The following is a 72,089-nucleotide window of genomic DNA, read 5'->3' on the forward strand; positions in this document are numbered from 1 at the left end:
AGATGGTTTGGGGTCAGCTGGACCGCAGAGTGAAGGCAAAAGGGCCAACAAGTGCTAAGCATCTCTGGGAACTCCTTCAAGACTGTTGGAAGACCATTTCAGGGGACTACCTCTTGAAGCTCATCAAGAGAACGCCAATAGTGTGCAAAGCAGTAATCAAAGCAAAAGGTGGCTACTTTGAAGAACCTAGAATATGACATATTTTCAGTTGTTTCACACTTGTTTGTTATGTATATAATTTCACATGTGTTAATTCATAGTTTTGATGCCTTCATAGTCATGAAAATAAAGAAAACTCTTTGAATGAGAAGGTGTGTCCAAACTTTTGGTCTGTACTGTAAATATGATAATTTTGGGCAGGGTAATGAGCCCAGTCCTCCACACCATAGAGCAAAGTGTGCAGATACTGCATATGTTTGGAAAATGCAGGTTGGGATGTCTGGGAGCAGGATATGCCGAAGTTATATAGAGTCCTGCGACTCCGTATAACTTCAGTGGATCCACCACCAGCTATAGGGGTTATTAAGACCAGATTCTAAAAAAACAGTCTTAATAAATTATCCCAATATTTCTGAATGGACAGCACTAGACCAAACAGTGACCCATTCAATTGAATAGGTATACAGTTGCAAGAAAAAGTATGTGAACCCTTTGGAATTATATGGATTTCTGCAAAATTGGTCATAAAATGTGATCTGATCTTCATCTAAGTCACAACAATAGACAATCACATATTAGACATATTACATAAATACAGCACCAGAACCAAGCTCATTACTTGAATGCAGCACTAGGACCAAGCTCATCACATAAATACAACATTAGAATCAAGCAAGAAATGCAGAAGAATCCTAGAGTGTCAGCTAAAGACTTACAAAAGTCTCTGGCATATGCTAACATCCCTGTTAGCGAATCTACGATACGTAAAACACTAAACAAGAATGGATTTCATGGGAGAATACCACAGAGGAAGCCACTGCTGCCAAAAAAAACATTTGGACATACTTTTTCTTGCAACTGTATGCACATGAGCGATTTCCTGCATAGACATTGGTCCATTGTGATAAAACCTGAGTATGCACCATCCGTCTCTAATTTTTTCATATGGCTCATTCACTCAAATGAATGGGCCTGTGAGAAAACAGGTTCGCACACAAACATCATCTGTGTGTAGGCCGCTTAAAACTTGTGTTTGTTCACTGTCCAGAACCCATATGGGTTTACTATTGTCTGTCTGAAAGGGGCCATATAGTAATTGTTAGTTAGAGATTAGAGTTGAGCGGACACCTAGATGTTCGGGTTCGGCAGGTTCGGCCGAACTTGAAAAAAAAGTTTGGGTTCGGGACCTGAACTTGACCCCAAACCCGAACCCCATTGAAGTCAATGGGGACCCAAACTTTTGGCCACTAAAATGGCTCTAAAATAGTCCTGGAAAGGGCTAGAGGGCTGCAAAAGGCATCAAAATGTGCTTAAGAGCATGACAACTGTTCTGCAAACAAATGTGGATAGGGAAATGACTTAAAATAACATAAAATACTGAAAAATTATAAATAATAATCTGGATCTAGGAGTAGGAGGTTGAGGAGGCGGTGGATGGGTGGATGTGGCAGTGTAGGTTGACGTGGCGGTGTAGGTGGAAGCGGCGGTGAAGGAGGAATAAGTAGCCAACATTGATTTGTGTTATTTTTTATTTTTAAATTGGGGTATCCCCCAAAATATTGGGACATATAACAAAATAAAACAAAGAATAAGTGCACTTGAGTACAAGAATGGATGGTTGAGACTGGTATAAATGTCTATTCTGCACAAGGTACGGACAAGTCCTGTGGGATCCATGCCTGGTTCATTTTAATAAACGTAAGCTTGTCCACATTGGCTGTGGCCTGTGATAATGCTCTCTGCCGTGCTAAACACACGTTCACACTATACACTGGCTGCAGGGCAGGTCAGCACCTCCAAGGTTGACAAAGCTTTTCTACATTTTGGCCATGCTAACCCTGCCTTCTCAGGTGCTAGTGGTGCCCCAGCTGCATTGGCGACCTCTTCCTCCTCCTCTGCCTTCGCCTTGTGCTTCCACTGTGCCCCCGCTGACAGGTGGGAATGCTATCATCAGCGTTGTAGTCGCGCATCTTCCGATCAGTAACAGATGTTTTCACTAAATTTAGTTCCCTCTTGGCAATGCAGAGCAGGGGTTCATTCACAGCAAAAGGGGGTTCATGTCACCCAGCAATAGAACAGACGATTTTGAGAGATTTAGGCCCCTGTCACGCAGGCACAGCGGGGGTTCATTCACGGCAAAAGGGGGATCATGTCACCCAGCAATACAACAGAGCATTTTGAGAGATTTAGGCCCCTGTCACCCAGGCACAGCAGGGGTTCATTCACGGCAAAAGGGGGTTCATGTCACCCAGCAATACAACAGAAGATTTTGAGAGATTTAGGCCCCTGTCACCCAGGCACAGCAGGGGTTCATTCACGGCAAAAGGGGGTTCATGTTATCCAGCAATACAACAGAGGATTTTGAGAGATTTAGGCACCTGTCACACAGGCACAGCAGGGGTTCATTCACGGCAAAAGGGGGTTCATGTCACATAGCAATACAACAGAGGATTTGGAGAGATTTAGGCCCCTGTCACCCAGGCACAGCAGGGGTTCATTCACGGCAAAAGGGGGTTCATGTCACCCAGCAATACAACAGAGGATTTTAAGAGATTTAGGCCCCTGTCACCCGGGCACAGCAGAGGTTCATTCACGGCAAAAGGGGGTTCATGTCACCCAGCAATACAACAGAGCATTTTGAGAGATTTAGGCCCCTGTCACCCAGGCACAGCAGGGGTTTATTCACGGCAAAAGGGGGTTCTTGACTTCCGGTTCCGGCGCGCACATGTAAGGAGGCAATGAAGGAGAGCTCAGTTTCCCCGGATAATAGCAGTGGGTGTAGCCGAGACCTGGGGCTTAATAACCCCGATCATTTACCTCCTCGAGACATCGGGAGGTCTATGAAGAAGTTTGTGGTGCGCAGTGGCACCCCGCTGACAAGTTCTCCCCTCCCGCCTGCGCAGCTGAAAGACAAGATGGAGGATGCTAAGAGGAGAGCGACGCGATCCTCATCCCAACCGCCTCCACCGCCTGAAGCGGGTGAGTCCCAGACTTGTCAGATGGACACTACACAGCGAAACGCTGGGATTGAATCATCCTGTAAGGAAATGGCTATAGAAGTAGCTAAACTACTAGCCCCTGACATAAAAGCTACCCTGGAAGCCACAATTGCAACAACATTGCAGCAATTGCAAGTGGCGGTGGCCCAGAATACAGCACAAATACAGGAGCTAGAGCAGCGAGTGGGGATCATGGAGGATGAGCTAGAAAAGGCGCATACTCAAATCAGAGAGGTGATATGCTCTAACAAGGCGCTGAGAGACAAAGTCGAGGACCTAGAAAATCGGTCCCGCAGAAGCAATCTGCAAATCCTAGGGCTACCGGAAAATATCCCGGCCCATCAACTAGCTCAAATCTGCGCAGACAAGCTACCACAAGCGGTGGAGAGAGCACATAGAATAGGCCCACCATGAGAGCACTCTGACGATGGTTCTAGAAGGAGGCCTAGGACGACGATTGTTAAATACCTCAATTACGCAGACAAGGAGGCGATACTGCTCAAATATAGACGGTTAAATCAGCCACTCAAAGTGCGTGGACATACAATCCTGCTTTTTGGGGACTATTCCATGGAAGTATCTAAAAAGAGGAGAGCCTTCTCTCAAATATGTACCCAGCTAGTTCGTAAGAAAATAAAATTCGCTTTAATATACCCAGCAACCCTGAGAGTGTTCAGGCGAGATGGCAGAGTGGATACATTCCTCACACCGACAGATGCAGTAGAAGCGCTGGACGACTGTGACTCTTCGAAAGGCTCCAGCATGGGGACACCAAACAGAGGAGGATCATCACCAAAAGGAGGCCATATTGGAAACAGTAGTGGCGCACGATCCACTGCGACTTCACCAGCCTCACCGGGACGTTTCCGAGACCCTGCGTCAAGTCCGGAATGGAGATAATCCACGTGAGAGATATGTCTGACCGAGAATGCAGAGAGACTTATTGGCGCTGATTATGTAAGATGATGTGGGAGTCATTGTGTATTAAGCTTAGAATTTAAGGGGTGAGGGGGACAGGAATGTGAAACCTATTATGTTCTTTATTATCCGGGGAGAGGCGGGCGTTGATAAATGACAAAGTTTAAGTGGATGGACTCTGGGCAGAGGATTAGCAGCGGTCCAGCCCAGGTCAGTGCGAAAAAAGAGAAGTCCATACGAAGATTTTGCTGGCTGCTCGCTCCCATGTTTTCTTATGGGGCACAAAGTTATGTGTTTACAGTTCACTGGCTGGGCGGGGGGGGGGAAAGTTCTATATGTTTTATCATGTCATGATCCAAAGACACACCGACGAGCAGAATACACCACCGCCCGACAGGGGTCGGCCTCCCACAGGGGAACATCTCCCAGTATCATGTAACCGGCCTGATTTATAAAACTTATTACATGGAATGTAAAAGGATTAAGGTCCCCTCAAAAGAGGATAATGGTACTAAGGCATCTCAAGCGGTTACACGCTGATATAGCCCTGATCCAGGAGAAGCACCTGGGGAGGCTGATTTCTGGTGCATGCAGCGAATGTGGGTGGGCCAAGTTTATGGTTTGCCTTCCGACGGTAGAAAGGCGGGAGTGCTGATTCTTATACATAAAAAGCTCAGATGTGAGGTCTTATCTGCAGAAAATGATGATTGTGGGAGACTGTTGAAACTTAACTTAGATACGGATACTGGTAAATTAACGCTGTTTAATATTTATGGTCCCAACTCCACACAGGCCAGCTTCTTTTCCGACCTGGAATTGAAGGTCTTGCAGGAGGGACAGGGTGGAATAGTGGTAATGGGAGATTTAAACGCAGTCCACAATATCCAGGAAGATTGCAATAGAACGGTTGACACAGGCTTGCAGATGCGAAACACTCCCGTACACAGATTGACTCTAAAACCCTTCTTGCAGTCCACAGATCTGATAGATGTGTGGAGACACTTAAATCCGACTGAGCGGGAATTTACATATTTCTTCTACGCCAACCAGTCTTGGTCTAGACTAGACTATGCACTGGTCTCACCACAGCTACTGGGGAAGGTTCAGGGGTCAGAGATAATGGACATGCTATTTTCTGACCATGCTCCAGTATCCCTGATTTTGTCGGAAACTATACCGAGAGGGACGGATTACATATGGCGTATGCCTAGCTACCTAGCCGTGGACAAGGACTTTATCCTCCAACTAAAAGGATGGTGGTGGGAATATGCGGACACAAATGCGGAGCATCGAGATAATCATTTCCTATTCTGGGACATGGCCAAGGCGGTTATTAGGGGATGTATCATCTCGTACATTACGGCAAAAAAGAAAAAACTGACCCAAAGTCTAAATGCAGCTACAGACGAAGTACGTAACAGGTACACCACTTTCTTGGAAAACCCGACTGAGCTACATAAGACTCAATGGGTTACTGCTAAACATAACTATGATTATTATCTTGAGCAGAAAACAAAACTGTTTATGGACCATAAGACGGCACACTTGTTTAAATTTGGCAATAAGGCAGGGAGGATGGTGGCAAACCTGGCCAAACCATATACACCCAGCTCAAATATCAGGCGAATCGTGAATGCTTCGGGAGATAGGATTATAGATCTGAAGGAAATAGTAGACTGCTTTGGGCAGTTTTATGCTACTCTATACAGCCAGACTGATTATGATCATGAAAAGGCCAAGGAACTCCTATCAAAGACCTTACTTCCGCGTCTCACGGAAGAAATGCGCTCGCATCTTAATAAGCGTATCACAGAGTAGGAAGTCAAAACCACTATAAAGTCATTAAAAAACGGGAAAGCGCCAGGCCCAGATGGATATGGAGCGGATTTTTATAAAAGCGTGTTGGAAGAGGTTGCTCCCTCATTAACGGCACTGTTTAATAGCTGCCTGGGAGGCCAGGACATTATGCCATCGGCAAATGAAATAAAATAACTAAAAATTACAAATTATTAACCTGCAACTCAGATAAGGAGGTGGATATGGAGTCGGAGGTTGAGGAGGCGGTGAATGTGGTGTTGTAGGTGGAGGCAGCAATGGAGGAGGAGGAGGTAGCCAACAATGTTTTTTTTTTTTTTATTGTGGTAGGTAGCCCCCAAAATATTGGGACAAATAAAAACAAAAAAAACAAAGAATCATTGCACTTGATTTGAGTACAAGAATGTATGTTTTATGGTGGTATAAATGTCTATTCTGCACAAGGTACAGACAAGTCTTGTGGGATCCAAGCCTGGTTTATTTTAATGAACGTGAGCTTGTCCACGTTGGCTGTGGACAGGCGGCTGCGTCTGTCTGTAATGACGCCTCCTGCCGTGCTAAGTACACGTTCAGAAAGTACACTGGCTGCAGGGCAGGCCAGCACCTCCAAGGCATACAGGGCAAGCTCTGGCCATGTGGACAATTTGGAGACCCAGAAGTTGAATGGGGCAGAACCATCAGTCAGTACGTGTAGTCGTGTGCACAGGCACTGTTCCACCATGTTGTTCAAATGCTGCCTCCTGCTAACACGCTCCATATCAGCAGTTGGGGCCGGTTGTTGCGGCGAGGTGACAAAGCTTTTCCACATGTCGGCCATGCTAACCCTGCCTTCTGAGGTGCTGGCACTGACACAGCTGCGTTGGCGACCTCTTCCTCCTCCCCTGCCTTCGCCTTGTGCTTCCACTTGTCCCCCGGCGTCAGTCGGGAATGCTCTCAGGAGCGCGTCTTCCAGTGTGCATCTTCCGATCACGCTCCAGTGAGGGAATTAAGGACGGCACATTGTCTTTGTAACGGGGATCCAGCAGGGTGGCCACCCAGTTGTCAGCACACGTTAAAATGTGGGCAACTCTGCAATCGTTGCGCAGGCACTGCAGCATGTAGTCGCTCATGTGTGCCAGGCTGCCCAGAGGTAAGGACAAGCTCTATGGGAGGCGTATCGTCTGCGTCCTCAGTATCCCCCCAGCCACGCACCAGTGATGGGCCCGAGCTCCGTTGGATGCCACCCCGCTGTGAACATGCTTCGTCCCCATCCTCCTCCTCCTCATCCTCCTCGTCCTCCAGTAGTGGGCCCTGGCTGGCCAAATTTGTACCTGGCCTCTGCTGTTGCAAAAATCCTCTTTATGAGCCACTTCTAAAATGCTGGCCTGAAAGTGTTAGAGATGACCCCTCTTCCTCCTCCTCGTCCTGGGCCACATCCTCGTCCATCATCGCCCTTGCCATGTCAAGGAGATATAGAAGTGGTATTGTAACGCTGATAACGGCGTCATCGCCACTGGCCATGTTGGTGGAGTACTCGAAACAGCGAAACAGGGCACACAGGTCTCGCATGGAGGCCCAATCATTGGTGGTGAAGTGGTGCTGTTCCGCAGTGCGACCCACCCGTGCGTGCTGCAGCTGAAACTCCACTATGGCCTGCTGCTGCACGCACAATCTGGACAGCATGTGCAAGGTGGAGTTCCACCTGGTGGGCACGTCGCATATGAGGCAGTGAGCGGGAAGGCCGAAGTTACGCTGTAAAGCAGACAGCCGAGCAGTGGCAGGATGAGAACGCCGGAAGCGCGCACAGACAGCCCGCACTTTATGCAGCAGCTCTGACATGTCGGGGTAGTTGTGAATGAATTTCTGCACCACCAAATTCAGCACATGCGCCAGGCAAGGGATGTGCATCAAACCAGCTAGTCCCAGAGCTGCAACGAGATTTCGCCCATTATCGCACACCACCAGGCCGGGCTTCAGGCTCACTGGCAGCAACCACTCGTCGGTCTGTTGTTCTATACCCCGCCACAACTCCTGCGCGGTGTGGGGCCTGTCCCCCAAACACATCAGTTTCAGAACGGCTTGCTGACGTTTACCCCTGCCTGTGCTGAAGTTGGTGGTGAAGGTCTGTCGCTGTCCGGTTGAGGAGGTGGTAGAAGAGGAGGAGGAAGCCGAGTAGGAAGAGGAGGCAACAGGAGGCAAAGAATGATGCCCTGCGATCCTTGGCGGCGGAAGGACATGCGCCAAACTGCTCTCCGCCTGGGGCCCAGCCGCCACTACATTTACCCAGTGTGCAGTTAGGGAGATATAGCGTCCGTGGCCGTGCTTACTGGTCCACGTATCTGTGGTTAGGTGGACCTTGCCACAGATGGCTTTGCACAGTGCACACTTGATTTTATCCGATACTTGGTTTGCAGGAAGGGCACGGCTCTCCTGGAGAAGTAGTGGCGGCTGGGGACGACGTACTGTGGGACAGCAAGCGACATGAGCTGTTTGAAGCTGTCCGTCTCCATCAGCCTGAATGACAGCATTTCAAAGGCCAGCAGTTTAGAGGGATGCCCTCGCTTAATTGAGCACATCAACATGGTGGCCATCCGCGTTGCCTTTCCTTTGCGGGAGTGGAACAGGCTTGACCCATCCCGAGGGGAGGGGATCGTCACTGGCTGCTCCTGCAGAGGGAGGCAACGTGGATCATATGCACTGGAGCCACTGGAGCATCGGGCCTGAACGATAGGAATGACATGTCCGTGTTCCTAAGATGTGAATTATGAAATGATGAAACCTATTTGTGTTGAGCTCTGTTATGGTGAGGTATTGGACCCCTTAAGAGGAGGATCTCCTCCTGGATACTTATGTCTCCCTGCGCTGTGTGAATCAACAATATTACTGTATAGTTAGCCGCATGATATAAGTATGTCAGCATAATCATTATTGCACAATTATGTATATGGTACCAATTTGTATGTAACAATCTTTATTCATCCACGTGATTTTAACGTCACTAATTTATGCGCTCAGCTGTTACTCTTAGTCACGCCTACGGGGCGTTGTTTCTATAAAGCGCTAGATTGCGTGATGACGTTCTCAGCAGCCAGAAGAAGCATGATATTGCGCACGAAACGGCCATAGCCGCCGATCATCAGTAACTAGCTGTCCGCCCCTGCACCCTGCTCACAAGTGTCCTGTAAAGAGGAAAAATAAAACTCTACACTGTTTCAACTTCGGTGAGTGCCGGAAGATACTTTGTTTCTTCTCTCCATGCTGCATTCTAAATGTGACAGTCACTTATGCTTGTCTAATCCCAGATATGCAGTATATTAGAGGGTTTTTTCACCCCAGTATGCCAAAGCTGTATTTCTGGACTTGCACATAGCCAATGCTGGTGCACTATCGTTGCATAAAATGGCTGCCGATCATGTATTGATATTGACTAACTGAAGAAAAAAAAGTTCGTTTTCAGCAGTAGTTGGCTCAGGGCAGGCTTAAAAAAATTGTGCACTGCACCCACAAAACACTTTTTCTGTAGATCGCTGAGTACATAAACCAGTTCTCCCTCACAGCATCTGCAGCCTCTCCCTACACTAATCCGAGCAGAGTGACGGGTGGCGCTACGTGACTTCAGCTTAAATAGAGGCTGGGTCACATGCTGCAGTTGGCCAATCACAGCCATGCCAATAGTAGGCATGGCTGTGATGGCCTTTTGGGGCAAGTAGTATGACGCTTGTTGATTGGCTGCTTTGTAGCCTTTCAAAAAGCGCCATAAAAATCGCCGAACACCGAACCCAAACTTTTACGTAAATGTTCGGGTTAGGGTCCGGGTGCCGAAAACCCTAAAGTTCGGTACGAACCCGAACTTTACAGTTCAGGTTCGCTCAACTCTATTAGAGATATAATATACAGGGAAACCTCTACAATGACCTCAAAATTGCAGGTAGTCCTCTGAAAGAAAAAAGTATACAAAATTCTGGTGTTTAATTCAATCATCAAATATGTATAGTATACAAATATGAAACACCTTTGTATGTAGCATAAAGATCTACTGTATATTCCCTGCATCTGATAAGTATTGTCTTGCCCTTAGGCTACTTTCACACTAGCGTTAGAAGAATCCAACAGGCAGCTCTGTTGCCGGAACTGCCTGCCGGATATGGAAATCTGTATGCAAACGGATATAATTTGTTTACGGATCCGGATGCGGATCCGTCTGACAAATGCATTGCAATACCGGATCCTTCTCTCCGGTGTCATCTGGAAAAACTGATCTTTTTCTCAGATTTAAAGGTCTGCGCATGCGCAGACCTGGGAAACCAGATCAGTTTTCCTGGCAATCTGGCAAGTGTTCAGGAATTTTGGCCGGAGAAAATTTTCTCCGGCCAAATACCGTAAAAGGGACTGAACTGAAGACATCCTGATGTGTACTGAACGGATTGCTTTCCATTCAGAATGCATTGGGACAAAACTGAAACTTTTTTTTCCGGTATTGAGCCCCTATGACGGAACTCAATACCGGAAAACTTTAACACTAGTGTGAAAGTACCCTTACCTAGTCTTATAATGTATGTGTAATGCACCTGTCATGTTTCCTGAGGTTCTACAATGCCCAGACAGTAAAAACACCCCACAAATGACCCCATTTCGGAAAGTAGACACCCTAAGGTATTCGATGATGGGCATAGTGAGTTCATAGAAGTTTTTATTTTTTGTCACAAGTTAACGGAAAATTATGATTTTTTATTTTTTTTTTCTTACAAGAAAAGGCATTTTCTATATAGTTCTGGCAATGTGCGGATCCGCAAAATGCGGAAAGCACATTGCCGGTGTCCGTGTTTTGCGGATCTGCGGTATCCGTGTTTTGAGGATCCGCGGATCCGCAAAACACATACGGGCGTCTGAATGGAGCCTTACAGGGGGGGTGATCAATGTCAACTCAGTAGCTAAACTTTATACTGCAGCGCTCTTTTACCTGTGGTTCCCAGTTTACCCAAAAGTTTGTTCAAACAAAACAGGACACTACTGTTTTGCATGAGTTCAGCTCAGGCTATGTGTGGCTTTTTCAGAGGACTCTTTTTTGGGCAAAGATGCAGCTAAAGCATGGCTCTAATGCTCCCTGCCCGCTATTTGGAGCCTTTTTTGTGATGTAGGTGGCATTGCAAGATTCCACAGATGAAGGCCTGTGTAGAAGTGGTTATAGCATTAGGACATTATTGGGGGGCACAGAAAGTGAGGCACACTATAAGAGGGTGCAGACCATAAAGCACTACAGGGGGAGACATAGCACGAGGCACTAAAGGGGCAAAGAGAAAGAGGCACTATATAAAGGGGGCATAGATCCTGGCATTAGATAAAGGAGGCACCAAATCTGGCACTATATTAAGAGGATACAGAGCAAGAGGTGCTATATAAATGGTTCACATACCCTGGCGCTATTTAAAGGGGTCATATTTATATAGTGGGCACAACACATGTGGCTATATATGCAACGCCCGCGCCATAGGGGTGTTATGTGAGTGCAATGGTGATGATGTGCCGAGTGAGGGTAGTAGTACTCATAGTTCAGGTGTCCCCTGGGCAAGCTTGCAGTGGAGGGGAAGACAGCACTAAATCCTCCGGGACACTCTCTATTGCAGGGAACACCAGCAAGATAGAAGTTGAGGTGCACTTGATGGTATAGGTGTTTTAGGTGCTTTGGTGGCCGGGCCACTGTGTTCGTGACGCCAGCACCGTAAGGTGCAAATGTTGAGAGTAGTAGAAAGGATAAGGAGTCAGTTGTAGTGAAATAGTTGAACTTTTACTTAAATCAAATGTCTCAGGACTGTTCGTACAGTTCATCAGTACAGTGCACTTATATGTCATAAAGGATGATTCAGAAATTAGTTTAGCTGTAATCCTTACAACAGGTCTGGCAATGGTCAGTTGAGGTGTTTTCCAAATGATGTTACTTTACAGGCAAGACAAAAGTTCTCTACGTTAGATAGTTCTACGTTAAGTCCAATCTCTAGCACTCAGGTACTGAATATAATGGTTTCCTTACTTTTATATTGAGCAATGCAATAAGGGCATTCTCCCTCGTGGCACGCAAACTCTCTGCTACATTATTTATGTAGCATGCTCTCCTGAAATATTCAGGTTCACTATGTCCCAGAAGGTATTTAGTGAAAAAGGATAATTCTGCGCACTAATCATCCAGTTGTGTCCAGGTAACTTTGAGTTCCTCCTAGTCACTGGTGCTTGTGAAGTCCCTTGGCTAGACTTGCTTTATATTCGTACATAGACTCACTTGTCTGTGCTGGGCTGCTGTGACTAGTGTTGGGCGCGAATATTCGAATCGTGTATTTTAATCGTGAATATCGCCACTTCGAGAATTCGCGAAGATTTAGAATATAGTGCTATATATTTGTATTCGCGAATATTCTAGATTTTTTTTCATCTGAACCCATGATCCCTCCCTGCTTCTTGCTTGTGGGCCAATGAGAAAGCTGCAATGTCTTTGTCTGAGCTTAGCAACATCCCTAGCAACCAATAGGAAAGTTGCATACCCCTTACTATATAGCAAACTCCCCAGCATTTTTTTGCAGTTCCGAGAGAGAGAGCAGTGTCATTGCTGTGCTCTGTGCTTTGCTGTGTCATTTCATTAGATAGTTCGTTTGTTAGCTTATATATATATATATATATATATATATAAAATACAGAGAGTTAGTCGGAGATAGTCAGTGTACAGTAAGTTAAATAGTTATATAGTGTAGCTGATAGGTTCTGCTGTCCATACATACATGCTACATACATAGTCACAAGTTCACAACAATACTTAAAACCAATCAGTAATATGTAGTCAGACCTGATAAAATGTGAAGTTGCATGTAGTGCGCCAAAATATGTGCATCATTAATTGCCGATTTGTGCAATCTCTATCTGCATATAAAGCTATTGTAATGTTCTGCCGTGCCAACCATTTTCTCCACTCAGGAAACTTCTAGCAGCTTGAAAAATGTAGCAAAAGTGGCCCACACCTGTATTGCACGCGCAATACGCGCATATTACATTGCCGATTTTCGCAATCAAGAAAATAATGGTGAATTCTCGAATTTGCGAATTTATGATGAATATTCATGCCATCCACTCCCGTGATTTTGGGTCTCCCTTGGTTAAGGCTCCATAATCCAGTAGTGGACTGGCGCTCGGGTCTTATTTGTCAGTGGAGTACGGAATGCCTTACTAAGTGCATTCGTCCCGACCTGTCACTAGCCTCCATGGAAGTATTAAGTACTTTACCACAGCAGTATCATAATTTCCGAGATGTGTTCAGTCCTCAGGGGTCTACAGAGGGCAACATCCTCCAAGACATTCTTCTCAGATTACTGTTAGGGCTAAAACAGGATGTTGAGCTGACAGTTTACTACAGATGGTGAAATCTACTGGCCGGCAGTTACAAATTAAAAAAATAAATTTGATGTTAAATTTATATTGATACTTAATACATTTGTATTCGGCCATTAAGTGCTTATCACGTCTTCAAGATTCTTACTACAGATGGCAACATCCTCCTTATCTACCTAGCTATCCTTATATCTATTTATCTATCAATTATCTATCTATCTATCTATCTATCTACCTATCTATAGTCTATCTTTCCATCTATCTGTTATCTATCTATCCATTTATCTATCTATCAATCCATTTTTATCCAGACAACTGTCTGTCTTTCTATCTATCTATCTATCTATCTATCCATTTATCTATCCAACTAGCTATCCAGCTATCTGTTATCTATCTATGTATCTATACATCCATATACCCCATCTATCTAAATTCTATCTATCCTTCTATCTATTATCTATCTATCAATTATCTATCTATCTCTCTATCTACCTATCTATAGTCTATCTAGCCATCTACCGATTTTCTATCTATCAATTTATCTACAGCTCTATCCATCAATTATCTATCTTTCTATCTATCTACCTATCTATAGTCTATCTTTCCATCTATCTGTTATCTATCTATCTATCTATCTATCTATCCCTTTATCTATATATCTATCTATGTTTCTATACATCCATATACCTCATCTATCTAAATTCTATCAATTTATCTATTTATCTATCTATATTTCTATCTACATATCTATGTATCAATTACCTATCTATCTATCTATCTATCTATCTATCTATCTATCCATTCTGTCTATCTACAGACATGTCAGGACATGTCCTAATATAAAGTCTATACATATATCTATCCATCTATCTGTTATCTATCTATGTAGCTAAACAACCATATACCCCATCTATCTAAAATGTATCTATCAATTAGCTATCTATCTATCTATCTATCTATCTATCTATCTATCTATCTATCTATTATCTATCTATCTATATCTATCTTTCTATCTACCTATCTATAGTCTATCTTTCCAGCTAGCTGTTATCTATCTATCTTTCCATTTATCTATCTATCTATAGTCTATCTTTCCATCTATCTGTTATCTATCTATCTATCTATCTATCTATCCATCCCTTTATCTATATATCTATCTATGTTTCTATACATCCATATACCTCATCTATCTAAATTCTATCAATTTATCTATTTATCTATCTATATTTCTATCTACATATCTATGTATCAATTACCTATCTATCTATCTATCTATCTATCTATTCTGTCTATCTACAGACATGTCAGGACATGTCCTAATATAAAGTCTATACATATATCTATCCATCTATCGGTTATCTATCTATGTAGCTAAACAACCATATACCCCATCTATCTAAATTGTATCTATCCTTCTATCTATCTATCTATCTATCTATCTATCTATCTATCTATCTATCAACTATCTATCTATCTACCTATCTATAGTCTATCTATCCATTTATCTATCCAACTATCAATCTATCCACCTATCTGTTATCTATCTATGTATCTATACATCCATATACCCCATCTATCTAAATTCTATCTATCCTTCTATCTATCTATCAATTATCTATCTATCTTTCTATCTACCTATCTATAGTCTATCTATCCATCTACCTGTTTTCTATCTATCAATTATCTATCTATCTATCTATCTATCTATCTATCTGTAAGATCCTCACCTGCTTTGCACTCCAGGGGAACCAAGAGGGGTCCTCGTGGAGTTGCGGGACAGGTTATGCGTGTCTCTGATGCACCAGCGCTGACCCCTTTGCGAACCAGTGCGGGGATGCGTTCGCGTGGACATCGGAGGGGAGGACCGTCGGAGTCACGGGGACAGAGTGGCCAGGCGAGTGACAAGACGCCGCGGCCAGGGTTGTCTCCGGTGTCTCCTGCGACTTCCGTTTCCGCATCTGGGTCCACGCGCTCGCATACTCGCGCTGATTCAATCATGCGTCCGTGCGTACGCACGAGGGCAGGTTCGCAAAGGGATACACGGTCGCGAGTGCGCGCTTCTTATGCGCTTCGTCGACCAGTGGCGCATAATATACTGACTCACATGAGCAAAGTGGATTAGGAAGCCAGCCATGGGTTAATCAACTTGTGATTGCCTTAGGCCATGTACTCAGGTGCAGGGCAATTTGTTCACCTATGGTAGTGGACACTTGGCACCCTGGGATTGGTCAGCAGGCATTTAAAAGGAGGTCTCTCAGGGTGATCAGTGCCCACTGTTATTTTCCCTCAACCAGGTATAGGTCACAACTGCTAGTGACTGAAGACTGCCAGGAACTTTGTCCTTTGCAGCGGACCCAAGATCTGGAGTGACTCGACTGCCAAGTGCACAGCATCATTCAGCACTGGTTGGGACTATTCCTGGAATCTCCTTGCCTGGTTTTTGTTATTATTCCTTGTTACCAGCAAGTGTCCTGGACGTTTATGTTTCTGGTGAATAAACACCTTTTTGCTTTCATCACTGGTCTGTTTGTTGGTGCCTTGCATTACAGAACAGTGGGCCCAACTAACAGTTGCCATGGACAATATCCAGCAGCGGCTGAGTGAATTAACGGGAGCCGTTAACCTGCTGTTCCAACGACGCCCAAATATACCAGCAGCCGCTGCAGCGCAAATCCAAGAGCAACTGACAACTGTGATGGAGGAGGTTTAGCAGCTTATCCAGGGAGCCTCAGCACTTCCCGTCACTATCGCAAGGCATCAAACAGAACCTAAGATCCCTCTGCCTGACCCCTTCACAGGAGAGCGACAGGAGTTTTTAAACTTCAGGGACTCCTGTCTCCTTTATTTCCAGTTGCGTCCGATGGCTTCTGGCACTCTCAGGCAGAGAATTGGGATTGTAATGTCACTGCTACGTGGAGACCCCCAACGTTGGGCATTTAATTTGCCTCAAGACCATTCAGCTTTTTCGTCAGTGGACGCCTTCTTCGAGGCTATGGCTGTGATTTACGATGACCCGGATCGTACTCGCACCGCAGAGACCAATCTTGAGCATATTCAACAAGGCCGCCGCCCAGCTGAAGAATACGCTGCAGAATTCAGGCGTTGGGCAGCTTTCACCACCTGGGGCGACGCAGCCCTACGCCATCGCTTCCGTTTGGGACTTTCGGATGCGGTCCGGGATCTTCTTTTGGCCTTGCCTACCCCCTTCTTGTTGGAAATGGCTATCTCTCAGGCAATCGATGCCGACAGGCGAATCCGTGAGAGGCGAGTGGAACGGTCGTCTCGGTTTTCATCCTCTCGACCACATCCAGGGCCTCTTAAATCGGCCGAAGAGCCAATGGAGGTTGGATCCTCCCATCTCACACAGGCAGAACGAGCTCGTCGCCAACAGAAAGGCCTGTGCCTATTTTGCGGAAAGTCTGGACACCTCGTTAAAACCTGTCCCCTCCTGCCGGCGGGAAACGAATGAACCTGGGGGGCATAGAGGAGAACCCCCTAGGTGCTATTATCCCTCCTCCAAGCCGGGTGATGGTATCCATATCCTTACGGTGGCAAGACAAGGTCCATGAGTTTTCAGCACTAATCGACTCCGGGAATACAGGTAGCGGTGGGGGCTGATCATCGGGAGACCTTAAGCCTTTTTGTCCTTGACATGCCATCCACTCCCGTGATTTTGGGTCTCCCTTGGTTAAGGCTCCATAATCCAGTAGTGGACTGGCGCTCGGGTCTTATTTGTCAGTGGAGTACGGAATGCCTTACTAAGTGCATTCGTCCCGACCTGTCACTAGCCTCCATGGAAGTATTAAGTACTTTACCACAGCAGTATCATAATTTCCGAGATGTGTTCAGTCCTCAGGGGGCTGATGTGTTACCTCCCCACAGGTCATATGATTGTCCTATAGACCTGTTGCCAGGTACCATGCCACCACGAGGGCATCTTTATAATCTCACTGGGCCTGAGGTTCAGGCTCAGCGGGAGTATATTAAAGAGAACCTTGAGAAGAATTTCATTCGTCCATCCACTTCCCCTGCTGGAGCTGGATTCTTCTTTGTGGAGAAGAAGGATGGAGGCTTGAGACCTTGCATCGATTATCGTGCCCTTAATCGGATTACGGTGAAGAATCGGTATCCACTGCCTCTGATTGATGATCTGTTTTCTCAGGTGGCAGGGGCCCGAGTCTTCACCAAACTCTATTTAAGGGGTGCTTATAATTTAGTTCGCATTAGAGAGGGTGACGAATGGAAGACCGCATTTAATACCAGAGACGGGCATTACGAGTATCTCGTGATGCCTTTCGGTCTCTGTAATGCTCCCGCGGTCTTCCAGGAGTTCATCAACGATGTTCTCAGAGATTTCTTGGATAGATGTGTTGTTGTCTATCTAGATGACATACTAATCTACTCTTCGGATCTGGTCTCTCATCGGAGACACGTGTGTCAGGTTTTCCAGAGGCTGAGGGAGAACCGCCTCTATGCCAAACTTGAGAAGTGTCTGTTTGAGGTGAAGGAATTGCCTTTCCTGGGGTACATTATCTCAGAAAAGGGATTGGCTATGGACCCATCCAAACTTTCTGCTGTCTTGGATTGGCCTCAGCCTAAGGATCTTAAGGGGTTGCAGCGTTTCTTAGGCTTTGCCAACTTCTACCGCAAGTTTATTAAGAATTTTTCTGCGATAGTAGTACCTCTCACCAACCTCACTAAGAAGGGAGCTAATCCTTCTAAGTGGACGAGAGAGGCAGTCAGAGCCTTTGAGACGCTGAAACAGGCCTTTTGCACGGCACCAATTCTTACTCATCCAGACACCTCCAGACCTTTTGTTCTCGAGGTCGATGCCTCAGAGGTCGGTGTAGGGGCAGTTCTCTCACAGTATTCTGGGGACCCTGAGAGGTTACATCCCTGTGCCTTCTTCTCTCGGAAGCTCTCTCCAGCCGAGTGTAATTATGATATCGGCAATAGAGAGCTTCTGGGAGTAAAATTGGCTTTTCAAGAGTGGAGACATTGGCTAGAGGGCGCAGAACATCCCATCACGGTTTACACTGACCACAAAAATTTGGAGTATCTAGAGAGTGCCAAAAGACTCAACTCCCGACAAGCCCGGTGGGCATTGTTTTTCACCCGCTTCAATTTCCGCCTCACTTATAAACCAGGTTCCAAAAACGTGAAGGCAGATGCCCTGTCCCGCTGCTTCCCTGAGGTTGCTTCCGTCCTGGACTCTGAGCCAGAAACCATTCTCCCAACTAAATGTTTTCTTGCTGCCCTGGGGGCCGCAGAAGTAATGGAGGACTTGTCCTCTCTTCTTGATCCTTCACAGGCAGAGAGTCCACCTGACAAACCCGAGGGTCGATGGTTTGTACCCATTAACCTTCGATTGAAGGTCATCCAACAGCTTCATGACTCAAAGTCTGCCAGGCATTTGGGTGTTAAGAAAACACTTGCCCTTGTTAAACGTCACGTGTGGTGGCCCAACATGTCCGTGGATGTTAAGGCCTATATCCAAGCATGTACTGTTTGTGCCAGATGTAAACCGTCCCGGTCTGCCCCTTCTGGGACTTTACTCCCACTGCCAATTCCCCAGGCTCCATGGACTCACATTTCCATGGATTTCATCACAGATTTGCCAAGGTCCTCTGGAAGTACGGTAATCTGGGTAGTGGTGGACCGTTTTAGTAAAATGGCCCATTTTATCCCACTCCCTGGATTGCCCTCGGCCAGAGAATTGGCAGATCTGTTCTTGAATCATGTCTTTCGATTACACGGGGCGCCGGATGACATTGTTTCAGACAGAGGAGTGCAATTCATCTCTCGCTTCTGGCGTTCTTTCTGCTCCCGATTGGGTATTAATTTGTCTTTTTCTTCTGGTTTTCACCCAGAGACCAACGGTCAGACGGAAAGGACTAACCAGACCCTGGAGCAATATCTCCGGTGCTTCGTGTCAGACTGCCAGGAGGAATGGGCAGCATATCTACCCTTTGCGGAGGTGGCTTATAACAACTCTGAGCATGCTTCCACTAAGATGTCTCCGTTCAGGTGCGTGGGGGGCAGGGATCCAAAACTCTCTTCTTTGGCCGGACCCTCCACTGACTCACCGGTGGTGGATCAATGGTTCGAGGATAGACGTCCCATTTGGTCGTCGGCCCAGCGGAATCTCCGCAGTGCGGTGGCGCAACAGAAGAAATTTGCTGATCATCATCGCACCGTAGAGCAAAAGTTTAAGGTGGGAGATCAGGTGTGGGTCTCCACCCGGAACATTCCGCTGCGTCAGCCATCTTCCAAGTTGGGTCCTCGATTCATTGGCCCATACCCAGTGACACAAAAAATCAACCGAGTTACGTACAAGGTTGCTCTTCCACCGTCGATCCGAGGAGTGAACACATTTCATGTTTCACTTCTCAAGTCGGCAGCCGACTCCGCTCCCTTCATGCAGACCCCATCCCCGCTGGAGGTCCAAGGGGTACCGGAGTTCGAGGTGAACAGAATTTTGGACTCTCGTTTTGTCCAAAGGTCTCTTCAATACTTGGTGGACTGGAAGGGTTTTGGTCCGGAGGAGAGATGTTGGATACCTGCTCGCCAGGTGCATGCGGATGAGTTGGTGGCAGCCTTTCACCGGGATAATCCGGGGAAAGCTTGCTTGGAGTCTTCAGAGCCGCCTCCTCGAGGGGGGGGTAATGTAAGATCCTCACCTGCTTTGCACTCCAGGGGAACCAAGAGGGGTCCTCGTGGAGTTGCGGGACAGGTTATGCGTGTCTCTGATGCACCAGCGCTGACCCCTTTGCGAACCAGTGCGGGGATGCGTTCGCGTGGACATCGGAGGGGAGGACCGTCGGAGTCCCGGGGACAGAGTGGCCAGGCGAGTGACAAGACGCCGCGGCCAGGGTTGTCTCCGGTGTCTCCTGCGACTTCCGTTTCCGCATCTGGGTCCACGCACTCGCATACTCGCGTTGATTCAATCATGCGTCCGTGCGTACGCACGAGGGCAGGTTCGCAAAGGGATACACGGTCGCGAGTGCGCGCTTCTTATGCGCTTCGTCGACCAGTGGCGCATAATATACTGACTCACAAGAGCAAAGTGGATTAGGGAGCCAGCCATGGGTTAATCAACTTGTGATTGCCTTAGGCCATGTACTCAGGTGCAGGGCAATTTGTTCACCTATGGTAGTGGACACTTGGCACCCTGGGATTGGTCAGCAGGCATTTAAAAGGAGGTCTCTCAGGGTGATCAGTGCCCACTGTTATTTTCCCTCAACCAGGTATAGGTCACAACTGCTAGTGACTGAAGACTGCCAGGAACTTTGTCCTTTGCAGCGGACCCAAGATCTGGAGTGACTCGACTGCCAAGTGCACAGCATCATTCAGCACTGGTTGGGACTATTCCTGGAATCTCCTTGCCTGGTTTTTGTTATTATTCCTTGTTACCAGCAAGTGTCCTGGACGTTTATGTTTCTGGTGAATAAACACCTTTTTGCTTTCATCACTGGTCTGTTTGTTGGTGCCTTGCATTACACTATCTATCTACTTATCTGTAGTCTAGCTTTCCAGCTATCTATATTTATAGTGCTTGATATTAAATTTTATATTGCTTGATATTAAATTTATATTGCTTGATATAAAATTTAGATACTGTTGTGCACTGTCACAGATGTCCTAAGACATATCCTACACAACCAACCCCCAACACTCTGGGTCAATACACACCTTAGTATTTCTCTGCGCCAACCATCCCCACCACTCTGTGGCAATACACACCACAATGTTGCAAAGTTGTATTCATTTAAAATGTTTACACAATACAAAATTTCAAAAATGTTGTACAATATGTTGTAAAAATGTCAAAATGATCAATTTATCCGTATAGCTAGCTATCACAATCTAACGTTTCAATAGATAAATATTTTATCTATTTATCTATCAATCTAACAATTTATCCATTTATCTATCTATCTTTCTATCTATTTCTAACCATCTAGCTACTATAACATGGCTATCTATCAAACTTCTATCTATCAAACATCTATTTATCTTTCTATCTATCTAACTGGCTGTCTTTCTATCTATTATTTATCTATCTATCTATCTATCTATCTATCCATTTTATCTAACAATTTATCCATTTATCTATCTTTCTATCAATCTTTCTATCTATCTAACAATTTATCAATTTTTTTTTTGTCTAGCTACCACATATCTATTTATCTAATTATCTACCAATCTATTTTATCTATCTTTTTATCTAGCTGCTAATATCTATCTAACGTCCAATATTTCTATCTATTTTCCTATCAATCTATCCGTTTATCTAACAATGTATCCTTTTATCTATCTGTGTTTCTATCTTTCTATCTATTTCTAACCATCTAGCTAACAAAATTATCAATTTATCCGTACATCTATCTACCCCAATCCAACTTTCAATAGATAAATATTTTATCTATCTACCTATCAATCTATCTAACAATTTATCCATTTATCTGTCTATCTTTCTATCTATTTCTAACCAGCTAGCTACTATAACATGGCTATCTATCAAACATCTATCTATTTACCTTTCTATCTATCAAACATCTATTTATCTTTCTATCTATCTAACTGGCAGTCTTTCTATCTTTATTTATATCTATTATCCATCTTTCTATCTTTCTATCCATTTATCTAACAATTTATCCATAGCTACCACATAGCTATTTATCTAATTATCTACCAATCTATTTTATCTATCTATTTATCTAGCTTCTAATATCTATCTAACGTTCAATCTTTCTATCTATTTTCCTATCAATCTATCCATTTATCTAACAATGTATCCATTTATCTGTCTTTCTATCTTTCTATCTATCTTTCTATCAATTTTTGTATCTATCCAGCTATCTAACAATTTATCCATTTATCTATCTATGATTAATTTATCCGTATATCTGTGCCAATATAGACAGACAAACACTACCACTCTGTCAATACACACAGCAATGTTGCAAAGTTGTATTCATTTGAAATGTATATACAATTCAAAATTTCAAAGTGTACAATATGCTGTAAAAATGTCAAAATGATCAATTTATCCATATAGCTATCTATCTTTCTATCCTTCTATCAATCTATGTATTTATCTTTCTATCAAACATCTATTTATCTTTCTATCTAACCGTCTATCTTGCCACGATCTTTCTAGCTATCACATATCAATAATCGATTATTTTTGCGACGTTTGTTGCACTGTATACAAACATAAATATCGTCACGGGTGTATGCAGTTTTGTAAAGCGTGTCAGAGCCCGAATTGTGTTGAGCAGTCTAATAATACACGGTGCCCGATATGTGGGACGTATTGCCGTTCAGAGGCTTGTTTTGAAACACATAGAAACCTGTCACTTATTGATAAAGCTCTTTGTAAGAAAAAAACTTTTTGCGGATTTTGTTACAAATATATAGACTGTGGCGATGAGCACAAATGTAACGGTTTAAAATGCACCATCTGCGGCGGGCAGGTTGACAAATTTGATGACCATGTATGTTACATGCAGCCATACAACCCCGAAAAATGACTGACAAGTATATCTTTTACGATTTTGAATGCATGCAAGAAACAGGCTTGCATATACCCAATTTCATTTACGCAACCACACTATACGGCCCCAACTCCTGGCATTTTAGCGAAAAATCCTGTACGCTTGACTTTGTGCGTTTTTTTGCCGACGGTAAGTTTTCAGGTTACACGTTTATAGCGCACAATGCCGGACGCTACGACGCTTCAAATACCCCCTCGGGTATTTGTAAGTCTCTATGCAGTTGTTGAGCCTTCTCTAACAAGGCGACGTCGCTCAAAGCAGCACCCTCCAAAATAGCGTAAACACTAGCAGCCAGACAGACGTTATTATCGTAATTATTAAAATCGTATAAATGTTGTTTTTTACGATCAATAATCCGACTAAACGCGACACCGCCCAAACGTCTTCTGGCACCACCACGGCTACACCTGACAATGATGACAACTAGTTTAAGTGTATTACCGGCTATATGTCGATATATAGATAGATTGATAGAAAGATAGATAGAAAGATAGGCTGTAAGATAGATATTAGAAGCTAGATAAATAAATTGGCAGATATTTAGATAGATTGTTGATAGATAAATTGTTAGATAAATAGATATGTGATAGATAAATTGTTAGATAAATAGATATGTGATAGATAGAAAGATAGTGGAAAGCTAGACAGTTAGATAGAAAGATAAATAGATGTTTGATAGATTGAAAGATAAATAGATGTTTGATAGATAGCCGTGTTATAGATAGATCGCTAGATAGAAAGATATGTTGTTAGAAAGATATTAGAAGCTTTATAAATAGATATACGTATACATAGATATATGCATACAGGGAGTGCAGAATTATTAGGCAAGTTGTATTTTTGAGGATTAATTTTATTATTGAACAACAACCATGTTCTCAATGAACCCAAAAAACTCATTAATATCAAAGCTGAATATTTTTGGAAGTAGTTTTTAGTTTGTTTTTAGTTTTAGCTATTTTAGGGAATATCTGTGTGTGCAGGTGACTATTACTGTGCATAATTATTAGGCAACTTAACAAAAAACAAATATATACCCATTTCAATTATTTATTTGTACCAGTGAAACCAATATAACATCTCAACATTCACAAATATTCATTTTTGACATTCAAAAACAAAACAAAAACAAATCAGTGACCAATATAGCCACCTTTCTTTACAAGGACACTCAAAAGCCTGCCATCCATGGATTCTGTCATTGTTTTGATCTGTTCACCATCAACATTGCGTGCAGCAGCAACCACAGCCTCCCAGACACTGTTCAGAGAGGTGTACTGTTTTCCCTCCTTGTAAATCTCACATTTGATGATGGACCACAGGTTCTCAATGGGGTTCAGATCAGGTGAACAAGGAGGCCATGTCATTAGATTTTCTTCTTTTATACCCTTTCTTGCCAGCCACGCTGTGGAGTACTTGGACGCGTGTGATGGAGCATTGTCCTGCATGAAAATCATGTTTTTCTTGAAGGATGCAGACTTCTTCCTGTACCACTGCTTGAAGAAGGTGTCTTCCAGAAACTGGCAGTAGGACTGGGAGTTGAGCTTGACTCCATCCTCAACCCGAAAAGGCCCCACAAGCTCATCTTTGATGATACCAGCCCAAACCAGTACTCCACCTCCACCTTGCTGGCGTCTGAGTCGGACTGGAGCTCTCTGCCCTTTACCAATCCAGCCACGGGCCCATCCATCTGGCCCATCAAGACTCACTCTCATTTCATCAGTCCATAAAACCTTAGAAAAATCAGTCTTGAGATATTTCTTGGCCCAGTCTTGACGTTTCAGCTTGTGTGTCTTGTTCAGTGGTGGTCGTCTTTCAGCCTTTCTTACCTTGGCCATGTCTCTGAGTATTGCACACCTTGTGCTTTTGGGCACTCCAGTGATGTTGCAGCTCTGAAATATGGCCAAACTGGTGGCAAGTGGCATCTTGGCAGCTGCACGCTTGACTTTTCTCAGTTCATGGGCAGTTATTTTGCGCCTTGGTTTTTCCACACGCTTCTTGCGACCCTGTTGACTATTTTGAATGAAACGCTTGATTGTTCGATGATCACGCTTCAGAAGCTTTGCAATTTTAAGAGTGCTGCATCCCTCTGCAAGATATCTCACTATTTTTGACTTTTCTGAGCCTGTCAAGTCCTTCTTTTGACCCATTTTGCCAAAGGAAAGGAAGTTGCCTAATAATTATGCACACCTAATATAGGGTGTTGATGTCATTAGACCACACCCCTTCTCATTACAAAGATGCACATCACCAAATATGCTTAATTGGTAGTAGGCTTTCGAGCCTATACAGCTTGGAGTAAGACAACATGCATAAAGAGGATGATGTGGTCAAAATACTCATTTGCCTAATAATTCTGCACGCAGTGTAGATAGATAGATAGATAAATTGATAGCTGTTGGAAGCTAGATAAATAGTTGTATAGATAGGTTGTTGATTGATAAATTGATAGATAGATAAATAGATATGTTATAGATGGAAAGATAATGGAATGATAGATAATAGATAGAAAGATAGATAGAAAGACAGAATGGATAGATAGATAAAATAGATTGGTAGATAGTTAGATTGTTCATAGATAAATTGATAGATAGATAGATAGATAGGCAAATAGATGAATAGATAGATGAATAGATAGATAAATTGATAGATAAACTGATAGATAAATAGATATGTGATAGCTAGAAAGATCGTGGCAAGATAGACGGTTAGATTGAAAGATAAATAGATGTTTGATAGAAAGATAAATAGATAGATTGATAGAAGGATAGAAAGATAGATAGCTATATGGATAAATTGATCATTTTGACATTTTTACAGCATATTGTACAACACTTTGAAATTTTGAATTGTGCATACATTTCAAATGAATATAACTTTGCAACATTGCTGTGTGTATTGACAGAGTGGTGGGGTTTGTCTGTCTATATTGGCACAGATATACGGATAAATTGATCATAGATAGATAAATGGATAAATTGTTAGATAGCTGGATAGATACAAAAATTGATATAAAGATAGAGAGAAAGATAGAAAGACAGATAAATGGATACATTGTTAGATAAATGGATAGATTGATAGGAAAATAGATAGAAAGATTGAACGTTAGATAGATATTAGAAGCTAGATAAATAGATAGATAAAATAGATTGGTAGATAATTAGATAAATAGCTATGTGGTAGCTATGGATAAATTGTTAGATAAATGGATAGAAAGATAGAAAGATGGATAATAGATATAAATAAAGATAGAAAGACTGCCAGTTAGATAGATAGAAAGATAAATAGATGTTTGATAGATATGTAGTGTACGGGAGTTGTAATACCCGTCACTACCAAAGGTCACTTGGTGTGCTGTCGTCCCTCCTTAATTATGGAAAGTTGTTGTATGTCAGTTTTATAAAATGTAATGTAATGCATGTATTTCCCTGTCATTGAAACTTGCATGTACAGGCCTGCTAGGGGTGTTATTACATTTTCTAGTCCATAGAGGGAGCTAGGGAGCCCTAGTTTATATAAGGCCAGTCAGGGAAGTGCAAGGCAGACGGAGTCTAGTGTCTGTAATCTACAGTTGGAGATTAGATAATGTCTGAGACAAGTCCAGGCCTGAAGCCTGCTGTTCAGGAGAAGATTCCCTCCTGAATACCCATATGCAGAAGCAGGAACATCTTAGCCTAAGGGCCTGAGGAACCATTCAGGAAGCTGGGAGAGACTGAGGCAAAGATCAGAGGAGCCAGAGGTACTGAGGGAAACAGAGGAGGTACTTATGAAAGCCATAATCAAGGATATAAAGCCAGACTTAGGTTAATGGGCCTTGGTGAAGAATTGCTACATTCCAGGATCAGACAGAGTTAGAGTGCAAGCTCCTTTGCTGCGAATCCTGTGTTTAACACTCTGTAATTACCCTGCTGTACTGAATTGCCTGCATCGACCGAATTGCAAAATCGACTGTATGCTGAGGAACTGCGTTTCCAATATTGTCTCTGCCTGCAAACTACTAAAGTTGGAGTTCTGTTTTAACACCACGTTTCCTCAAATTATTCCTGCATCCGCAAACGGCGTGCCACCGTTACTTGGCACTGGCGTCACGAACTATTCCTACCTATACCTGCCCTTGCAGAGAGTCAGCTGTACCAGGTTAGTGTATATTGCACTACTACACCCAGAAACACCTACTACGCACAACTTGAGTACACTGCAGATAGAAAGGTAAATAGATAGATGTTTGATAGCCATGTTATAGTAGCTAGCTGGTTAGAAATAGATAGAAAGATAGACAGATAAATGGATAAATTGTTAGATAGATTGATAGGTAGATAGATAAAATATTTATCTATTGAAAGTTGGATTGGGGTAGATAGATGTACGGACAAATTGATCATTTTGTTAGCTAGATGGTTAGAAATTGATAGAAAGATAGAAACACAGATAGATAAATGGATACATTGTTAGATAAACAGATTGATAGGAAAATAGATAGAAATATTGGACGTTAGATAGATATTAGCAGCTAGATAAAAAGATAGATAAAATAGATTGGTAGATAATTAGATAAATAGATATGTGGTAGCTAGACAAAAAAAAATTTGATAAATTGTTAGATAGATGGATAGATAGAAAGATAGATAAATGGATAAATTGTTAGATAAAATGGATAGATAGCTAGAAAGATAGATAATAGATAGGAAGAAAAATAGAAAGACAGACAGTTAGATAGATAGAAAGATTGATAGAAAGATAGATAAATTGATAAAATGTTAGATAAAATGGATAGATAGATAGAAAGATAAATAATAGATAGAAAGAAAGATAGAAAGACAGCCAGTTAGATAGATAGAAAGATAAATAGATGTTTGATAGATAGAAATGTAAATAGATAGATGTTTGATAGATAGCCATGTTATAGTAGCTAGATGGTTAGAAATAGATAGAAAGATAGATAGATAAATGGATAAATTGTTAGATAGATTGATAGATAAATAGATAAAATATTTATCTATTGAAACGTTAGATTGTGATTAGAGTTGAGCGAACACCTGGATGTTCGGGTTCGAGAAGTTCGGCCGAACCCGAACCCCATTGAAGTCAATGGGGACCCGAACTTTTGGGCACTAAAAAGGCTATAAAACAGCCCAGGAAAGAGCTAGAGGGCTGCAAAAGGCAGCAACATGTAGGTAAATCCCCTGCAAACAAATGTGGATAGGGAAATGAATTAAAAAAAAAAAAAAAAAAAATGACCCAATAACAATTGGACAGAGGTCCCATAGCAGAGAATCTGGCTTCACGTCAGCAGAGAATCAGTCTCTTCATGCCATAGCAAAGAATCTGGCTTCATGTCAGCAGAGAATCAGTCTCTTCATGCCATAGCAGAGAATCTGGCTTCACGTCACCCACCACTGGAACAGGCCACTGTCACACATTTAGGCCCAGGCACCCAGGCAGATGAGAGAGGTCCCGTAACAGAGAATCTGGCCTTATGTCAGCGCAGAATCTGTCTTCATGTCATAGCAGAGAATCAGGCTTCACGTCACCCACCACTGGAACAGGCCACTGTCACACATTTAGGCCCAGGCACCCAGGCAGAGGAGAGAGGTCCCGTAACAGAGAATCTGGCCTTATGTCAGCGCAGAATCTGTCTTCATGTCATAGCAGAGAATCAGGCTTCACGTCACCCACCACTGGAACAGGCCACTGTCACACATTTAGGCGCAGGCACCCAGGCAGAGGAGAGAGGTCCCGTAACAGAGAATCTGGCCTTATGTCAGCGCAGAATCTGTCTTCATGTCATAGCAGAGAATCAGGCTTCACGTCACCCACCACTGGAACAGGCCACTGTCACACATTTAGGCCCAGGCACCCAGGCAGAGGAGAGAGGTCCCGTAACAGAGAAGCTGGCCTTATGTCAGTGCAGAATCTGTCTTCATGTCATAGCAGAGAATCAGGCTTCACGTCACCCACCACTGGAACAGGCCACTGTCACACATTTAGGCCCAGGCACCCAGGCAGAGGAGAGAGGTCCCGTAACAGAGAATCTGGCCTTATGTCAGCGCAGAATCTGTCTTCATGTCATAGCAGAGAATCAGGCTTCACGTCACCCACCACTGGAACAGGCCACTCTCACACATTTAGGCCCAGGCACCCAGGCAGAGGAGAGAGGTCCCGTAACAGAGAATCTGGCCTTATGTCAGCACAGAATCTGTCTTCATGTCATAGCAGAGAATCAGGGTTCACGTCACCCACCACTGGAACAGGCCACTGTCACACATTTAGGCCCCGGCACCCAGACAGAGGAGAGGTTCATTCAACTTTGGGTTGCCCCGCAATATAATGGTAAAATGAAATTAAAAATAGTATTGAATGAGGAAGTGCCCTGGAGTAGAATAATATATTGTTAAGGGGAGGTAGTTAATATTTAATCTGCACAAGGGATGGACAGGTCCTGTGGGATCCATGCCTGGTTCATTTTTATGAACGTCAGCTTGTCCACATTGGCTGTAGACAGGCGGCTGCGTTTGTCTGTAATGACGCCCACTGCCGTGCTGAATACACGTTCAGACAAAACGCTGGCCGCCGGGCAGGCCAGCACCTCCAAGGCATAAAAGGCTAGCTCTGGCCACGTGGACAATTTGGAGACCCAGAAGTTGAATGGGGCCGAACCATCAGTCAGTACGTGGAGGGGTGTGCCCAGGTACTGTTCCACCATGTTAGTGAAATGTTGCCTCCTGCTAACACGTTCCGTATCAGGTGGTGGTGCAGTTAGCTGTGGCGTGTTGACAAAACTTTTCCACATCTCTGCCATGCTAACCCTGCCCTCAGAGGAGCTGGCCGTGACAAAGCTGCGTTGGCGACCTCTTGCTCCTCCTCTGCCTTCGCCTTGGGCTTCCACTGGTTCCCCTGTGACATTTGGGAATGCTCTCAGTAGCGCGTCTACCAACGTGCGCTTGTACTCGCGCATCTTCCTATCACTCTCCAGTGTAGGAAGTAAGGTGGGCACATTGTCTTTGTACCGGGGATCCAGCAGGGTGGCAACCCAGTAGTCCGCACACGTTAAAATGTGGGCAACTCTGCTGTCGTTGCGCAGGCACTGCAGCATGTAGTCGCTCATGTGTACCAGGCTGCCCAGAGGTAAGGACAAGCTGTCCTCTGTGGAAGGAGTATCGTCATCGTCCTGTGTTTCCCCCCAGCCACGCACAAGTGATGGGCCCGAGCTGCTTTGGGTGCCACCCCGCTGTGAACATGCTTCATCCTCATCCTGCTCCACCTCCTCCTCATCCTCGTCCTCCTCGTCCTCCAGTAGTGGGCCCTGTCTGGCCACATTTGTACCTGGCCTCTGGTGTTGCAAAAAACCTCCCTCTGAGTCACTTCGAAGAGACTGGCCTGAAAGTGCTAAAAATGACCCCTCTTCCTCCTCTTCCTCCTGGGCCACCTCCTCTTCCATCATCGCCCTAAGTGTTTTCTCAAGGAGACATAGAAGTGGTATTGTAACGCTGATAACGGCGTCATCGCCACTGGCCATGTTGGTGGAGTACTCGAAACAACGCAACAGGGCACACAGGTCTCGCATGGAGGCCCAGTCATTGGTGGTGAAGTGTGTCTGATCCGCAGTGCGACTGACCCGTGCGTGCTGCAGCTGAAACTCCACTATGGCCTGCTGCTGCTCACACAGTCTGTCCATCATATGCAAGGTGGAGTTCCACCTGGTGGGTACGTCGCATATGAGGCGGTGAGCGGGAAGGCCGAAGTTACGCTGTAGCGCAGACAGGCGAGCAGTGGCAGGGTGTGAACGCCGGAAGCGCGAACAGATGGCCCACACCTTATGCAGCAGCTCTGACATGTCGGGGTAGTTGCGAATGAACTTCTGCACCACCAAATTCAGCACATGCGCCAGGCAAGGGATGTGCGTCAAACCGGCTAGTCCCAGAGCTGCAACGAGATTTCGCCCATTATCGCACACCACCAGGCCGGGCTTGAGGCTCACCGGCAGCAACCACTCGTCGGTCTGTTGTTCTATACCCCCCCACAACTCCTGTGCGGTGTGGGGCCTGTCCCCCAAACATATGAGTTTCAGAATGGCCTGCTGACGTTTACCCCGGGCTGTGCTGAAGTTGGTGGTGAAGGTGTGTGGCTGACTGGATGAGCAGGTGGAAGAAGAGGAGGAGGAAGCTGAGTAGGAGGAGGAGGAGACAGGAGGCAAAGAATGTTGCCCTGCGATCCTTGGCGGCGGAAGGACGTGCGCCAAACAGCTCTCCGCCTGGGGCCCAGCCGCCACTACATTTACCCAGTGTGCAGTTAGGGAGATATAGCGTCCCTGGCCGTGCTTACTGGTCCACGTATCTGTGGTTAGGTGGACCTTGCCACAGATGGCGTTGCGCAGTGCACACTTGATTTTATCGGACACTTGTTTGTGCAGGGAAGGCACGGCTCTCTTGGAGAAGTAGTGGCGGCTGGGAACAACATACTGTGGGACAGCAAGTGACATGAGCTGTTTAAAGCTGTGTGTGTCCACCAGCCTAAATGACAGCATTTCATAGGCCAGTAGTTTAGAAATGCTGGCATTCAGGGCCAGGGATCGAGGGTGGCTAGGTGGGAATTTACGCTTTCTCTCAAATGTTTGTGAGATGGAGAGCTGAACGCTGCCGTGTGACATGGTTGAGATGCTTGGTGACGCAGGTGGTGGTGTTGGTGGTACATCCCATGTTTGCTGGGCGGCAGGTGCCAACGTTCCTCCAGAGGCAGAGGAAGAGGCCGAGGCGGCGGCAGCAGCAGCAGAAGAGGCCGAGGCGGCGGCAGCAGCAGAAGAGGCCGAGGCGGCAGCAGCAGAAGAGGTAGCAGGGGGAGCCTGAGTGACTTCCTTCTTTTTAAGGTGTTTACTCCACTGCAGTTCATGCTTTGCATGCAGGTGCCTGGTCATGCAGGTTGTGCTAAGGTTCAGAACGTTAATGCCTCGCTTCAGGCTCTGATGGCACAGCGTGCAAACCACTCGGTTCTTGTCGTCATCACATTGTTTGAAGAAGTGCCATGCCAGGGAACTCCTTGAAGCTGCCTTTGGGGTGCTCGGTCCCAGATGGCGGCGGTCAGTAGCAGGCGGAGTCTCTTGGCGGCGGGTGTTCTGATTTTGCCCACTGCTCCCTCTTTTGCTACGCTGTTGGCTCGGTCTCACCACTGCCTCTTCCTCGGAACTCTGAAAGTCAGTGGCACGACCTTCATTTCATGTGGGGTCTAGGACCTCATCGTCCCCTGCATCGTCTTCCACCCAGTCTTGATCCCTGACCTGTTCAGTCTGCACACTGCAGAATGATGCAGCAGTTGGCACCTGTGTTTCGTCATCATCAGAGACGTGCTGAGGTGGTATTCCCATGTCCTCATCATTAGGAAAAATAAGTGGTTGTGCGTTAGTGCATTCTATCTCTTCCACCCCTGGGGAAGGGCTAGGTGGATGCCCTTGGGAAACCCTGGCAGCAGAGTCTTCAAACAGCATAAGAGACTGCTGCATAACTTGAGGCTCAGACAGTTTCCCTGATATGCATGGGGGTGATGTGACAGACCGATGGGCTTGGTTTTCATGCGCCATCTGTGCGCTTTCTGCAGAAGACTGGGTGGGAGATAATGTGAACGTGCTGGATCCACTGTCGGCCACCCAATTGACTAATGCCTGTACCTGCTCAGGCCTTACCATCCTTAGAACGGCATTGGGCCCCACCAAATATCGCTGTAAATTCTGCTGGCTACTGGGACCTGAGGTAGTTGGTTCACTAGGACGTGTGGCTGTGGCAGAACGGCCACGTCCTCTCCCAGCACCAGAGGGTCCACTAACACCACCACGACCATGTCCACGTCCGCGTCCGCGTCCCTTATTAGATGTTTTCCTCATTGTTCCTGTTCACCACAATTTTGAGAATGGCAAATTTGGGAATAGTTTTTCAACCCAGAACAAAAAGTGTGCTTTTACGGTCACTACAAATAACTTGACCAGCTAAAACAGTACAGATTTGGTTGAATAGAAATGTCAGGCCTGTTTTTTTTTTTGCGCTGTGTGACAGGTATAGGTTTAATCACAGAATCAGACTTCTATCTGCACGGTAGCGTGTGTCTTAGGTTTTTCTGAATGACACTATCAGCACCTTCAATGTAAGATATCCTTTTTGGGATAGATTTCAAGTAGGCCTCATATACCAGAAACTAGTTATTTTGAGAATGGCAAATTTGGGAATAGTTTTTCAACCCAGAACAAAAAGTGTGCTTTTACGGTCACTACAAATAACTTGACCAGCTAAAACAGTACAGATTTGGTTGAATAGAAATGTCAGGCCTGTTTTTTTTTTTGCGCTGTGTGACAGGTATAGGTTTAATCACAGAATCAGACTTCTATCTGCACGGTAGCGTGTGTCTTAGGTTTTTCTGAATGACACTATCAGCACCTTCAATGTAAGATATCCTTTTTGGGATAGATTTCAAGTAGGCCTCATATACCAGAAACTAGTTATTTTGAGAATGGCAAATTTGGGAATAGTTTTTCAACCCAGAACAAAAAGTCTGCTTTTACGGTGACTACAAATAACTTGACCAGCTAAAACAGTACAGATTTGGTTGAATAGAAATGTCAGGTCTATTTTTTAGGCGCTGGGTGACAGGCTCAGCCTGCACCAGATGTAGTATATGGCCAAAAATTAACCAGACTGTTGATGGTTAAATGCACTTGGGTGACACAGGCTCAGCCTGCAGCTGATGTAGTATATGGCCAAAAAATAACCAGACTGTTGATGGTTAAATGCACTTCGGTGACACAGGCTCAGCCTGCAGCTGATGTAGGATATAGCACAAAATAACCACACTATTGATGGTTAAATACACTTGGTGATAGCTTGTGCTGGCGCACCACAAGTCACAAAATGGCCGCCGATCACCCCAGAAAAAAGTGATCTAAAAACGCTCTGGGCAGCCTCAAAAAAGTGAGCAAGTCGATATTAGCACTTCAATGATCCACAGCTGCAGATCGATCACAGAATGAAGTCTTTTGGAGGAGTTAATCTGCCTAATCTCGCCCTAACGTCGCAGCTGCAACCTCTCCCTATGCTTGAATCAGCAGAGTGAGGTGCAGCGCTACGTGACCCAAGCTTATATAGAGACTGGGTCACATGCTGCACTGGCCAATCACAGCCATGCCAATAGTAGGCAAGGCTGTGATGGCCTCTTGGGGCAAGTAGTATGACGCTTGTTGATTGGCTGCTTTGCAGCCTTTCAAAAAGCGCCAAGAAAGCGCCGAACACCGAACTCGAACCCGGACTTTTACAAAAATGTTCGGGTTCGGGTCCGTGTCACGGACACCCCAAAATTCGGTACGAACCCGAACTATACAGTTCGGGTTCGCTCATCCCTAATTGTGATAGCTAGCTATACGGATATATTGATCATTTTGACATTTTTACAACATATTGTACAACATTTTTGAAATTTTGTATTGTGGAAACATTTTAAATGAATACAACTTTGCAACATTGCGGTGTGTATTGCCACAGAGTGGTGGGGATGGTTGGCGCAGAGAAATACTAAGGTGTGTATTGACACATCGTGTTGGGGGTTGGTTGTGTAGGATATGTCTTAGGACATCTGTGACAGTGCACAACAGTATCTAAATTTTATATCAAGCAATATAAATTTAATATCAAGCAAAATAACATTTAATATCAAGCACTATAAATATAGATAGCTGGAAAGCTAGACTACAGATAAGTAGATAGATAGATAATTGATAGATAGAAAACATGTAGATGGATAGATAGACTATAGATAGGTAGATAGAAAGATAGATAGATAATTGATAGATAGATAGAAGGATAGATAGAATTTAGATAGATGGGGTATATGGATGTATAGATACATAGATAGATAACAGATAGGTGGATAGATTGATAGTTGGATAGATAAATGGATAGATAGACTATAGATAGGTAGATAGATAGATAGATAGATAGATAGATAGATAGTTGATAGATAGAAGGATAGATAGAATTTAGATAGATGGGGTATGTGGATGTATAGATAGATAGATAGATAGATAGATAGAAGGATAGATAGAAGGATAGATAGAATTTAGATAGATGGGGTATATGGATGTATAGATACATAGATAGATAGATAGATAGATAGATAGATAGATAGATAGATAGATAGATAGATAAATGGAAAGATAGATAGATAACAGATAGATGGAAAGATAGACTATAGATAGGTAGATAGAAAGATAGATATAGATAGATAGATATGAGATAGATAGATAGATAGATAATTGATAGATAGATAGATAGATAGATAGATTGAGATACATTTTAGATAGATGGGGTATATTGTTGTTTAGCTACATAGATAACCGATAGATCGATAGATATATGTATAGACTTTATATTAGGACATGTCCTGACATGTCTGTAGATAGACAGAATAGATAGATAGGTAATTGATACATAGATATGTAGATAGAAATATAGATAGATAAATAGATAAATTTATAGAATTTAGATAGATGAGGTATATGGATGTATAGATACATAGATAGATAGATAGATAAAGGGATAGATAGATAGCTAACAGATAGATGGAAAGATAGACTATAGATAGATAGATAAATGGAAAGATAGATAGATAACAGCTAGCTGGAAAGATAGACTATAGATAGAAAGATAGATAGATAGAGATATAGATAGATAGATAGATATTAGATAGATAGATAGATAGATAGATAGATAGCTAATTGATAGATACATTTTAGATAGATGGGGCATATGGCTGTATAGATACATACAGGGAGTGCAGAATTATTAGGCAAGTTGTATTTTTGAGGATTAATTTTATTATTGAACAACAACCATGTTCTCAATGAACCCAAAAAACTCATTAATATCAAAGCTGAATATTTTTGGAAGTAGTTTTTAGTTTGTTTTTAGTTTTAGCTATTTTAGGGGGATATTTGTGTGTGCAGGTGACTATTACTGTGCATAATTATTAGGCAACTTAACAAAAAACAAATATATACCCATTTCAATTATTTATTTTTACCAGTGAAACCAATATAACATCTCAACATTCACAAATATACATTTCTGACATTCAAAAACAAAACAAAAACAAATCAGTGACCAATATAGCCACCTTTCTTTGCAAGGACACTCAAAAGCCTGCCATCCATGGATTCTGTCAGTGTTTTGATCTGTTCACCATCAACATTGCGTGCAGCAGCAACCACAGCCTCCCAGACACTGTTCAGAGAGGTATACTGTTTTCCCTCCTTGTAAATCTCACATTTGATGATGGACCACAAGTTCTCAATGGGGTTCAGATCAGGTGAACAAGGAGGCCATGTCATTAGATTTTCTTCTTTTATACCCTTTCTTGCCAGCCACGCTGTGGAGTACTTGGACGCGTGTGATGGAGCATTGTCCTGCATGAAAATCATGTTTTTCTTGAAGGATGCAGACTTCTTCCTGTACCACTGCTTGAAGAAGGTGTCTTCCAGAAACTGGCAGTAGGACTGGGAGTTGAGCTTGACTCCATCCTCAACCCGAAAAGGCCCCACAAGCTCATCTTTGATGATACCAGCCCAAACCAGTACTCCACCTCCACCTTGCTGGCGTCTGAGTCGGACTGGAGCTCTCTGCCCTTTACCAATCCAGCCACGGGCCCATCCATCTGGCCCATCAAGACTCACTCTCATTTCATCAGTCCATAAAACCTTAGAAAAATCAGTCTTGAGATATTTCTTGGCCCAGTCTTGACGTTTCAGCTTGTGTGTCTTGTTCAGTGGTGGTCGTCTTTCAGCCTTTCTTACCTTGGCCATGTCTCTGAGTATTGCACACCTTGTGCTTTTGGGCACTCCAGTGATGTTGCAGCTCTGAAATATGGCCAAACTGGTGGCAAGTGGCATCTTGGCAGCTGCACGCTTGACTTTTCTCAGTTCATGGGCAGTTATTTTGCGCCTTGGTTTTTCCACACGCTTCTTGCGACCCTGTTGACTATTTTGAATGAAACGCTTGATTGTTCGATGATCACGCTTCAGAAGCTTTGCAATTTTAAGAGTGCTGCATCCCTCTGCAAGGTATCTCACTATTTTTGACTTTTCTGAGCCTGTCAAGTCCTTCTTTTGACCCATTTTGCCAAAGGAAAGGAAGTTGCCTAATAATTATGCACACCTTATATAGGGTGTTGATGTCATTAGACCACACCCCTTCTCATTACAGAGATGCACATCACCTAATATGCTTAATTGGTAGTAGGCTTTCGAGCCTATACAGCTTGGAGTAAGACAACATGCATAAAGAGGATGATGTGGTCAAAATACTCATTTGCCTAATAATTCTGCATGCAGTGTAGATAGATAACAGATAGATGGATAGATATATGTATAGACTTTATATTAGGACATGTCCTGACATGTCTGTAGATAGACAGAATAGATAGATAGATAGATAGGTAATTGATACATAGATATGTAGATAGAAAGATAGATAAATAGATAAATTGATAGAATTTAGATAGATGAGGTATATGGATGTATAGAAACATAGATAGATATATAGATAAAGGGATAGATAGATAGATAGATAGATAGATAGATAGATAGCTAACAGATAGATGGAAAGATAGACTATAGATAGGTAGATAGATAGAAAGATAGATAATTGATAGATAGAAGGATAGAGCTGTAGATAAATTGATAGATAGATAGATAGAAAACCGGTAGATGGCTAGATAGACTATAGATAGGTAGATAGAGAGATAGATAGATAGATAGATAGATAATTGATAGATAGATAATAGATAGAAGGATAGATAGAATTTAGATAGATGGGGTATATGGATGTATAGATACATAGATAACAGATAGCTGGATAGCTAGATAGATAGTTGGATAGATAAATGGATAGATAACAGATAGACCGATAGCTGGATAGATGGATAGATAAATAGATAGATAGATAGATAGATAGATAGATAGAAAGACAGTTGTCTGGATAAAAATGGATTGATAGATAGATAAATGGATAGATAGATGGAAAGATAGACTATAGATAGGTAGATAGATAGATAGATAGATAGATAATTGATAGATAGATATAAGGATAGCTAGGTAGATAAGGAGGATGTTGCCATCTGTAGTAAGAATCTTGAAGACGTGATAAGCACTTAATGGCCGAATACAAATGTATTAAGTATCAATATAAATTTAACATCAAATTTATTTTTTTAATTTGTAACTGCCGGCCATTAGATTTCACCATCTGTAGTAAGCTGTCAGCTCAACATCCTGTTTTAGCCCTAACAGTAATCTGAGAAGAATGTCTTGGAGGATGTTGCCCTCTGTAGTAAGAAGCTGGCCGAAGTGGTAAGCCCTTAATGGACAAATACTCTATATATCAAGCAATATCAAGTGATATAAAATTTATATCAAGCGATATAAACTTTATATAGATATTAATTTTATATCAAACAATATCAATCAATATAAAAGGGGCGGGGTTATCTGTATAAAAGGGGGCGTGGTACCTGTCACTTTTAGTTTGATGAAACATATACCCTCTTACTACTAACATGGCTGGGTCTTTCAGCATGCCAATGATCCCAAACACACTGCCCGGGCAAAGAAGGAGTGGCTTCGTAAGAAGCATTTCAAGATCCTGGAGTGGCCTAGCCAGTCTCCAGATCTCAACCCCATAGAAAACCTTTAGAGGGAGTTAAAAGTCTGTGTTGCGCAGCGACAGCCCCAAAACATCACTGCTCTAGAGGAGATCTGCATGGAGGAATGGGCAAAAATACCAGCAACAGTGTGTGAAAACCTTGTGAAGACTTACAGAAAACGTTTGACCTCTGTCATTGCCAACAAAGGGTATATAACAAAGTATTGAGATTAACTTTTGTTATTGACCAAATACTTATTTTCCACCATAATTTGCAAATAAATTCTTTAAAAATCAGACAATGTGACTTTCTGTTTTTTTTTTTCTCATTATGTCTCATAGTTGAGGTATACCTATGATGAAAATTACTGGCCTCTCTCATCTTTTGAAGTGGGAGAACTTGCACAATTGGTGGCTGACTAAATACTTTTTTGCCCCACTGTAGGTTGCTGATGTGTTGATAAAGCGAGCGGCTGGATAGCCTCCTGCCACCAATGAGATCCCGCTGATAAAGGTCTAATTCAGACCAAAACGTCCGGGGAATACAATGTGGCTAATATTTTTGTTCTATTCCTGGATATAAATAATACTGTATGGAATAATAAGTGATGTAAACACTTCTTTGGTGATTAAAAAGAATTGCATATATCTTGACTGGAGTGCCGTGGATATTCCTACTATATTATTTACTAAATTATTTATGTGATGAGCTTGGTTCCTCTGTCTTTTATTGGGGGAAGTCTAAGGCACGACTGTGCAATATTCATGTTGTCTAATCAGCACCTTGATATGCCACACCAATGAGGTGGGATGGATTATCTCAGCAAAGGAGAAGTTCTCACTAACACAGATTTAGACAGATTTGTGAACAATATTTGAGAGTAATGGGTCTTTTGTGTATGTAGAAAATGTTTCAGACTTTGAGTTCAGCTCATGCAAAATGTGTATATTCCATGCTTGGTTGTGGTGCTATAATTATCGAATAAGCTTGGTTCAGTGCGGTAATTATGTTCATTGCTAGGTTCTGATGATGTATTTATGTGATGAGCTTAGTCCTGGTGCTGTATTCATGTATCGAGCTTGGTTCTGGTGCTGTATTTATGTGATGAACTTGGTTCCTTTGTCTTTAATTATATTCCATGCTTGTTTGTGGTGCTATAATTATGGAATAAGCTTGGTTCAGTGCTGTAATTATGTTCATTGCTTGGTTCTGATGCTGCATTTATGTGATGAGCTTATTCCTGGTGCTGTATTCATGTAATGAGCTTGGTTCTGGTACTGCATCCATGCAGTGAGCTCTGTTCTGTGCTGTATCTGCATTCCTTGCTTGATTCTAATGTTGTATTTATGTGATGAGCTTGGTCCTAGTGCTGCATTCAAGTAATGAGCTTGGTTCTGGTGCTGTATTTATGTAATATGCTTGGTTCTGGTGCTGTATTCATATAATAAGCTTGGTTCTGGTGCTGTGTTCATATAATAAGCTCTGTTCTGTGCTGTATTTATATTCCTTGCTTGATTCTGATGCTGTATTTATGTGCTACAAGAAAATTTAGACTAGCACATCTAAAGTCACAGGTGCACATCCATAAAGCTAGCATGCAGACAGCAAACAAAAGACATATGGTAGTACACCATTGCACATGCAATTAATAGAACTAGGGATTAGGTTTTATTCTGGATTAAAGTGGTACTATACCTACTATACATGAAAAATGTAAGCTCTTAGCGCACATTTTTGATCAAACGTGCGTTGGGCCCATCTACCAACGTCAAGGTGGCTTCTTCAGATGGGTACCTAACACTAGAAGAACTGCCTCTTCTGGGCCTAACCTAAGCCTACAATATTCAGGGCAGTTTAGGAAACAGCTATATTTATACTCTGCTCAGAAGCCCTGGGCAGATGGGCAGAGAATGCTTAATCTAAAGGAGGAAGCTACCCTCCAAACAAACAAGAAAATTTAGACTAGCACATAAAACGTCACAGGTGCACATCCATAAAGCTAGCATGCAAACAGCAAACAAAAAATGTATGGCAGCACACCAATACGCATGCAAACAATAGAACTAGGGATTAGGGATTATTCTGGATTAAAGTGGTACTATACCTACTATAAAGTTGCAAGAAAAAGTATGTGAACCCTTTGGAATGATATGGATTTCTGCACAAATTGGTCATAAAATGTGATCTGATCTTCATCTAAGTCACAACAATAGACAATCACAATCTGCTTAAACTAATCACACAAAGAATTAAATGTTACCTTGTTTTTATTTAACACACCATGTAAACATTCACAGTGCAGGTGGAAAAAGTATGTAAACCCCTAGATTAATGACATCTCCAAGAGCTAACTGGAGTGAGGTGTCAGCCAACTGGAGTCTAATCAATGGGATGATATTGGAAGTGTTGGTTACAACTGCCCTGCCCTATAAAAAACACACACCAGTTCTGGGTTTGCTTTTCACAAGAAGCATTGCCTGATGTGAATGATGCCTCGCACAAAAGAGCTCTCAGAAGACTTACGATTAAAAATTGTTGACTTGCATAAAGCTGGAAAGGGTTATAAAAGTATCTCCAAAAGCCTTGCTTTTCATCAGTCCACGGTAAGACAAATTGTCCATAAATGGAGAAAGTTCAGCACTGCTGCTACTCTCCCTAGGAGTGGCCGTCCTGTAAAGATGACTGCAAGAGCACAGCACAGACTGCTCAATGAGGTGAAGAAGAATCCTTGAGTGTCAGCTAAAGACTTACAAAAGTCTCTGGCATATGCTAATATCCCTGTTAGCGAATCTACGATCCGTAAAACACTAAACAAGAATGGATTTCATGGGAGGATACCACAGAGGAAGCCACTGCTGTCCAAAAAAACATTGCTGCATGTTTACAGTTTGCACAAAAGCACCTGGATGTTCCACAGCAGTACTGGCAAAATATTCTGTGGACAGATGAAACCAAAGTTGAGTTGTTTGGAAGAAACACACAACACTATGTGTGGAGAAAAAGAGGCACAGCACACCAACATCAAAACCTCATCCCAACTGTGAAGTATGGTGGTGGGGGCATCATGGTTTGAGGCTGCTTTGCTGGGTCAGGGCCTGGACGGATTGCTATCATCGAAGGAAAATTGAATTTAAGTTTATCAAGACATTTTGCAGGAGAACTTAAGGCCATCTGTCCACCAGCTGAAGCTCAACAGAAGATGGGTGTTGCAACAGGACAACGACCCAAAGCACAGAAGTAAATCAACAACAGAATGGCTTAAACAGAAGAAAATACGCCTTCTGGAGTGGTCCAGTCAGAGTCCTGACCTCAACCCGATTGAGATGCTGTGGCATGACCTCAAGAAAGTGATTCACACTAGACATCCCAAGAATATTGCTGAACTGCAACAGTTCTGTAAAGAGGAATGGTCAAGAATTACTCCTGACTAGAGTTGAGCGAACACCTGGATGTTCGGGTTCGAGAAGTTCGGCCGAACTTCCCGGAAATGTTCGGGTTCGGGATCCGAACCCGATCCGAACTTCGTCCCGAACCCGAACCCCATTGAAGTCAATGGGGACCCGAACTTTTGGGCACTAAAAAGGCTGTAAAACAGCCCAGGAAAGAGCTAGAGGGCTGCAAAAGGCAGCAACATGTAGGTAAATCCCCTGCAAACAAATGTGGATAGGGAAATGAATTAAAATAAAAATTAAAAAAATAAAAATGAACCAATATCAATTGGACAGAGGTCCCATAGCAGAGAATCTGGCTTCACGTCAGCAGAGAATCAGTCTCTTCATGCCATAGCAAAGAATCTGGCTTCATGTCAGCAGAGAATCAGTCTCTTCATGCCATAGCAGAGAATCTGGCTTCATGTCAGTGCAGAATCTGTCTTCATGTCATAGCAGAGAATCAAGCTTCACGTCACCCACCACTGGAACAGGCCACTGTCACACATTTAGGCCCCGGCACCCAGACAGAGGAGAGAGGTCCCGTAACAGAGAATCTGGCCTTATGTCAGCACAGAATCTGTCTTCATGTCATAGCAGAGAATCAGGCCTCACGTCACCCACCACTGGAACAGGCCACTGTCACACATTTAGGCCCAGGCACTCAGGCAGAGGAGAGAGGTCCCGTAACAGAGAATCTGGCCTTATGTCAGCGCAGAATCTGTATTCATGTCATAGCAGAGAATCAGGCTTCACGTCACTTACCACTGGAACAGGCCACTGTCACACATTTAGGCCCAGGCACCCAGGCAGAGGAGAGAGGTCCCGTAACAGAGAATCTGGCCTTATGTCAGCGCAGAATCTGTATTCATGTCATAGCAGAGAATCAGGCTTCACGTCACCCACCACTGGAACAGGCCACTGTCACACATTTAGGCCCCGGCACCCAGACAGAGGAGAGCGGTCCCGTAACAGAGAATCTGGCCTTATGTCAGCGCAGAATCTGTCTTCATGTCATAGCAGAGAATCAAGCTTCACGTCACCCACCACTGGAACAGGCCACTGTCACACATTTAGGCCCCGGCACCCAGACAGAGGAGAGAGGTCCTGTAACAGAGAATCTGGCCTTATGTCAGCACAGAATCTGTCTTCATGTCATAGCAGAGAATCAGGCATCACGTCACCCACCACTGGAACAGGCCACTGTCACACATTTAGGCCCAGGCACCCAGGCAGAGGAGAGAGGTCCCGTAACAGAGAATCTGGCCTTATGTCAGCACAGAATCTGTCTTAATGTCATAGCAGAGAATCAGGCTTCACGTCACCCACCACTGGAACAGGCCACTGTCACACATTTAGGCCCCGGCACCCAGACAGAGGAGAGGTTCATTCAACTTTGGGTTGCCCCACAATATAATGGTAAAATGAAATTAAAAATAGTATTGAATGAGGAAGTGCCCTGGAGTAGAATAATATATTGTTAAGGGGAGGTAGTTAATATCTAATCTGCACAAGGGATGGACAGGTCCTGTGGGATCCATGCCTGGTTCATTTTTATGAACGTCAGCTTGTCCACATTGGCTGTAGACAGGCGGCTGCGTTTGTCTGTAATGACGCCCCCTGCCGTGCTGAATACACGTTCAGACAAAACGCTGGCCGCCGGGCAGGCCAGCACCTCCAAGGCATAAAAGGCTAGCTCTGGCCACGTGGACAATTTGGAGACCCAGAAGTTGAATGGGGCCGAACCATCAGTCAGTACGTGGAGGGGTGTGCACAGGTACTGTTACACCATGTTAGTGAAATGTTGCCTCCTGCTAACACGTTCCGTATCAGGAGGTGGTGCAGTTAGCTGTGGCGTGGTGACAAAACTTTTCCACATCTCTGCCATGCTAACCCTGCCCTCAGAGGAGCTGGCCGTGACACAGCTGCGTTGGCGACCTCTTGCTCCTCCTCTGCCTTCGCCTTGGGCTTCCACTGGTTCCCCTGTGACATTTGGGAATGCTCTCAGTAGCGCGTCTACCAACGTGCGCTTGTACTCGCGCATCTTCCTATCACGCTCCAGTGTAGGAAGTAAGGTGGGCACATTGTCTTTGTACCGGGGATCCAGCAGGGTGGCAACCCAGTAGTCTGCACACGTTAAAATGTGGGCAACTCTGCTGTCGTTGCGCAGGCACTGCAGCATGTAGTCGCTCATGTGTGCCAGGCTGCCCAGAGGTAAGGACAAGCTGTCCTCTGTGGGAGGCGTATCGTCATCGTCCTGTGTTTCCCCCTAGCCACGCACCAGTGATGGGCCCGAGCTGCTTTGGGTGCCACCCCGCTGTGAACATGCTTCATCCTCATCCTCCTCCACCTCCTCCTCATCCTCGTCCTCCTCGTCCTCCAGTAGTGGGCCCTGTCTGGCCACATTTGTACCTGGCCTCTGGTGTTGCAAAAAACCTCCCTCTGAGTCACTTTGAAGAGACTGGCCTGAAAGTGCTAAAAATGACCCCTCTTCCTCCTCTTCCTCCTGGGCCACCTCCTCTTCCATCATCGCCCTAAGTGTTTTCTCAAGGAGACATAGAAGTGGTATTGTAACGCTGATAACGGCGTCATCGCCACTGGCCATGTTGGTGGAGTACTCGAAACAGCGCAACAGGGCACACAGGTCTCGCATGGAGGCCCAGTCATTGGTGGTGAAGTGTGTCTGATCCGCAGTGCGACTGACCCGTGCGTGCTGCAGCTGAAACTCCACTATGGCCTGCTGCTGCTCGCACAGTCTGTCCAGCATATGCAAGGTGGAGTTCCACCTGGTGGGCACGTCGCATATGAGGCGGTGAGCGGGAAGGCCGAAGTTACGCTGTAGCGCAGACAGGTGAGCAGCGGCAGGGTGTGAACGCCGGAAGCGCGAACAGACGGCCCTCACTTTATGCAGCAGCTCTGACATGTCGGGGTAGTTGCGAATGAACTTCTGCACCACCAAATTCAGCACATGCGCCAGGCAAGGGATGTGCGTCAAACCGGCTAGTCCCAGAGCTGCAACGAGATTTCGCCCATTATCGCACACCACCAGGCCGGGCTTGAGGCTCACCGGAAGCAACCACTCGTCGGTCTGTTGTTCTATACCCCCCCACAACTCCTGTGCGGTGTGGGGCCTGTCCCCCAAACATATGAGTTTCAGAATGGCCTGCTGACGTTTACCCCGTGCTGTGCTGAAGTTGGTGGTGAAGGTGTGTGGCTGACTGGATGAGCAGGTGGAAGAAGAGGAGGAGGAAGCTGAGTAGGAGGAGGAGGAGACAGGAGGCAAAGAATGTTGCCCTGCGATCCTTGGCGGCGGAAGGACGTGCGCCAAATAGCTCTCCGCCTGGGGCCCAGCCGCCACTACATTTACCCAGTGTGCAGTTAGGGAGATATAGCGTCCCTGGCCGTGCTTACTGGTCCACGTATCTGTGGTTAGGTGGACCTTGCCACAGATGGCGTTGCGCAGTTCACACTTGATTTTATCGGACACTTGTTTGTGCAGGGAAGGCACGGCTCTCTTAGAGAAGTAGTGGCGGCTGGGAACAACATACTGTGGGACAGCAAGTGACATGAGCTGTTTGAAGCTGTGTGTGTCCACCAGCCTAAATGACAGCATTTCATAGGCCAGTAGTTTAGAAATGCTGGCATTCAGGGCCAGGGATCGAGGGTGGCTAGGTGGGAATTTACGCTTTCTCTCAAATGTTTGTGAGATGGAGAGCTGAACACTGCCGTGTGACATGGTTGAGATGCTTGGTGACGCAGGTGGTGGTGTTGGTGGTACATCCCATGTTTGCTGGGCGGCAGGTGCCAACGTTCCTCCAGAGGAAGAGGCCGAGGCGGCGGCAGCAGCAGCAGAAGAGGCCGAGGCGGCGGCAGCAGCAGCAGAAGAGGCCGAGGCGGCGGCAGCAGCAGCAGAAGAGGCCGAGGCGGCGGCAGCAGCAGAAGAGGTAGCAGGGGGAGCCTGAGTGACTTCCTTGTTTTTAAGGTGTTTACTCCACTGCAGTTCATGCTTTGCATGCAGGTGCCTGGTCATGCAGGTTGTGCTAAGATTCAGAACGTTAATGCCTCGCTTCAGGCTCTGATGGCACAGCGTGCAAACCACTCGGGTCTTGTCGTCAGCACATTGTTTGAAGAAGTGCCATGCCAGGGAACTCCTTGAAGCTGCCTTTGGGGTGCTCGGTCCCAGATGGCGGCGGTCAGTAGCAGGCGGAGTCTCTTGGTGGCGGGTGTTCTGATTTTGCCCACTGCTCCCTCTTTTGCTACGCTGTTGGCTCGGTCTCACCACTGCCTCTTCCTCCGAACTCTGAAAGTCAGTGGCACGACCTTCATTCCATGTGGGGTCTAGGACCTCATCGTCCCCTGCATCGTCTTCCACCCAGTCTTGACCCCTGACCTCCTGTTCAGTCTGCACACTGCAGAAAGACGCAGCAGTTGGCACCTGTGTTTCGTCATCATCAGAGACGTGCTGAGGTGGTATTCCCATGTCCTCATCATCAGGAAACATAAGTGGTTGTGCGTTAGTGCATTCTATCTCTTCCACCCCCGGTGAAGGGCTAGGTGGATGCCCTTGGAAAACCCTGGCAGCAGAGTCTTCAAACAGCATAAGAGACTGCTGCATAACTTGAGGCTCAGACAGTTTCCCTGATATGCATGGGGGTGATGTGACAGACTGATGGGCTTGGTTTTCATGCGCCATCTGTGCGCTTTCTGCAGAAGACTGGGTGGGAGATAATGTGAACGTGCTGGATGCACTGTCGGTCACCCAATTGACTAATGCCTGTACCTGCTCAGGCCTTACCATCCTTAGAACGGCATTGGGCCCCACCAAATATCCCTGTAAATTCTGGCGGCTACTGGGACCTGAGGTAGTTGGTTCACTAGGACGTGTGGCTGTGGCAGAACGGCCACGTCCTCTCCCAGCACCAGAGGGTCCACTAACACCACCACGACCATGTCCACGTCCGCGTCCCTTATTAGATGTTTTCCTCATTGTTCCCGTTCACCACAATTTTGAGAATGGCAAATTTGGGAATGCTTTTTCAACCCAGAACAAAAAGTCTGCTTTGACGGTCACTACAAATAACTTGACCAGCTAAAACTGTGCAGATTTGGTTGAATAGAGATGTGAGACCTGTTTTTTTTTGCGCTGTGTGACAGTTATAGGTTTAATCACAGAATGACACTTCTAGCAGCACGCTAGCGTGTGTCTTAGGTTTTTCTGAATGATACTATCAATAACTTTAATGGAAGATTTTCTTTTTGGGATAGATTTCAAGTAGGCCTGAAATACCACAAACTAGTTATTTTCAGAATGGCAAATTTGGGAATGCTTTTTCAACCCAAAACAAAAAGTCTGCTTTGACGGTCACTACAAATAACTTGACCAGCTAAAACTGTGCAGATTTGGTTGAATAGAGATGTGAGACCTGTTTTTTTTTGCGCTGTGTGACAGTTATAGGTTTAACCACAGAATGACACTTCTATCAGCACGCTAGCGTGTGTCTTAGGTTTTTCTGAATGATACTATCAATAACTTTAATGGAAGATTTTCTTTTTGGGATAGATTTCAAGTAGGCCTGAAATACCACAAACTAGTTATTTTCAGAATGGCAAATTTGGGAATGCTTTTTCAACCCAGAACAAAAAGTCTGCTTTGACGGTCACTACAAATAACTTGACCAGCTAAAACTGTGCAGATTTGGTTGAATAGAAATGTCAGGTCTATTTTTTAGGCGCTGGGTGACAGGCTCAACTTGCCCCTGATGTAATATATGGCCAAAAAATAACCAGACTGTTGATGGTTAAATGCACTTGGGTGAAACAGGCTCAGCCTGCAGCTGATGTAGTATATGGGCAAAAAATAACCAGATAGTTGATGGTTAAATGCACTTCGGTGACACAGGCTCAGCCTGCAGCTGATGTAGGATATAGCACAAAATAACCACACGTCACAAAATGGCCGCCGATCACCCCAGAAAAAAAGTGATCTAAAAACGCTCTGGGCAGCCTCAAAAAAGTGAGCAAGTCAATAATAGCACTTCAATGATCCACAGCTGCAGATCGATCACAGAATGAAGTCTTTTGGAGGAGTTAATCTGCCTAATCTCGCCCTAACGTCGCAGCTGCAACCTCTCCCTATACTGATCATAGCAGAGTGACGTGCGGCGCTACGTGACTCCAGCTTAAATAGAGGCTGGGTCACATGGTGCACTGGCCAATCACAGCCATGCCAATAGTAGGCAAGGCTGTGATGGCCTCTTGGGGCAAGTAGTATGACGCTTGTTGATTGGCTGCTTTGCAGCCTTTCAAAAAGCGCCAAGAAAGCGCCGAACACCGAACCCGAACCCGGACTTTTACGAAAATGTTCGGGTTCGGGTCCGTGTCACGGACACCCCAAAATTCGGTACGAACCCGAACTATACAGTTCGGGTTCGCTCATCCCTACTCCTGACCATTGTGCACGTCTGATCTGCAACTACAGGAAACGTTTGGTTGAAGTTATTGCTGCCAAAGGAGGTTCAACCTGTTATTAACCACCTCCGGACCGCTGTACGCACAGACGCGTCCTGGAGGTGGTTGTTTAATTCCTCTTGGACGCGCCGGCGCGTCCTCTCGCGAGACGCGAGATTTCGGTCACAGCCGGCCCGCGCATGCGCATCGCGGGCCGGCAAAAGTTAAAGGACTATTGCATCAGCAACCTGCCAGCCAATGATCGTTGCTGGCAGGTTGCTGATTTTTAAAAAATCGAATCACAAGCCAGATAACAGATCATATTAGTAAATATGATCTGTTATATGGCTTCTCTGCTCCTCTGCTGGTCCTTTTCGTCGGTTGGATCCAGCAGAGAAGCAGCCATCACTGTGAGTACACACCAAACACTGCCCTTAGCCCCTGATCACCATCCATCACCCCCATCATCCAAATTAACCCCTTGATCGCCCCCTGTCAATCACTTAGTGAAAGACAAAAAGTGATCAGTGTAAACTGACACTTTTTTTTTTCACTAGTATTGGCTGTTAGGTTTTAGGGATAGTTTAGGCCCCTTGGTTAGGTAGTTAGCGTCAGTTAGCGCCCACCCCACCGCACCGCAGTCACTTTTATTCGCTGTTTAGCGTATCGCTAATCAGCATTTGTACTTTTATAGTATCTGTAAGTGATCAAAACTGATCACGGTCAGATCTATAATAGTATTAGTGTCACTTTAGTTCGCCCTCCACCCAAAACGCAGTGTTTGCCCGATCAGGCCTGATCGGTCGCCCACACGTGCGTTCACCCACGCCCGCCCCACCGCAGTGACAAAAATTTTTTTTTTTTTTATCACTGCACATTCACTTTACACGCTCTGCGGCGATAAAAAAATCAGTTTTGATATTTTTTATCAACCGCAGCGGCCTCCGGTACTTCGCTAGCCTCCCCTTTGTAAGACAGGCTTGCTTTTTTTCTTGGGTAGTCTCAGGGAATACCCCTAAATTTAGTAGTCCAAATGTCAAACAGGGGGTATTCTTCTGAAGAGGCCTACAGGATTCTGACCCAGTCGGATGAGGAGTGGGAACCCTCATCTGACGAATCTAGCGGGTCAGAATATGAACCTGTAGACCCAAAGTTCGGACGAGGAGGTTGAGGTCCCTGGCAGCACCAGGCGTACCCGGCCCCGTGTCGCTAGACCACAGGTTATGCAGGATCCGCTTCAAGAGCAGCAGAGTGGGGCTGTCGCTGCCGGATCACGTGGTGAGGCATACACCAGCAGCGCAGCCCTTCCTGGACCTAGTACCAGCACTGCCGTACAACATGGTGAAGTAGCGAGCACCAGAAGGGCAGTTGAAGCTGGTACGGTGGCACGTGCACTAGTTACCCCGTCGCAGCCACTGCACAGACAGGCCCGTAGAGCCCCTAGAGTCCCTGAGGTGCTGGCAAACCCTGATTGGCAGTCACCAACTTCAGCCGCACCAGTAGTTCCCCCTTTCACCGCCCAGTCTGGAGTTCGGGTTGAGACGGCTCAGATCAGTACGGCCCTGGGATTTTTTGAGCTGTTCTTGACTGCGGAGCTCTTGGACTTAGTCGTGGCAGAGACCAACCAATATGCCACACAATTTATAACCGCAAACCCGGGAAGCTTTTATGCCCAGCCTTTCTGGTGGAAACCAGTCCAAGTTTCCGAACTTAAAATTTTTCTGGGCCTTCTCCTCAACATGGGCCTGACAAAAAAGCATGAATTGCGGTCATATTGGTCAACGCACCCAATTCATCACATGCCCATGTTCTCTGCTGCTATGTCCAGGACACTATTTGAGGCCATCCTGCGTTTCCTGCACTTTAGCGACAACACCACCTCCCGTCCCAGAGGCCACCCAGCTTTTGACCGGCTCCACAAAATTCGGCCCCTCATAGACCATTTCAACCAGAAATTTGCAGATTTGTATACCCCTGAGCAAAACATCTGCGTAGACGAGTCCCTAATACATTTTACCGGGCGCCTTGGCTTCAAACAATACATCCCAAGCAAGCGTGCCCGGTATGGGGTCAAATTGTATAAGCTCTGTGAAAGGGCCACAGGCTATACCCACAAATTTCGGATCTATGAGGGAAAAGATCAGACCCTGGAGCCGGTCGGTTGCCCTGACTACCTGGGGAGCAGTGGGAAGACAGTCTGGGACTTGGTGTCACCCTTATTCGGCAAGGGGTACCATCTTTATGTGGACAATTTTTACACAAGTGTGGCCCTCTTTAGGCATTTGTTTCTAGAACGGATTTGCGCCTGTGGCACCGCGCGAACTAGTCGCGTGGGCTTCCCCCAACGGCTTGTAACCACCCGTCTTGCAAGGGGGGAGAGGGCTGCCTTGTGTAACGAAGAACTGCTCGCGGTGAAATGGAGAGACAAGCGTGACGTTTACATGCTCTCCTCCATTCACGCAGACACGACAATACAAATTCAAAGGGCAACCCGTGTCATTGAAAAGCCCCTCTCAGTCCACGACTATAATTTGCTCATGGGAGGGGTGGACTTCAATGACCAGATGTTGGCTCCCTATTTAGTTTCCCGCAGAACCAGACGCTGGTATAAGAAGGTGTCTGTATATTTAATTCAATTGGTGCTCTACAATAGTTTTGTTCTCTACAGTAAGGCTGGGAGAACACGATCCTTCCTCAAATTCCAGGAAGAGATCATCGAGAACCTCCTTTACCCAGGAGGTTCCGTGGCCCCATCCACCAGTGTAGTTAGCCGTCTACACGAGCGACATTTCCCCAGTGTCGTTGCTGGTACCTCAACCCAACCGACATCCCGAAAAAAATGTCGTGTCTGTAGCAGGAGTGGAATAAGGCGTGACACCCGCTATTTCTGTCCTGACTGTCCGGACCACCCTGCCCTATGCTTAGGAGAGTGTTTCCGGAAGTACCACACACAGGTACACCTAGCATAGGGATCACATCTCACCAGGACAGGCACACAGGGCTATTAGGGCCCTTTCTCTCACAGCTGCTGCAAACCTCTCCTTTCACCTGGGATAAAGTGCATAACGTACTTCGCCACATCTTTGGGCGATTTGCGCTTTGCACATTGTCCCATGGGGAAGGAGAGGTTTGTTCTATAAAGGTAAAAAAAAAAAAAAAAAAAAAAAATTACCGGTAAGTAAAAAAGTTTAAAAAGTTTAAAAAAGTTAATATGTTCTGTTCTAAAGTTAATAAAGTTATTGCTTTGCGGCCTGGTTTTTTCTTTTTTGTTTTGTTTTTTTTACCTTCCAGGTGGACCAACCGATCGACCAGCTGCAGCACTGATGTGCATTCGGACAGAAGCATTGCGCTGCTGTCAGATTACACGCAAGTCGGTGTATGCGGCGCTGCAAGACGAGATTTCTCCTCTGCAGTAAAAGATATGTTTGCCGAGGCATATGAGCTGAGGAGGTGGCGGTGTTCATATACTTTGGCAAACACTTTGTATATATAAAAAAAAAAATCCCGGCAATGATTTATTCATCCACATCGATTGATGTGAATGGAGAAATCTGGTTTGCCAGGGCATACGAGCTGAAGTGGGTATGGATGTTGGGCGGAGCTCCTATGTCCTGGCAGACGCCTTTCCCCTCCTTTTTCTTTTTTTGGCAGAGATTTTTTCATCCACATTGATCGATGCGAATGAAGAAATCTGTGCCGTTCATTTTTTTCTTTCAGCCCAGAGGCTAAACGGAAAAAAAAAATCTCATTACCCGTATGCTCAATATAAGGAGAATAGCAGAAACTCCTAATGCTGGCCATACATGTAATGATTGCGGAGACCCTCAAATGCCAGGGCAGTACAAACACCCCACAAATAACACCATTTTGGAAAGAAGACACCCCAAGGTATTCGCTGAGGGGCATATTGAGTCCATGAAAGATTGAAATTTTTGTCCCAAGTTAGCGGAAAGGGAGACTTTGTGAGAACAAAATCAAAAAAATCTATTTCCGCTAACTTGTGCCAAAAATTTTTTTTTTCAATGAACTCGCCATGCCCCTCATTGAATACCTTGGGGTGTCTTCTTTCCAAAATGGGGTCACATGTGGGGTATTTATACTGCCCTGGCATTTTAGGGGCCCCAAAGCGTGAGAAGAAGTCTGGTATCCAAATGTCTAAAAATGCCCTCCTAAAAGGAATTTGGGCCCCTTTGCCCACCTAGGCTGCAAAAAAAGTGTCACACATCTGGTATCTCCGTACTCAGGAGAAGTTGAGGAATGTGTTTTGGGGTGTCTTTTTACATATACCCATGCTGGGTGAGATAAATATCTTGGTCAAATGCCAACTTTGTATAAAAAAATGGGAAAAGTTGTCTTTTGCCAAGATATTTCTCTCACCCAGCATGGGTATATGTAAAATGACACCACAAAACACATTCCCCACCTTCTCCTGAGTACGGAGATACCAGATGTGTGACACTTTTTTGCAGCCTAGGTGGGCAAAGGGGCCCACATTCCAAAGAGCACCTTTCGGATTTCACAGGTCATTTACCTACTTACCACACATTAGGGCCCCTGTAAAATGCCAGGGCAGTATAACTACCCCACAAGTGACCCCATTTTGGAAAGAAGACACCCCAAGGTATTCCGTGAGGGGCATGGCAAGTTCCTAGAATTTTTAATTTTTTGTCACAAGTTAGTGGAAAATGATGATTTTTTTTTTTTGATTTTTTTTTCATACAAAGTCTCATATTCCACTAACTTGTGACAAAAAATAAAAACTTCCATGAACTCACTATGCCCATCAGCGAATACCTTGGGGTCTCTTCTTTCCAAAATGGGGTCACTTGTGTGGTAGTTATACTGCCCTGGCATTCTAGGGGCCCAAATGTGTGGTAAGGAGTTTGAAATCAAATTCTGTAAAAAATGACCTGTGAAATCCGAAAGGTGCTCTTTGGAATATGGGCCCCTTTGCCCACCTAGGCTGCAAAAAAATGTCACACATCTGGTATGTCCGTACTCGGGAGAAGGTGGGGAATGTGTTTTGGGGTGTCATTTTATATATACCCATGCTGGGTGAGAGAAATATCTTGGCAAAAGACAACTTTTCCCATTTTTTTATACAAAGTTGGCATTTGACCAAGATATTTATCTCACCCAGCATGGGTATATGTAAAAAGACACCCCAAAACACATTCCTCAACTTCTCCTGAGTACGGAGATACCAGATGTGTGACACTTTTTTGCAGCCTAGGTGGGCAAAGGGGCCCACATTCCAAAGAGCACCTTTCGGATTTCACAGGTCATTTTTTACTGAATTTGATTTCAAACTCCTTACCACACATTTGGGCCCCTAGAATGCCAGGGCAGTATAACTACCCCACAAGTGACCCCATTTTGGAAAGAAGAGACCCCAAGGTATTCGCTGATGGGCATAGTGAGTTCATGGAAGTTTTTATTTTTTGTCACAAGTTAGTGGAATATGAGACTTTGTATGAAAAAAAAAAAAAAAATCATCATTTTCCACTAACTTGTGTCAAAAAATAAAAAATTCTAGGAACTCGCCATGCCCCTCACGGAATACCTTGGGGTTTCTTCTTTCCAAAATGGGGTCACTTGTGGGGTAGTTATACTGCCCTGGCATTCTAGGGGCCCAAATGTGTGGTAAGGAGTTTGAAATCAAATTCTGTAAAAAATGACCTGTGAAATCCGAAAGGTGCTCTTTGGAATATGGGCCCCTTTGCCCACCTAGGCTGCAAAAAAGTGTCACACATCTGGTATCTCCGTACTCAGGAGAAGGTGGGGAATGTGTTTTGGGGTGTCATTTTACATATACCCATGCTGGGTGAGAGAAATATCTTGGCAAAAGACAACTTTTCCCATTTTTTTATACAAAGTTGGCATTTGACCAAGATATTTATCTCACCCAGCATGGGTATATGTAAAAAGACACCCCAAAACACATTCCTCAACTTCTCCTGAGTACGGAGATACCAGATGTGTGACACTTTTTTGCAGCCTAGGTGGGCAAAGGGGCCCACATTCCAAAGAGCACCTTTCGGATTTCACAGGTCATTTTTTACTGAATTTGATTTCAAACTCCTTACCACACATTTGGGCCCCTAGAATGCCAGGTCAGTATAACTACCCCACAAGTGACCCCATTTTGGAAAGAAGAGACCCCAAGGTATTCGCTGATGGGCATAGTGAGTTCATGGAAGTTTTTATTTTTTGTCACAAGTTAGTGGAATATGAGACTTTGTATGAAAAAAAAAAAAAAATCATCATTTTCCACTAACTTGTGTCAAAAAATAAAAAATTCTAGGAACTCGCCATGCCCCTCACGGAATACCTTGGGGTTTCTTCTTTCCAAAATGGGGTCACTTGTGGGGTAGTTATACTGCCCTGGCATTCTAGGGGCCCAAATGTGTGGTAAGGAGTTTGAAATCAAATTCTGTAAAAAATGACGAGTGAAATCCGAAAGGTGCTCTTTGGAATATGGGCCCCTTTGCCCACCTAGGCTGCAAAAAAGTGTCACACATCTGGTATCTCTGTATTCAGGAGAAGTTGAGGAATGTGTTTTGGGGTGTCTTTTTACATATACCCATGCTGGGTGAGATAAATATCTTGGTCAAATGCCAACTTTGTATAAAAAAATGGGAAAAGTTGTCTTTTGCCAAGATATTTCTCTCACCCAGCATGGGTATATATAAAATGACACCCCAAAACACATTCCCCACCTTCTCCTGAGTACGGAGATACCAGATGTGTGACACTTTTTTGCAGCCTAGGTGGGCAAAGGGGCCCATATTCCAAAGAGCACCTTTCGGATTTCACAGGTCATTTTTTACAGAATTTGATTTCAAACTCCTTACCACACATTTGGGCCCCTAGAATGCCAGGGCAGTATAACTACTGCACAAGTGACCCCATTTTGGAAAGAAGAGACCCCAAGGTATTCGCTGATGGGCATAGTGAGTTCATAGAACTTTTTATTTTTTGTCACAAGTTAGTGGAATATGAGACTTTGTAAGAAAAAAAAAAAAAAAACATAATTTTCCGCTAACTTGTGACAAAAAATAAAAAGTTCTATGAACTCACTATGCCCATCAGCGAATACCTTAGGGTGTGTACTTTCCGAAATGGGGTCATTTGTGGGGTGTTTGTACTGTCTGGGCATTGTAAAACCTCAGGAAACATGACAGGTGCTCAGAAAGTCAGAGCTGCTTCAAAAAGCGGAAATTCACATTTTTGTACCATAGTTTGTAAACGCTATAACTTTTACCCAAACCATTTTTTTTTTACCCAAACATTTTTTTTTTATCAAAGACATGTAGAACAATAAATTTAGAGCAAAATTTATATATGGATGTCGTTTTTTTTGCAAAATTTTACAACTGAAAGTGAAAAATTTCATTTTTTTGCAAAAAAATCGTTAAATTTCGATTAATAACAAAAAAAGTAAAAATGTCAGCAGCAATGAAATACCACCAAATGAAAGCTCTATTAGTGAGAAGAAAAGGAGGTAAAATTCATTTGGGTGGTAAGTTGCATGACCGAGCAATAAACGGTGAAAGTAGTGTAGGTCAGAAGTGTAAAAAGTGGCCTGGTCTTTCAGGGTGTTTAAGCACTGGGGGCTGAGGTGGTTAAATCCAAGGGTTCACATACTTTTTCCACCTGCACTGTGAATTTTTACATGGTGTTTAATATAAACATGGTAACATTTAATTCTTTGTGTGTTATTAGTTTAAGCAGACTGTGATTGTCTATTGTTGTGACTTAGATGAAGATCAGATCACATTTTATGACCAATTTGTGCAGAAATCCATATCATTCCAAAGGGTTCACATACTTTTTCTTGCAACTGTAAATAAAAAATGTAAGCTCTTTGTGCACATTTTTGATCAAACGTGTGTTGGTCCCATCTACCAGCGTCAAGGTGGCTTCTGCAGATGGGTACCTAATACTAACAGAACTGCCTCTCATTGGCCTAACCTAAGCCTACAATGTTCAGGGAGGTGTAGGAACCAGCTATATTTACACACTGCTCAAAAGTGGGGAGTGCTCAATCTAAAAGAGGAAGCTACCCTCCAAACATACTGCAATAAATATTGATGTGATGAGCTTGATCTTGGTGCTGTATTAATGTAATGAGCTTGGTATGTCACCACTACTTTTGTGATAACACAGTATTCTCTACATTCAATGCTAAGGAATTTCTGAAAATAGCCAATGCTCAGTGAAAGTGCCATAGTGGTGAATTGAGGAGTGGTTGAGTATGGCATTTTATGTGTATTGGGAATGGAGGGGGGGGAATTCAAAAAGACTTCTTGCATAGGGTGCCCCTGTAACTTAAGGCCAGCCCTGCTTGTGACCAACTCCCAGTAACTCTCTAGATCAGCTGTTCTGCATTAGCTCCAGAGCTGGGTATTGCACTGCAGTAACCATCTCTGTCCACTACTGTTACGCTGAGAGCTCCGGGTCCCCTGCTGGCCTCGGAGCACTCACAGCGTATGCCCCCAGGCAGCACTCCAGCGTCTCGGCGTGTGCGTCCTCGCTCTCTAGGGGGCGCGCGCGCCGGGACTCTTAGATTCAAAGGACCAGTGCACCGGTGATTGGTGCCTGGTCCAAAGGGGTTATTAAGGGTTAAGGTTGTGAGAGGCAGTGCTGACTTAATTAGGCTGCACCTGTGCACTGCCCATTTACACCTTCTCCTCCCACAGCTTGCTGCCGGATCTTTGTGCCTTGTGCCTCAGAGAAAGCGTTCCTTACTATGTTAGTTTGCCTTACCTGTTGCTGTACCCGTTGCTACCGTCCACTCGCCTTTGAACCTTTGCCGCCTGCCCTGACCGCTGCTATGTCCGACTTCGCTCTTGCCTTCTCCCTGTGTACCATGCCATATCACCAGCCAGAGAGGTCGAGTTGTTACTAGGGGACACGACCTGGTAGTTACCGCCGCAGCAAATCCATCCCGCTTTGCGGCGGGCTCTGGTGAAGACCAGTAACTGCTTAGAACCGATCCTCTAGTACAACCCGCGCCATCGCCTCTCTGGTCCAGAGGATCCACTACCTGTCCTGCCGGTACGTGACAACTACACAGAGCTACAGCAGAAGTGTAGACAGCAAAATAAATATCTCAATTAAGGCTAAAATTAGCTACAACACTAAGGATTAAAATGTACTTAACACCTTAAGGAGCTTGCCATTTTTCACCTTAAAGACCAGGCTGTTTTTTGGAAACTTGACATGTGTCACTTTATGTGGGGATAACTTCGAAATGCTTTTACTTATCCAAACCATTCCGAGATTGTTTTCTCGCGATACATTGTACTTCATAATAGTGAAAATTTTTGGTCGATTTAATTCACCTTTATTTATTAAAAAATCTAAAATTTACAGAAAATGTGGAAAAATTATCAGTTTTCAAAATTTGAAATTTCTCTGCTTTCAAGGTAGATAGTGATACATCATAAGAGAATTATTACCTTACATTCACCATATGTCCACTTTCACATTTGCACCACTTTGTAAATGTAATTTTATTTTTTAGGATCTTATAAGGCTTAGAATTATAGAAGCAAATTTCAAAATTTTTAAGAAAATTTCAGAAACCCATTCTTTTAAGGACCACTTCAGTTATGAAGTCACTTTTTGGGGCTTACATAGTGGAAACCACCCATAAATGACGCCATTGTAGAAAATACACCCCTCAAGTAATTTCATACAGATTTTACAAACTTTTTTAACCATTTAAGTGTTCCACAAGAATTAAAGGAAAAAGGAGATTACATTTTTAAATTTCATTTTTTTGGAAGATTCTCCATTTTAATTCATTTTTTCCTGTAACACATCATGGGTTAACAGCCAAATAAAACTCAATATTTATTATCCTGATTCTGCAGTTTACAGAAACACCCCATATGTGGTTGTAAACTGCTGTATGGGAACACAGCAGGGCGCAGAAGAAAAGGAGCACCATAAGGATTTTGGAGGGCAGATTTCAGTGGGATAGTTTTAAGTTGCCATATGACATTTAAAGACCCCCTGATGCCCCCCTACAGGAGAAACTCCAAAAAAGTGACCCCATTTTGGAAATTATAGGATAAGATGACACTTTTATTGGTACTATTTTGTGGTATATATGACTTTTGATTGCTCTAGATTACGCTTTTTGTGAGGCAAGGTAGCCAAAAAATGGCTGTTCTGGCGCAGTTTTAATTTTTTGTTTTTTACAGTGTTTATCTGACAGGTTAGATCATGTGCTATTTTTATAGAGCATGCTGTTATGGAGGCGACATTATCTGATATGTCTACTTTTATTTTTATTTTGTTTCAGTTTTACATAATAAAGCATTTTTGAAAACAAATCATGTTTTTGTGCCTCCATTTTCTGAAAGCCATATTATTTTTATTTTGCGGGCGATTATCTTATGTAGGGAGTCCAGTTTTTGCGTCATGAGGTGGCGGTTTGATTGGTACTATTTTGGGGTACATACTACTTTTTGATCATTCGGTCTTACACTTTTAGTCATGTATGGTGAGAAAAAAAAATTTTGGGCACGGTTTTTATTTTTTTTACGGTTTTCACCTGTGATATTTTTATAGAGCAGGTTTTTACAAATGTGGCAATACCTAATTTGTCTATTTTTTTATATTTATTTTGGTTTTACATAATAAAAGCATTTTTAAAAGAAAAACAATCACGTTTTTATGTTTCCATTTTCAGAAAGCCAAATATTTTTAATTTTTTGGGAGATTGTCTTAGTTAGGGTCTCATTTTTTGCAAGATGAGATGACTGTTTGATTGGTACTATTTTGGGGTACATACTACTTTTTGATCATTTGGTATTACACTTTTTGTGATGTATGATGACAAAAAATGAAATTTTTTGGCACGGTTTTTATATATTTTTTTTACGGTATTCACCAGACGGGTTAGCTCATGTGATATTTTTATAGAGCAGGTTGTTATGGATGCGGCAATACCTAATATGTTTGTTCTTTAAAATATATTTTGGTTTTAAACAATAAAAGTATTTTTGACACAAAAAAAATGATGTTTTTATGTCTCCATTTTCTGAAAGTCATACCTTTTTTTATTTTTTGGGCCTATTGTCATATGTAGGGACTCTCATTTTTGCGAGATGAGATGACGGTTTGATTAGTATTATTTTTGGGTACATATGACTTTTTTGATCACTTTTTATTACACTTTTTGTGATGAAAGGTGACAAAAAATACCTTTTTTTTTAGCACAGTTTTTTTTTTTTTTTTACAGTGTTGACCGGACGGGGTGATATTTTTATAGAGCAGGTTGTTACGAACGTGGAGATTTTTTCTACAATTTTATATGTCTTTTTTTATGGGGAAGGAGCTTTTTTTTAATTGAAATTAAAAAAAATGTATTGTTAAAAACACTTTTATTATTTTTTATTTTTGTCCCACTATGGGACTTCAACATTTCAGGGTCTGATCCCTGTTTCAATACAGCACAATACATCAGTATTGTGCTGTATTGAACTGTTAGTGCCTTACATTATAAGATGCTGACAGTTGCCTAGGAGAGCCAGCTCTGGGGCTGGATCTCTTGGGCTTCCGTAGCTGGCAGTCCCAATGCCTGTTCAAGGCATCGGAGCTGCCATAGCAACCATCGGGTCCCCGTAAACGCAGGGCGGAACCCAATGGGGATATACAAGCTTCCGCAAACCCCCTGTATGCTGTGGTTAGCTTGACCTCGGCATACAGGGGGTTAATCCGCCGGCATCAGTGTTTTCACCAATGCTGGCGGATACAGCAGGGGCCTGGCTGTCAGTATCAGCCGGGCCGTATCAGCCGGGCCCCTGCTGCTTATCGCAGCAGCGTGTGTGGGGCAACAAGTTAACCCTAGGACGAGAATGCTCATCCTAAGGCTTTAAGTACCGGCCAGTTAGCAAGAGCATTCTCGTCCAGGGTCAGCAACCTGTTAAGACACCTGAGTTGTGTGTCAACTATTTTTCAAAATCTAGAATAAAAAAGTGACATTTTGAGGAGGGTGTTTAAAATTGTGTACTGTACCGTGTACAGTTAGGGGGTAAAAGTGGTTGTTGGGTTTCAGTACCACCATTCCAGTTCTCCCTGTCAGGCTCTATTTACCCGGCTGCAGCATCATATCAGCAACACATGACTGCTGCCGCCAATCACTAGTGTGCCCCATACTGCTGCATTTAAAAAAAAATTGGGGCTATTCTGCCTTGTGCAGTTTCTTATGGTAACCAATTCACCTCTTTAACACCTTAAGGACCTCCGCCATACATGTACGCGGAAGTCCGGTCCCCAAACATGGCACCCGCTCGCATATGTGCTGCGGGCGCCATAGACGCAGGGTTTCTGCTTTTTTAAATAGCAGAGACCCGCGGCACATGTATGCGATCAGCCATACACCAACATTTTACCCTTCAGATGCTGTGGTCAAATGTAACCACGGAGTCTGACCACACCGGAAGCGGAAGTCGCCAGTTTCTGCTCCGCTAACAGCGTTCCCTGACTGAGATCGGGGAACCTGTTACATTGCACTAATAGATTAAAGCCTCAAGCATGCTTCAAAGTCCATTATATGAATATACCAATACAGGCCACTAGGTGGCCGCATTGTATTGATATAGTGCAAATGAAGTCTTCAATGATGGCTATTTAGCCATCAATGAACACAGTTTAGTGTTTCTAGACTGGAATAGTTCATTCCAGTTTAGCTCCCCCCTCTATGAGCAAAATGGGCTGCGCCCATATCCTGCCTCATGGGGAGAGAAGGAAGTTAAGTTAGTGTGTAACCCACCCCCTGCTAGGGGAAGGCTGTGCGTGTAGGAGCTCCCAGATATAGGGATCCAAAGCCAGGATCTTGTCTCGGCTGAGACATTGATCATCATCCCCAGCCTGAGCCTTTCAGCCTCAGCTGGTAGAAGCAAGCAGACCACTCCAGTTACAGGAAGAAACCATACCCTGTGAATATAGCTGTGAGTACAGATCAGAGACCCAGGAGAAGCCATATTCCTCCTCAGCTAGTCAGTCCCCAGACAGCAGAAGATAGAGTGCAGAAGCCAAATTCCTGCCACATTACAGAGCTAACAAAGCAGACGTTCTTTCCTGCAAAGCTCCAGGTGCATGATAAAGCAGAAGATATATTCCTGCCGCATTGTATTGATATAGTGCAAATGAAGTCTTCAATGATGGCTATTTAGCCATCAATGAACACAGTTTAGTGTTTCTAGACTGGAATAGTTCATTCCAGTTTAGCTCCCCCCTCTATGAGCAAAATGGGCTGCGCCCATATCCTGCCTCATGGGGAGAGAAGGAAGTTAAGTTAGTGTGTAACCCACCCCCTGCTAGGGGAAGGCTGTGCGTGTAGGAGCTCCCAGATATAGGGATCCAAAGCCAGGATCTTGTCTCGGCTGAGACATTGATCATCATCCCCAGCCTGAGCCTTTCAGCCTCAGCTGGTAGAAGCAAGCAGACCACTCCAGTTACAGGAAGAAACCATACCCTGTGAATATAGCTGTGAGTACAGATCAGAGACCCAGGAGAAGCCATATTCCTCCTCAGCTAGTCAGTCCCCAGACAGCAGAAGATAGAGTGCAGAAGCCAAATTCCTGCCACATTACAGAGCTAACAAAGCAGACGTTCTTTCCTGCAAAGCTCCAGGTGCATGATAAAGCAGAAGATATATTCCTGCCACACATTGCCAATACCTGCTGGGACCAAAGACTAATGCTGTACCTTGCTTGGATGAAAGCAACAACCAGTAAAGACAAGTTTGAACTTTACCAAAAGTCTGGATCTCAATTTCTGCTGAAAATCCCTCTATTATTCCTACTAGCACCACACTCAATTTATTGCAAGTGAGCCAGGATCCAGGTAGGAGACACCGTTGACACCATTACCACTACTATACAGAGACATTGCACCACTCTGGCATTCCTAACCTGGTACATGAGTTACAACACCTTAAAGGGCCCTGTGTTAGTACCCTGCGCACGCTGCAATTGGCATCACAAACAAAACCATAGACTATTATACCCATATCCTGACCCACTGCATAATTTGGCGTCCGTGTAACCGTACCACGGTCCGGCTCACCGCAGATGTATCAGATGAGGACAGGTATAGGATCATATCATCAGCATATAGTCCTGTACGGACCTCTCTCTCTCCCATGGTCACTCCAGTTATGTTGTTGCTACTCCTGTCTTGTTCCTCTGTGAAGAGGGAAGCTTTCTAATAATTCCCCATTTATTATTAGCCTGCTTACCGGGCTGCTATGCAGGATAGTAATCCATCTGAGGAACTGTGGACCAAACCCAAAACCCAGCAGGCAGTAAAGCAAATAAGCCTATTCTATAGAATCAAATGCCTTGGCGGCTTCTAATGAGGCCAGGGCCCAATCCGCATTCAGGGAATAGCCTGCTTACCGGGCTGCTATACAGGATAGTAATCCATCGGAGGAACTGTGGACCAAACCCAAAACCCTGCAGGCAGCCAAGTAAATAAGCCCATTTTATAGAATCAAATGCCTTGGCGGCATCTAATATGGCCCGTGCCCAATCCGCATTCAGGGAATAGCCAACCTGTGTAACCACCTGAATCCATCTGATGTTCTCAGTAGTGTACTTCCCTGGCATAAAACCTGTTTGGTCTTGGTGAACCAGTGACAAAATTACCTGATTGAGGTGAGTGGCCAAAATTCTGGTCAGGATTTTGTAGTCCACATTTAGCAATGCTGTGGGCCTATAGGAAATGCATTCTAGGGGTTCTTTATCAGGTTTAAGTAAAAGTATCATAGTGGCTTCCATAAATGAGTCAGGCAAGCACCCCATTTCCAAGACTAAGTGAAAGGTGGATAACAATTGGGGGATTAGCACCTCCGCATATTTGGCATATACTTCTTTGGGGAGCCCATCTGGGCCCGGAGATTTCCCGTTAATAAGGTCTGATATGGCTTGTATTATTTCCTCCAGGCAAATTGGTTGATCTAATTGGGCACTTTGTGGTATAGTAAGTTTAGGGAGGGATATGCCTTCTAAATATGTGGCTATCTCTGCTTCAGATGCTGTTATGCTGGATCTATATAGATCTTGGTAAAAGTGTGGATAATTGTTTCCTGAATGCAGAGTTCTTTCCCTGTAGAGTTCCTGACTGCTAATATTGCTGAAGAGGGCGAGTCGTGGCGGATTAGCCGAGCCAGTAATTTAGCTGATTGATTACCCAGTTTAAACGTTGTCTGTTTCATAAAAAACTGTTTCCTATTTGCTTTGTCCTTAAAGGTAACCCGTCATCAACTTTATGCTGCTCATACTAACGGCAGCATAAAGTAGAGACAGGTGAGTTGATCTCAGTCGTCTGTCATTTAAAAGTTAAAAGTAAGTGATTGCCGAGAACCAACATCACAATCATTGCAGACTGGGCCTGGAAAAGAGTCACGGCCACCTGAGAAGAGTCATGGTTATTCATAAATTCCTGCTCTCCCTGCCCACCTGCTGATGATTGACAGTCTTCTACCTAGTTTTCTCCCTTTCTCTCTAGAAGAGAACTGCCAATCATCAGCAGATGGGAGTGGAGTGCAAAAGATTATGAATAACCATAACTCTTCTCAGGTAGATTTGACTCTTTTCAAGGCCTGTGCTGCAATGATTATGATGCTGGTTCTCAGCAACCACTTACTTTTAGCTCATGAGTGACACACCACTGAAACAAGAATTTCTGTCATTATTTTATGTTGCCCTCAGCGAGGTCAGCGAAAAGTTGATGACAGGTTCCCTTTAAGTATCGCTAGATATTGCCTGCCTACCTGGAGCCAAGTATCAGTCGGGTGGTGGATATATTGCTACTCTAGTGTAGTACACTGAGATTCCAGCTCCGTCTCCGAGCGTTTAGTGTTTTTTTTTATATAAGATATGCTGGAATGTAAGGACCTGCGGAGAAACACTTTTAAGGTGTCCCACACAAGGGCCAGATTGGGCTCATATTTACAGTACAGACCAAAAGTTTGGACACACCTTCTCATTCAAAGACTTTTCTTTATTTTCATGACTATGAAAATTGTAGATTCACACTGAAGGCATCAAAACTATGAATTAACACATGTGGAATTATATATCTTAACAAACAAGTGTGAAACAACTGAAAATATGTCATATTCTAGGTTCTTCAAAGTAGCCACCTTTTGCTTTGATTACTGCTTTGCACAGTCTTGGCGTTCTCTTGATGAGCTTCAAGAGGTAGTCCCCTGAAATGGTTTTCACTTCATAGGTGTGCCCTGTCAGGTTTAATAAGTGGGATTTCTTGCCTTATAAATGGGGTTGGGACCATCAGTGGCGTTGAGGAGAAGTCAGGTGGATACACAGCTGATAGTCCTACTGAATAGACTGTTAGAATTTGTATTATGGCAAGAAAAAAGCAGCTAAGTAAAGAAAAACGAGTGGCCATCAATACTTTAAGAAATGAAGGTCAGTCAGTCAGCCGAAAAATTGGGAAAACTTTGAAAGTAAGGGCTATTTGACCATGAAGGAGAGTGATGAGGTGCTGGGCCAGATGACCTGGCCTCCACAGTCACCGGACCTGAACCTAATCGAGATGGTTTGGGGTGAGCTGGACCACAGAGTGAAGGCAAAAGGGCCAACAAGTGCTAAGCATCTCTGGGAACTCCTTCAAGACTGTTGGAAGACCATTTCAGGGGACTACCTCTTGAAGCTCATCAAGAGAATGCCAAGAGTGTGCAAAGCAGTAATCAAAGTAAAAGGTGGCTACTTTGAAGAACCTAGAATATGACATATTTTCAGTTATTTCACACTTGTTTGTTATGTATATAATTCCACATGTGTTAATTCATAGTTTTGATGCCTTCATAGTCATGAAAATAAAGAAAACTCTTTGAATGAGAAGGTGTGTCTAAACTTTTGGTCTGTACTGTATGTGTTTTCAAAAACTCGTTCAGTTGATAGGGGATCCCATCCGCTGAGCCCAGTAGATTCAGCCAGAATGGGTGTATATTAATTCTATATATTATTGAGGGAGCGCTACATATTAGAATACCTAGTATCGGCAAATGATCCGATATCCCCCTAGGTAAGTATAATATGGATTAAAGATTTAACATCGCTATCCCATTGCCTAACATATAGTCTATCCAGGTTAGAGAGTTGTGACCACCACTGTGGCAGGAGTACACCCTATCTCTGGGATATTTAGCGACCCAGTGGTCAAACCATCTAAATTCAGTTAGGAACCTGTTGAGACTCCCTACACCTGTCGGGTCCGCCGCTGTAACGGATCACCTGGCACCCCGACTGAGTACCTCCGTTGACTGATGCTCCCAGCGTTTTCCTGAGGGTTCCAAGCACTCTGGCAGACACCACAATCACCGAACCGAAGAAGCAGATGAATCCTCTTCAAGCAGATGAATGCTGTAGACAGTTGAATAGGAAACCATACGAATAGGTTTTCACTCCTAGCAGTCAAACTGGGACAGCATGCAATAAATCCTCCCCCAAGAATGAGACGACACTTCACCTTGAGGGTTAAAACAGGAACTCACTTTATTTAGACACAGCACACTACTTTAAACCCAACAGCCTCATTTACATACAATAGGGTACCTAGAGGACTCTGGTACAAGGAAGGGTGGGGCCAGACAATAGCAAGGGCTGATGGGAGATTGAGGAGGGACAGAACAGCTGGTTTAAACTGGTGTCCCTGCGACAACACATTGCTGGAGAAACAATGGGACAGGAAAAAGGGGGAGGAGAAGAAGCACAGAACAACAATGCCTGTAACATAGCAAACTTTACAGCCAGGGCAAGATATATACAGTCCACAACACACAGCAATACAAAATACCACATGCCCAAATTGCATTCAACATACAAATTCACCAGGGGCCATAGTCAGTAGGTAGGAGGCGGGTAGCCAGGCCTCTCCAATGCCCAGTGGCGAGGCGGGTTCCGCCACATTTCTCCCCTTTCCCATTGAGACTATCCAGACTCCAGACCTCCAGGCGGTCTGGGGCTCTAATAGTCAGCCGGCTTTTCTCAAAGGGTGTAGTTGTCCCTATGGCCCCCTGCCGCTTGTGCCCAGTTGTAGATCCATGGCTTGGGGGGAAGGTAACCAGGGTGCCCTCTCCCCTGGTTGAACAAAGCTGTTGCTGGGGGAAGGGGTAACAGGCTCCTCTCTCTGCGACACCCTCCCTTGTTGTAGGGGAAAACAGACTGCCTCTCCTTCCAATACATTGTCCTGTTGTTGTTGACCAGGACAGACTGTCCATATCTCCAGTGGTGCAGGTACAGAGACTACGGTCCCATCTGCACTGTTGTGGGGCTTACTGTCTCCCCTTGGTGTGCTAGGCAAACCGCTGGGGCTACTTGGGAAACAGCGGCCAGCGGTGTTCTGTACTGATGCCAGCACTTCTGCTGGGGCGAGGGGGGTACAAGCCAGCCCTGTAACAAGGGGGTCAGTGGAGCAGAGGCTAGCGGCTCTCTGCCCTGATGCCAGCTCTTCTGCTGGGGTGGTAAGGGGACAAGTAGGGCAGAGGCCAGCGGCGCTCTGCCCAGATGCCAGCTCTTCTGCTGGAGGGACTGGAGTATAGTCCTGCTGGGTAGTAAGGGGACAAGTAGGGCAGAGGCCAGCGGCGCTCTGCCCAGATGCGAGCTCTTCTGCTGGGAGGGGGCCAGAGGGGGCTAACGACTCCTCTACTGACCCCAGTACCTGGTTTAGAGTTGGCTGTGGAGGGGAGGGGTTGCTTACCTCCTCCTCCTGGTACTGCTGCTGTTGGGGAGAGAGACCGACTGTCTCCCCTCCCTGTAAAGCACACTGCCGCTGGGGAGTGAAACCGGCTGTCTACCCTCCCTGTAAAGCACTCTGCCGCTGGGAAGGAAGGACGACACACTTCTCTCCCTGTAGTTCCCCCATCTGGAGTTGGAGATCTGGGCCAGCTGCCCAGTATCCTTGTAGGGCCGGTAGAGAGATCTCGGTCCCATCTCCACCTGCCATCTGTGGGTCTTCCCAGGACCAGTCTGTGAGGTCCCTCAACATTTGCGAGTAAGGACCACCTGCGTCCACACCTGGCAACTCCGACTGCTGCTGAGGGTCTGGGCCAGCTGCTCAGCATCCCAGTGGAGAGACCTCGGTCCCGTCTCCACCTGCCTGTTGTGGTTCCTCACAGGACCAGTCTATGAGGACCCCTACTTCGGGTTCCTCTGGCCGCCTCAGGGGGAGACTGCTTACCTCCTCGGATGCAGCCTCTGCTCGGCTGCTGTAACACTCCTTCCGCTGGGCAATTTCTCTCTCTTTCGCCAGTCGGAATTCGCGTTCCATCCTTGGCTGTGACCTGGTTCCAGATGGCCTGGCATATATCCATGGACACATTATCTCCATACTGGGCCACTTGCTGCCTCACCTCGGCCAGCCAGTCATCTTCAGAGCCTTCCATACTTGTCTGCTCCAAGTCGCTGGATACCTCTGCTCCCAGGGGCGCTGCACGAGTTCTAGCGTTTGCCCTCAATTTGTGACTCCACACGTTACCGGTGTCTCTGAGCTGCTTCTCCTCGCACTAGGACGCCATCCCACTGCTGCCACCAATGTAACGGATCACCTGGCACCCCGACTGAGTACCTCCGTTGACTGATGCTCCTAGCGTTTTCCTGAGGGTTCCAAGCACTCTGGCAGACACCACAATCACCGAACCGAAGAAGCAGATGAATCCTCTTCAAGCAGATGAATGCTGTAGACAGTTGAATAGGAAACCATACGAATAGGTTTTCACTCCTAGCAGTCAAACTGGGACAGCATGCAATAAATCCTCCCCCAAGAATGAGACGACACTTCACCTTGAGGGTTAAAACAGGAACTCACTTTATTTAGACACAGCACACTACTTTAAACCCAACAGCCTCATTTACATACAATAGGGTACCTAGAGGACTCTGGTACAAGGAAGGGTGGGGCCAGACAATAGCAAGGGCTGATGGGAGATTGAGGAGGGACAGAACAGCTGGTTTAAACTGGTGTCCCTGCGACAACACATTGCTGGAGAAACAATGGGACAGGAAAAAGGGGGAGGAGAAGAAGGACAGAACAACAATGCCTGTAACATAGCAAACTTTACAGCTAGGGCAAGATATATACAGTCCACAACACACAGCAATACAAAATACCACATGCCCAAATTGCATTCAACATACAAATTCACCAGGGGCCATAGTCAGTAGGTAGGAGGCGGGTAGCCAGGCCTCTCCAATGCCCAGTGGCGAGGCGGGTTCCGCCACAGCCGCATCTAAAAAGCGGTCTAAAGAAGGGTCTAACATCATATACACTCACCTAAAGAATTATTAGGAACACCATACTAATACGGTGTTTGACCCCCTTTTGCCTTCAGAACTGCCTTAATTCTACGTGGCATTGATTCAACAAGGTGCTGATAGCATTCTTTAGAAATGTTGGCCCATATTGATAGGATAGCATCTTGCAGTTGATGGAGATTTGAGGGATGCACATCCAGGGCACGAAGCTTCCATTCCACCACATCCCAAAGATGCTCTATTGGGTTGAGATCTGGTGACTGTGGGGGCCATTTTAGTACAGTGAACTCATTGTCATGTTCAAGAAACCAATTTGAAATGATTTGAGCTTTGTGACATGGTGCATTATCCTGCTGGAAGTAGCCATCAGAGGATGGGTACATGGTGGTCATGAAGGGATGGACATGGTCAAAAACAATGCTCAGGTAGCCCGTGGCATTTAAACGATGCCCAATTGGCACTAAGGGGCCTAAAGTGTGCCCAGAAAACATCCCCCACACCATTACACCACCACCACCAGCCTGCACAGTGGTAACAAGGCATGATGGATACATGTTCTCATTCTGTTTACGCCAAATTCGGACTCTACCATTTGAATGTCTCAACAGAAATCGAGACTCATCGGACCAGGCAACATTTTTCCCGTCTTCAACAGTCCAATTTTAGTGAGCTCGTGCAAATTGTAGCCTCTTTTTCCTATTTGTAGTGGAGATGAGTGGTACCCGGTGGGGTCTTCTGCTGTTGTAGCCCATCCGCCTCAAGGTTGTGCGTGTTGTGGCTTCACAAATGCTTTGCTGCATACCTCGGTTGTAGCGAGTGGTTATCTCAGTCAACGTTGCTCTTCTATCAGCTTGAATCAGTTGGCCCATTCTCCTATGACCTCTAGCATCCACAAGGCAGCCCACAGGACTGCCGCATACTGGATGTTTTTTCCCTTTTCACACCATTCTTTGTAAACCCTAGAAATGGTTGTGCGTGAAAATCCCAGTAACTGAGCAGATTGTGAAATACTCAGACCGGCCCGTCTGGCACCAACAAACATGCCACGCTTAAAATTGCTTAAATCACCTTTCTTTCCCATTCTGACATTCAGTTTGGAGTTCAGGAGATTGTCTTGACCAGGACCACACTCCTAAACAGGGGCGTAACGATCGCGGTCGCAGGGAGTGCGACTGCGACCGGGCCCGGCGGGGGGAGGGGGCCCGCTGTACTAACATGTAATGAAGCGCTGTGACAGGGCCCGGCATGAAGTACAATGACAATGTCGGGCCCTGTCAGGGCACTCCATTACATGTTTAATATGACGCAAGGTGGGGGAGGTTTTGCGCAGAGAGGGGGAGGATGAAGAGGGGGGACGCGCGCACTCATTCACATACACTCGGCCCGGCAGTTCTTGTCACTGCCGGGCTGTCTCCAGATCATCAGTGAAGCAGGAGCTCTAGCGCTCCCTCTGCTGGCCGCACATCGCGCTGCTGGCTGTGGGAGGAGCTCTGAAGGCCCGGGAAACTGCCTTCAGTACAGCCAGCAGTGCGATGTGAGTGTGGCAGCGCAACATCAGGGAAGAGGGTAAGTATGTGTTTTTATTCTTTTTTTTTTTTATTTTCCTAACACTGCAGACTGGGGGCAAAGGGGAAGGGGGGGGGGGGTTGATGGGCACAACTAGAGTGAGGGGGCACAAAAGTGGGCATCTCTACTGAGGGGGCACCTAATCTGCCATAACTACTGTGAGGGGGGCACAAATAAAGGCATAACTATGAGGGGGCACATATATAAACTACTGTGAGGGGGGGGGCACATAATCTGGCATAACCACTGTGAGGGGCACATATGTGGGCATATCTAATGTGAGGGGCACATAATCTGGCATAACCACTGTAGGGGGGCACATATCTGGCATAACTACTGTGAGGGAAGCACATATAAAGGCATAACTATGAGAGGGCACATATGAAGGCATAACTACTGTGAGGGGGGGCACATAATCTGGCATAACCACTGTGAGGGGCACATATGTGGGCATATTTAATGTGAGGGGCACATAATCTGGCATAACCACTGTAGGATATCTGGTCATAACTACTGTGAGGGGCACATAATCTGGCATAACTACTGTGAGGGGGCACATATCTGGCCATATCCACTGTGAGGGGGCACATATCTGGCCATATCCACTGTGAGGGGGCACATATCTGGCCATATCCACTGTGAGGGGGCACATATCTGGCCATATCCACTGTGAGGGGGCACATATCTGGCCAGAACTACTGTGAGCGGGCACATATCTGGGCATAACCATCGTGAGCGGGCACATATCTGGGCATATCCACTGTGAGGGGCACATATCTGGGCATAACTACTGTGAGGGGGTACATATCTGGCATAACTACTGTGAGGGGGTACATATCTGGCATAACTACTGTGAGGGGGTACATATCTGGCATAACTACTGTGAGGGGGCACATATCTGGGCATAACTACTGTGAGGGGCACATATCTGGGCATAACTACTGTGACAGGAAAAAAGGCGGCCATAACTGCTGTGAGGGGCCACAAGAAGGACCAAACTTTTGTGAAGGGGCCACAAGGTGGGCTTAATTACTGTGAAAGGCCACAAGGTGGGCGTTAGTACTGTGAGGGGCCACAATGTGGACATTAGTACTGTGTGGTTGCACTTAGGGGAAATGTCCTAAATTACCCTGCTATACATTGGCATAGCTCAGTCTACCGGGCCAGCACAGCGCCCCCTACTGGTAGTTTCACAGGGGCAGTCACCATCCCTTCCTTATATGATTATTCTTTTTTTCTCTATCACCACAGGGACCTTGTTCTGGATCCAGCGGACATCACACCGACGCCAGCGACACCCTGGATGAGGTAGGACCAGATTTTATTAGGACTGGGTGAGTGTAGCCATGGGCTTAGGGCTCTTTAACACGAGCGGATCCCGTGTGGCTAATCTGTTGTGTGAAAGAGAGCCAAGCCCTGCTCCGGACAGCAGAGACACTGAGCAGTAACATGATTGATAATGCTCTTTGCCTCTCTATGATCGTTTTGCTACAAAATCACGGTGACAACTTTATCTCACTGTGATTTTGTAGTAAAAAGGTCACAGAGAGGCGCGGAGCATTATCAATCATGTTACTGCTCCGTGTCTCTGCTGTCCGGAATGGGGCTTGGCTCTCATTCACACAGCGGACTAGCAGCACGGGAAAGAGCCATTAGTAAGAAAATCTGCCGTTTCTTTGTAAAAATGGGGGGGGAGAGGGGGGGCCCGATCCAAAGTTTGCACTGGGGCCCATAACACTCTAGTTACGCCACTGCTCCTAAATGCATTGAAGCAACTGCCATGTGATTGGTTGACTAGATAATTGCATTAATGAGAAATAGAACAGGTGTTCCTAATAATTCTTTAGGTGAGTGTATATAGCATTTATATTGTCAATA

Source organism: Bufo bufo, chromosome 3 (assembly GCF_905171765.1).
Source record: "Bufo bufo chromosome 3, aBufBuf1.1, whole genome shotgun sequence".
NCBI lineage: Eukaryota > Metazoa > Chordata > Amphibia > Anura > Bufonidae > Bufo > Bufo bufo.